This window comes from Falco cherrug, chromosome 11 (genome assembly GCF_023634085.1).
Source record: "Falco cherrug isolate bFalChe1 chromosome 11, bFalChe1.pri, whole genome shotgun sequence".
Lineage (NCBI taxonomy): Eukaryota > Metazoa > Chordata > Aves > Falconiformes > Falconidae > Falco > Falco cherrug.
This window is the reverse complement of record NC_073707.1, coordinates 6,059,373-6,129,914: the sequence shown is the minus strand read 5'-3', so window position 1 is coordinate 6,129,914 and position 70,542 is coordinate 6,059,373. Positions and strand designations below refer to the sequence as shown.

Here is a 70,542-nt window from a genome sequence, read left to right as displayed (position 1 = left end):
CCCTGGAGGAGAAGGCAAGCTGCCTTGTGGTTCCTTCGTGCCTCATGTGGAACTAGGAAAGCATCTACTGAAAGTCCCAGGCCGGTGGCCGCGTGCTGCTAGTTACAGCACTGTCATCAAAAACATGCTCGAGAGCATGTCTTGTGCAGGAGCAGAGGATGATGATTGCTGCCGTATCATCTAACTTACGGGTCCTGTAGGGGTCTCCTTCCCCAGCAGTAATCACCATGTGGTTTTACCAGTGCCCAGCTTGCTTTGATCTACTTAGAAGGCATTGTAGCTTGAGCACACCCGTGTTCTGGTTTTCCCTGGTTTTCCACATTTCTTCAAAATCTCCAATTTTTCCCTCTAGACCTGTTCTAGTCTTGCACACGACTGCACTCAGAATATCTTGCCTGCAGTTGCTCCAGTCACTGCTTTTCTCTTTCATACACATGTGAGCTGCCTTTGCTCTTGAGTTTGATGATATGCCCACAAGCTGGTCATCCAGCCCTTGCCAGGAGACCTGCAAAACCGTGGAAAGGAACTCAGGATTCAGAATGGACACTGTTACTGCTGTCTCAGTCCCCTCTCCCATCCTCATCCCACCAGTCTGAGTGCACCAACGTTTTCATTCTGCATCCACCTCATTTCTGTTCCTGCAGCTCCACTCTGCCTTCATGTCAGCCTTCAGCATAAACCCCAGAAACAGACTCATTTTCAGTTTGGCCCTACCTAGATTAGCCACAATCTCTAGCTACACAAGGAAAGAACAAGGAAGAACTGAGGCTCTAGAGACAGCCTTGTGTTAGAGGCTTTAATATATTCTGAAAGTTCCAGTTAAGTTTGAATTTCTCAATTTTCATTTGCTCCCCACATTTCCTGACCTCTATGTCACATCTCTCTTTGATGATCAGTCTTTCTTCTATCCTTTCTGCAGGTTCTCAACTTACTGCTAATATATTTTTAGAGGCAGTTAGTCATCCTGTCATAGCTGGAATTTTTTGCAGACATATTTTCCCTGTTAGTTGTCAAACAACTTCCAGACTGCTTCCTAACTTTCAGGCCCCCAGGTTTTCCAGCAAGTTTCTAACGAGTTCCCTGGATTTCCCCAAGTTTACCCTTGTGAATTTGAGAGAGATCTACATTTATTTCCTTCCCCTCCAATTTCACATGACCTTCTCATGGTTAGTCACCACAGTTATTTTCTATGACCAATTCATCAGCTGTAACCAAGTCTAAAATTGCAATGAATTGGTTGAATTGGATCCTAGCCAAAGAAACCTTCTCATCACCTCCGCAGTCCTCTCTACAGATCTGGGTTTGTTCTCCTGACCTCCTCTTTCCTCTGTATGCCAGAAGGTCCCAGGCTGTGCTCCATCTCTGACTGCACCCCCAGCACCTGCATCTTTCCCCCTATGAGATGCACCAGGCAACGCTGTAGCTACAAAGCAGTGCCCATCACATACCCACTAGCAGAAATGTTCACCCAGACCTTCATCGTCTTCTCTGTTCCTTACACCATCTTATCTGCTGCCATTGTGTTATCTCCTTTGCCCTTATCTGTTATAAAAATGTTAATAGTATGATCTCATCTGAGGGTTTTTTCCCTTCCTTCCTTCCTTTAGTGACAATACTCAGTGAATGAGGCAGGTTTGACATTTGCTTTTAGAGTCTCTTTTCTGTGATCCCATATCACTGAAAATCATTCACCCTAAGAAACCACTTTTTTAACTGGGTATTATCAATGAGTAACCAAAGATGCTTTCCTTCTGATCAGCACTAATGAATCTAATAGCATGCTTTTATCAGTATTCCTTCACATTGTATAGTTTATTGATGTACTTTGGTGCCTATTTTCTATAATGAAAACTATGAAATTGAATATCTATCATGACTAAGTAGTGATGTAACTCGGAGCCAGCTTTAATTGTTGATTCCCTCCGTGAGAAGGTGATCTTAGAAGCTGTAACTGCAAAAAGCCATAGAGTTATTTTTTCCTAATAAATAACCCTCTCTCCCATAAAGGCAGAAAATTCAAACTGATAAAGGAAAATAAATTTTCATATACAGCATAATTAGTTCATGGGACTTCTCACCTCAGAAAGTCATTCAGCCCAAGAACACTGCAAGATTAAAGAAGCTCAGGCATTAAATGGGCAGTCAGAAGCCCACAGTTATTACAGCTATGGCTGAGAAGGGTTTGGAAGTGATACGAAGCTGCGTCTCTCAAGTCTGTTACTCTCTTCCAGACACCAGCATGAGTCATAAAGTAGAGCAGGAAAATACCTAAAGACTGAGGGTCTTGTTCCACTTTCTAAAGTATCTGTTGAGGAGGAAGGTCAATAACTAGCTGAGCATCTGAATTAACAAAGCTCGGATTCCCTGTATCTGTTGTTTAATTCCAACCCGGTGAACGTATTTCCACAGGGGAAAAAAGTCTCAGTAATTTAAGATTCCACTTCTGTTTATAATGAAATAACTTCCTTTAGTTTCTAATACAGTAAAATGAGTTTTTTAGAATTTATGAGATGAACTCAGCTTACAGTTTTAGAATAAATGCAGTAAACCAACTAGCACGTTTCAGAAAATGATGCAGTTTCATCTAAATGCTGTATTTTACATTGCTTGTGCTCTAAAGAAAGCGTTGCGGTCTTTGTAACATCTGAACTTCTTCTGTCTTCTGCGAAATTGTAACTTTTTCCTCACATTTTTCCCCCCAAAGCAGCAGGTTTTGGTGCTGAGGTTTTTAAGCAAAGAGGATGATTTTAAGGGCTAAATGAAAATGGATCAAAACATGTTTCCAGCTGAGCAGTGGGACAGGCGGGCGGGGGGCTGAGGGGTTGCAGTTGTTCACAGTCACGGCCAATGCAAAGTTGAGGGATTCAGGTGGTGGCTTGACATGTGTCCAAGCAGTTAATCCAACCCCACCCTGGCTATAAATGCACATGCCTGGCTGGGAAACCACGAGCAACTAATTTTTAAGATACTCGTGACTCTGGGGACAGGCTTTTGACCATTTGGTGTGGCTGTTCCTGCAACATCAATGGTCAGAAGGTCACCAGACAAACCAAACCGTGGCTGTCATTGAAGAGGCAGATAGTGAATAGTCTGCTCACAATGCAAGCGAGGGGACAAAACCTTCATCCCACTTTCTTCTGGGTTTCCCCCTAGTTCCTGGTATGGCTTTCAGCTCCTGTGCCTTGCTTGGCCCCGGCCTGCACTGGGGGGGCACAGGGGACCTGCCTTCTCCGGGTCAAGCCAGCAGTGCCACATCTGGCAGGTGTCACAGCTGCGACGGAGTAACCCTGACATCTAGTGGCTTCCACAGCCCAAATCCTGCACATCCCCAAGCCCAGCGGAGCGGGGCTGAGCAAGAGGCACCACAGGGCTGTCTCTGAAGGCCACCTTCCACAGATGTAGCCAACAGCCTTTCCTCAGGGCAAAGAAGACATACCGGGAAGCACCGCAGCTCTGAGGGACGTTGTTACTAATGCCATTGCTAATAAATTATTTGGTCCCTGTTGCTTTTTCAACAGGCTGTTGGGTTTTGGCTCTCTGGCTCCGATAGTCCCTGTGCCAGGGCAGGCAAGTTTGCCCAGGGAGCCCATGCTTCCCCAGGGATGCTTTTCCACAGCCTCCCTGGGAAGACAGAATGTGAGTCAATGGTTTGCACTAGACAAAGATCTGTGCAGCCTCCCGTACCTGGAAACGCTCCAGTGCTGTTACAGGAGCAAGCAGGAGATGCTGAGCAGTGGGGACGCGGAGTTTTCAGTGTGACCTCTCCCCATATTAATAGGGAAGGAGAAAGAGGAACTCCGTAAATGTGAACAGAGGCCTCTGCTTCCCACTCTTGCTGCCAAGGTGGCTTTCGTAGGAGGCATTTTACAACAAAGCCTTCTCCGAACAGAAACACCCGCTGCCCGCTCACAGCAGGGAGCGACGGAGATGCAGGGAGCGATGGAGATGTGTCTTTCGGAGATGCAGGTGATCTGGCTGCCCTCTCGCAGGCGGTCAGGCAAGATGGTATCTCAGCGCGCTCTGCTTTTGGCATCCCCAACCCCGGGCTGTGCAGCCAGCTGGGTTTCCAAACCCTGCTGCCTGCCTGCTGCCACATCCCCCAGGCCCTGCCTGGGTCCTCAGGCGCCACTGCCTGCGAGCACCTCCATCTACAACAGGCTGGAAATCCTCCCCAGGCACCCCTGGGCAACAAAATAATCACAAGGGTGGAAACCACCTAGAAACAGAGGCAGTGAAAGTGGCTGGGTAGTAGGGACAGGGTTTTTTCACACCACTTCCAATGAACACAGCAACCCTGCGTTCTCTGGTAAAAAGAAATGTAGGTCCCACAGTGTCCGCTGGGTGAAGAAATTCACACAAAAGCAGGTTGAGAAGCAGAAAAAAGCAGAGAATAGTAATCACAGAAAGATTCACGTGGGCTGGTGTTCTTGTCACCCGTCCCCTGGTACCTGCACGCACTGCAGCATTGCAGGCAGGGGCCAGGGGGGAGCTGAGGGATGGCATTCACACTTTTGCAACTGTTTTTCCCTGCTGACACCAGATTTCTCAGCAATGCGGGAAAGACACAACCCCCATGTTTCAAGGCACTTTCAGCAGCTCGTACATGAGGTCCTGCCACAGTGCTGCCCACCCTGTGAGCCCTGGGTTTGGCACTGACCCTGTACCATCGGCTGGGGGGGGGCTGTCATGGTGTCGTGGTCTTTCCAAAACCCAGGCTGTGTACCCATGTGGGCCGACATGGGGCTGGAGGCCACGAAAGCAGGTGAGGCAAGGCTGGGATGGGGTGAGGTGGAGCACAGCCCTATAAGCACACCGTTACACTCATTACTCCGTCCATAAGCCTCCATGGACATCTCAGTAATTCTGAATTGCTGCCTCTGTCTCCTTGCTGCAGCTGGTGGGAGACAAGGCACCAAGCATGGGATGGAGAGATGAACCCCCGCCGCTGCGGCTTTCACAAGCAGGTTTGGGACAGTCAGACCTTGTGGGTGCATGAAATCCTGCTTTCACAGGCACCCACAGCAGTATTTCCATGGTGTTGGTTGCTCCTGCTGTGCTGAGGGCAGTGGCACTGGCCACAGAGCATGAAATCTTGGTGCACGAGGGCTTTACCAGGGGAAAAACTCTCCAAGGGAACGCAGGGAGCACAAGCGAACTTGCAATTTGCCTGTTTTGAGGACATAAGGATTAAAATGAGGATTTACTCTGAGGGATGCTGTTCTAGGAGCTTGCGCTGCCCAGCTGTCTTGTTTGCATCTGACCCTCGGCCCTGGCACGTGCAGCTCCTCCTCGCATGGCGCAGCAAGGGGACGGTGCCGCGCTGGCAGGGAATTTCTGCACCTTGTTCCCTGCACACAGAGCAAGGCTGTGCATGTCCCGGGGAGAAGGGGCAAAAGGATGGATGTGACGTAGCCAGGGGTGTGAACGTGGGCTTCTGGGCAGCCAGCGCTTTGCCCCATCCCTGCTGCCCTCTCTGACAAGGTACCCAAAGAATGTCCCTGCTTCTGCAGCTGACACGAGCCATCCTCCCTCTCCTCCTGCCGCTCCCTCTCCCCGTGTGGAGGATTCACCATGATTTTCTGCTTACTTCCAGCTGTGTTTACAGTCACAGGATTTCTTACTTCTCATGAAAGTCACTCCCAGGGTGAAATTTGAGTTTGTAAATTATTAAAATGTTATCAAGAGCTTGCAGACTTGCCCATTTTTTTTTTCCTGTTGGTGAATAAGCTGATGTATAATTCAATTTTCCCCCCACAGTTTCTTCAGTAATACTTAAAAATTATACACACACACACACACACACACACACACAGACAGATCCAAACCTTATTTCCATTTATTTAGAAGTCTCTTTGGGCCAGAGGCTTTATCTGCCTCTCTTTGTGCATAGTGCTGAGCAAACTTAGGGTGTTGTCATTATATGAATAATATATAATAATAATAAATTCAGAACTCTTAGTTTCTGAGTGTATCTTCATAATAAATTATTTTAAATGCTTGTTTCTGAGAAAGAAACAGCAATGAGAGCCGATACGTGGTACACAATTATTAGTGTTTGTTATTACGCAGAGCAAGAACCAATACTTCTATTTACAGTTTCCTGACAGTGTCTCCCTTACGAAAAAAGCGCCTGCTTATAATTTTGCTGGATTTTAATTCCTTGGGATGAAACTTCCTTGGCTGAGTGCCTAGCAGGGTTCAGCTTTCCTTGAGATGTGAAGTAAGCAAAATCTTGTTTTTTCCCTCTCACATTTAAACAGTTTTACAACCTTGAGGAGTTTCCATGCTCCCAGGCAAAGAAGCCCACGCTGTTTGGCAGAGCAGCTGAGGTCACTGGTGGCCTCTTAGAAATTCACCCAAACTTAGTCCAAGCCAATAGCTCCTGAAAAAGCCCATTTACACCATTCCTGTTGCTGTATGTTGGTGACTGGAAGCTGAAACCTCAGAGGCTGGGCTCTAACCAAAGGAGAAAAGCAGTGAAGAAATGGGAAGGAGGGGGAGAGGGCAGAAGGTTAGCGGTGGGACAGGGCTGAAAATAATGCAGAGGAGGAGGTGGCTTGAGGTGGGATAGGAGCTGAGGATGCCAAAGAGCATGACTTGAGACATAGGGATGAAGCTGGGAAGGGGTGAAGGAAGATGCAAGAACCACCTTTCTTTTCTCCTTCCCTCCAGAAACCGGTCTGCAGGGAAGAAAAAAATCAAATACTGATTTCTCCGAGAGCTCTGAGGGATGCACCAGAATGAGAGCATTGCTGCTCTGTGCGTTGGAAGCTGCTCTTCCCAGCCCCTGCTCAAAGGTTTGCTTAGCACACTTATGCATGACCTAAAGCATGAGTGCTAGAATTAAATAATCAGAAATAAGCAGTTTTCTGGGCTCCTTCCCTAGCCAACACGGTGAAAGAGAATCTCTTCCAAGGGGACTCATCCTACCCATTCCAGGAAGCAGTCTTCATACTTTCTAGAGGTCAACAGGCTTTTCCCCACTGGAAGTGGCCTGGTTTGGGATATTCAGCTTTTAGAGGGCTACCGCTGGTTGTGCAGGGTGAGGAGCCCCATCCCTAGCTCTGCAGTTCCAAACAGGCTCTTCTGGAGCTGTGCTTTGAACCAATTGCACTAAGATTGCAGGGGCACGAGATGTGTCAGATGCCTGGGTGGTGGAGGAAGCCCCCTCGGTTGCTCAGTGCTTGTGAAAGTCTGGGCTTTGCTTTCTCTGGCCCGTCCTTCACCCTTTATTTAATTCACCCTTCCTGTTCAACAAGTTCATTACACACTGTGTAAACCCTAACCCGAGGTGCTTTAAACAGTTACATTCTCCCAGCTCCATGATGCAGACATGCTCAAGGTGCCCTCCTGTGTGCGAGAAACCCCTCCTCGCTGGTGGCATTTCCCAGTCAGAACAGGCACGATATTTCTACCCCAAAAATCCTGTTAGCTCACCAGCTTCATGCTAAAGTAGGACCTGCCACCAAGCTTGTGCTGGGACATGTAGTGATTATCTAATCTCGTGCTGCCCAGGAAGCTGCTCTAATCCACCCACTGTGGCGGTGTAAGCTTTCGGCAGGTCGCACAGCCGAGGAAGGGGCTTTTCTCAGCATCGTGAAGGTTTTCCTGTGCCCTGGGACCCAGATCTGTGCGTCTTCCAGACGAGCCACCAAGTGTCTTGGTGGCACACGTTCGCAGAGCTGACACATATGCTCAGCTGCCCCCCTCCTGAGGCCGAAACAGCATCCTGGAGGGAAGCTGAAGCATTAGCAGAAGATTTCCCCATTACACATCTGGCAAGACTGGCGCTTTGGGAACATCAATGACATGCTTATGTGTGAATGCTACCCAGGAACACGTTTTATAGTGAAATGTAGCTTGCTAAATGCTCTCATGTGTTTGGTTTAAGAGGCTCAAAGACTGCCAGAAAGCCCACCAGCTAACGCGGGCTGTCCGTCGACACATGGCAGTGTGATGCCTGCAATGGAAAAAAAATAAATTGGGAGAGGCTTCTGTGTGGGGCTGTAATGAATGTGAAGTAAGATGCACACAGCTTTCTGAGCAAAGACCACCTGAAGAACAGCCTGTGAGGAACAACTCTCAGGTCAGCCTGACATTTGCTGCCCTGTGGGCGAGCATTTCTAACAAAAATTGGACTCCACCTCTAGAAGAGAATTCATGATGAGGAGAGGAGAGTGCTGGCAGTCTCCATCAACAGCAATGTGGACGCCGCCATTAAAGACAGGAAGTAAAGGATTATTTTTTTTTTCTTTTTCTAATGGAAACCAATCTATCAAGATGTTTCTCATGTTGCTGAAATAACAAATAGGCTTTTATTGCATCTCCCATCCTGCTTCTTGCCTTTCCCATCTCTTGTTGATGAATCTTTCAGTATATGACAGGAACTGCAAATATAGATCTGCAGCAGGCTAGGACTTGAAATCCATATTCCTAAAAAGGCATCCTTTTGACCCAAACAGGTATCTCCTCCTTGTAATAGAATGTTCTCCTGTCAGGCAGGCTTGCAAGAAGAAGGAGACAAACAACATTGATACAAGCCATTAATTGCTTTCCCATTTATGGAAGGCAAACTTGGATGCAGACTCTATCTAAGCATTTAATTACAAGCAGAAATTATTTTTCTCTACTGAACCTAGAAAAGTTAAAGCACACTGGACGCCTTTCATGCAAAGAAAGTAAATATTTTTGCAACCATGTCAAATTTTCACAGGGTTTTTTTTTTTCTTTTTTCCTTCTTTTTTTCCACTCGCTTGCTCCCTTTCTGTTTGTTAGCTTTTTGGCAGTGAGAGAAAATAATTAACCAGAACAATGTGACGCAGAGAGGCATCACAAGCACTGAAGTCATTTAGCCTAGAGAGGACAATGAGAAGTGATTTGATTGTGAGGGATATCACGAGACGTAATAAGAATATAGTGTCGTTTTCTATAAGCAACGGGGATGCTCAGCTAGAGTACAGTCCTCTGCTAAAGCAAAGCAAAGATAATATTTTTAACTCAGTGCCTGGTGCTGGCATGGCAAATGAAGAAGAAACCTAACCAGAATTCAGCACGTGCTAGGTGCAAGGGCTGCTAGCATCCTGTCAGGCTTCAGAATTGACTAATTCCTACTTCAGGTGCAAAGCTGTTATGCCGAGGCCTGTCCTTCTACTTACTCTTCAGAAAAAAAACACTGATTTATTGCTGTGGACTTGCCTCTGAGTCGTTGTGTACCGTGATATCTGCTTTCCAGATAAATGGATAAATTGGATAAATGGGGATTGGTCTTTACATGAAGAAAGACTTGTCAGTGAACATGCGTTATTGCTGTGATTAGCTCCAGGAATCCTATACATTCTTCATGCTTTTCTGGTTATGCACTTCCTCTAATTCACTCCTAAAAGCCCATCTGTTTAAACGAGCTTGCGATGCCTGCTGATCAATAGTTCACACTCCTGGGCTGCTGGTAGCGATGCCAGGGGGACAACCGTGGCGTGCCGGGGGGCCACTGGGTCGGGGGCACGGAGGGGACCCCCCACCCCGGCTAGGCAGACCAGGGGCTGCCCGGGGAAAGCAGGAGAGAGCCTGAGACAGGGCTCCTGACTTAAATCGCTACTTAGCTGGGGCTTGACCCCAAAATCTCACAAGAAATCACTGCCTGCCCACTCTGGACCTCACCGGCTCCCCGCTGCGCTGTGTTCTTGCAGGGCAGGGGAGCTTCATTAGCTTTCTCACTGAAACCCCAGGGCAATAGCCTGTGCCCTTGAGGGCAGCCTCCGTGGGGTCTGGGACCCCCAAACCTCTGCAGCGAGCAGAAAGCCTGGCCCCTGCCAGCCAAGGAGACACCCTTGAGTGCCCATTGCTGAGCGCAGACCCCAAACCCAAGGCAGCCACCACCACCCTGCTCCTGCAAAGAGGCTCTCAGGGGTGGCAGCCCCAAAAACGAAGGTCTGGAGGCCTCAGGCTGCCCTGCCTGTGACCCGCGGAGCCCAAGGGGCATGAGGAGCTGCCTGTCTGTCCGTCTTTCTGGCAGGAGCACAGCCCATGCCTTCGGGCAGCCGTAGATGATGGGTTTGCAAACTGACAGAGGAGCTGCTGCGTCTTTTTTAGTCTGTTCTCACCTTCGGTTCAGCGTGAGCCCTGGTGGAGAATCTTCTGAGATGCATGTTCCTTAATTGCCAGAGCATCTGCCTCACACCAGGAGCAGGAGGGAGCGCGATTTATTTCACAGGCTTTGGGGCCACTGTCGCGAACGTTTTGCTGCAGACAGGGAAGCTGCAGCAGCTCCGAAGCAGCTCTGCGTCCTGCCGGCAGCAGCACAGATTTCTCTCTGCAGCTGCAACAGCTTCAGCTGGGTGAGATGCACTTGGTCCCTGCACCAGCAGCCCTCGTTTGCTCCAGCTGAACCTGCAGAGCCTATAAAAAGATCAATGTTTTGTTTACTTGAGGCTTTATAGGGGCTTTTAGCATTTCAACAGCAGTTATTTGTCACAAAAGGCTGATCGGAGAGGTGGTTACTGTGTGCTGGAGGGCACAGGGCTGCTGCTGAAATGTGCAACTTCGGCGGCAGGAGAATGGGAAAGTTGGTCTCAGCTTGCCAAAGAGGCAAAAACTAGTCTAATGTGACTGCAGATCTAATGAGAACCCATTTCTTTCTCCATCCCAATTTAGGATTGCTAATACTGTGCATGTTTGCATGGACTTAATTGAATGTTTGTGCCTCTGACACTCTTTGACAAGGAATGCAGTCTGCAGAAGTTTGTTGAAGGAACGGAGCAACTTTGGAGACCCAGACCCAAAATCCAAACTTTCCTTTGAATTACAGCCTGTGCAGAATGTTTGCCTCATTTGTTAAAAGCCTGATTTATTTGCCTACTTGAGCTCATCCGTGTAAATATTTGCCCTCTCTTGTCACACTCATTAAATCCTTTGCATTTGATCTGGAGATGAGAGAAGGTGGCTCGCCACGGTGCACATGCCCATGCCGCTGCGAGCCTTTGCTGGCGCGGGAGGAGCTGGCCCAGCCTTGGTTCCCGCCGTGTTTGCTGAGCTGCTCTGCAGGTTTGCAGCTCTCGGGGACCCGTTCCCTTGTTTGCTCGATCGATTGGGTTGGTTTGGTGAAAAATCCACATTTCTCATACTGACACGGGTGTAGGCTGGGAGCATGTGTGGCCTTGTGTGAGTTCCTTGGGTTTCCAACCAAACTGTGTTACATGAGAGACTCAGGAGCCTCTTGAAGGCTCTCCAGAAGGGAAAGGTGTCAAAACCCAAGTTTAATGAAACAGGACTGGAGCCATTTCCCTCCCTGCTTTTCTGCCTCTTATGCCAGAAAGCTAGAAAGTAAGCTCAAGTACACTCGAAGGCAGAATGCTGCAAATGAAATTCAGGCCGGTATAAAGCATTCACATTTCTCTGCTGGATGGGTTTCATGTTATTCTTGTTGGGAGAGAGGAGAATGAGAATTCCTTTGGTTTTAATGTTTTATGCTTTTCCTCCTCCACTTCACATCCCTGTTTCTTCACCGAGGAACACCAAAATCGCTGGCGGGGGTGGCAGGAGTAAGTACAACATCACATCCCCCTTCTCAGAAAGCTGATGAGGGCTCAGCACCAACAGGACCAGCACGAGGGACTCTTCCAATGCAACCACAAGAGTCCCACCACGAAGAGGAGACACATGTCCCTGGTGCAGCCTGGCCCCATGGCAGGATCTTTGCAAGATGCCATCAAAACCCCAGATACCTTCCATCCCAATCAGCAGAGGCTTTGTTCTTACACCCAAATGAATTCAGACTAGATTTTCTCTCCTGGGCCACTAACACGCTCTACAAGTTGTCTATAGCAGAGTGTTCCCGAAAGTGTCATTCCTCAACCCAGATCTTTTAAAGAACCAGTCACACTTTGAAGAGGGAGCAAGTCCATTTTCCCCAGCAAAGATCTGAGGGAATACAGGATATGAGGCACTTTCTGATACCTCTGAGCTGCTGCTTGAACACCAAGTCCAGATAAGCTTGAGGAAGGCAAATTGTGGAGCTCGTCAGTAGACATTAATTCTCTCTTTAGTTCTGAAATTCCATTAGAAAATATTTTAGAGGCATTTTTCCCCCCTTACATGCAAGCTGCAACCACGGATTCCTTTCTCTGATGTAAGGTTTCACTAAGAATAATTGGCGTGCAAGAAGTTCTGCTCAGAAGACACTTTGAAGCTGAATGGCTTTTTTTTAACTTCAGCAAAACTAAAGCACAATAACAAGCCGTAACATTTGTATGTCCCATATAAAGTTTTCCGTGCATATTCATTTAGTTCTTTTACAGCTTTCTTCTCATGCCTGCCTGCGACATCATTTTCCGACAGAAGCTGTTGCACAGCAGCCCCCCAGTGCCCCCATTCCCTGACTGTCACTGGGTGCATCCGCCCAAACCAGTGGGACAAATCAGTGTTTTCTACAGAAGAAATACAGCTAATAACATTTCAGATGATGCGCTTGGTGATAACAGTGCCATTTAAAAACTGGGGATGGAAGGCACAGAAGTGCTTGAGGAAGAGAGAAAAGCTTCTTAGGCGGGTTTGCTGCTATCCTGCAGGCTTTTCATGGCTGGAAGTTAAACTGGTGCCTCCTGTTCTCCTCCCCACGACATATCTGCCGGTGCACAGGCTCGTGGTGCTGGAGGGGGTGCCTTCCTTCTCCCCAGCAGAGTGAGGAGTCACCGCCTGACTGTGTCAGCATGCCGCTCACGTAGCACACTCACCATTTGACTTTCTCCAGAGCTCTTCCCGAGCCTTCCTTCCAGCTCCGCATCACTGGCATCCGTACCTACATCCCCACCAACCCCAACACCCCCTTTCCTTCCCCAGGACAGAGCAGAAGACACCCTCTCCCACTCAGTCAGGCTGGCACACTAAGACCAGCAGAGACCTGTCATCCCTCTTCCCCTTATTTTCTCTCTCTTTTCAAAATATTTTAGGACCTCTGCTCCCTCTTATTTATCACTGTGTTATTTGCCATCAGTACGAACTCCCTTGGGGGAGTTTTGCTTTTGATGGTGGTATAGGAGCAATTGATTTCTCACAATGGAGCTGTCTCTCTACCCACTGCTTGCACTGCGTCAGGTTGAGGTGTGCCTCCTGCTTAGAGAGATGCTTCCCCTCCAAGACAGGGGGGTCCTGGAGACCCCCTCAGTTTAGAGAAAGTTTTTTCCCATAAGCTGAAATCACTTTCAGAGCCCTCTGTCCCTTCCCAGCATCCCAGCACTGCTCACAAATTCCGGAACTGCTTCTCTCCTCACTGTACAGTTTTATTGCAGCTCTTCCCAAGTAGCTGCTCAGGCACACCTGGGTTGTTAATGATCCCCATCATTAACTGCCTCAGGGCTGCTGGTGACTGAGATCCAGCTCCTTCACTACAAGCCCCAGCAGGACCTTTTTCCCCCATTCTTTCCTCTTTGTTCACAGGTACCATTTACCTTCAAGGCAAAAGGAAGCACTTTCGGTACAGACATCCAGTAAAACCGATTCCACATCGATTACCAGGAGGTAATGCAGAGCATCTTTCCTTCATGGACATCAGCTGTGGCCCTTTGGCTACAGCCCTCACAGGTGTTTGCTAACTATGTACTCCCCTTGCAGCTGATGGCCACTGGTGCACAGGTGTTGCCTTAAACTTTTGTTCTTACTGTAACTGATCCTGGTGAAAAAAAGGGTTTCTTTTGTTAGACATGTTGCCAAAACACCTCTGCAGAGACAATTTGGAAACAGCATCTTCCATGAAGGCTGCACTTAACCTGATATAATATCCTCCATTCCCCAGAGAAGTTATTTCACAGAGATGTTGCAGAGCTGGCCAGTACTGTGAGTATATGATTATTCTTCCCCTGGGTGGATAATTGTTTGGTTGTCCTCCATGTCCTGAGATTTAAGGTTTGCTGCTGACTCCAGCCGGGTTTTTCTGCTGGCTTCAGGCCAGCTCTAAAGTGAAAGGTTAAAATTGGGTGCTCCCGGGGGTCTGCTTGTGTGCAGCAGGGAGGATCCATGCTGCACTCCATGAGGATGATCTTACTCTATAAAGCATCACTGTGTAACAATTGACAGCCTTAAGTGGGCTTCACCCATTGATTATGCTCAAAATTAGTGAAAACTCTTGAAGATAATCTCTCTGTACGAGTCCTGTTCTCCTGCACCCTGGGGACAGGCAGAAATGGGAGAAGGAATCAGCAAAGAGATTCTCCAGACATGCAGGGCTGGGTTTTGAGGCTGGTCCACAGAGTCTGGTTTCAGCCATGACCTCCTGGAGCTGCTCTGGCCAGAGGCAACCAGACGTTTGTCCCTCAGTCCTGTAGATCCTGCTCCTGGTGGTAAGTGGACATGGGAGCCCTGGAGCAGTAATAATCCTCATGCGCTGCAGCTGTGTTCACATTGCTCTGCCAAGTCAATGCCTGGACTTTTCTGTTCCTTTTTGGTGTCCTTCTGTCACTTTTCATAGGCTTGACTTGCATCACCTCCTCTGGAGGAGGTGTACAGAGCACATTTCCCATGTTTGCTGCTGCCCCTGCAGCCGCCATGTGATGGGAGGCCCATCCTGCTTGCATTCAGAGGTCCGGTGCCTTACCTTAGCCTTTCCTACCTGCCTTGGGGGATAATCTTTAAGTGACCATTTGGGGATTGCATCCAAAAAAACCCCCTCGTTGTTATGCAGGAGCACCAGAAGTGCTTCTAGAATTAGCAGCTACTCCAGGTTGCCTTGTTCATTTTGAAATCCGCCACTTCAAAGCCCTTCAAGGGCTTGATTTGGGAAGTAAATGGGATTCAGAGCAGGTGAAACATTAAGTAATTACAAATTATTGGAACACTTCATGTTATGAAAGCCCTTCAAATAATTTTAAATTACTTTGTACTAATTGTGATCAGTGCTCCATTCATTTCCAAAGCCCTCTTCAAACAACAAGCGTGATATATTTTGGGAGTTGGAACCCAGTGCTTGGTTTAAAAAAAAAAAAAAAAAAAAAAAAACAAACCCAGAATTTCTTTTTTGAATAATACATTTCTGAAAAAGATCTGCAAAATGCACTTACCAGTTGCATTTCACAAGTTCTTCCATGTTGCCTGGAGCAGCGTACCAAAAGCAAGTCAAGGCCAATGTGTACAGCTGATACCCCTTGAGCAGAGGATATTCCCCAATTACACCACTTAGGAGTAATTAAAAAAATGAAAGGGAGGATTAGAGTAGAGAATAAGACCAGGCAACCGTGCTCCTGGCAAGAAACACCAGGCATTACTGGAGTGTAGGAGAGTGCAACGGGCACCCTTCCCGGGGAATCCTTCATCCAGGACAGCCAGGAAAAGTTTTTTCATCATCTGAGCCAGCACCAGACCACAGGCACTGATTTATTTGTGCTGGCTGACGGCCGGCTGGGCGGGAGCCCCCCGTGTGCCCAGGTGGCCAAGGTGGCCAGCAGCGGCCTGGCTCGTGTCCCAGGCCGTGTGGCCAGCAGGGCCGGGGCAGTGCCCGTCCCCCGGCGCTCGGCACCGGTGCGGCCGCCCCTGACTCCTGGGCTCAGGGTTGGGCCCCTCACGGCCAGAGGGACATGGAGGGGCTGGAGCATGTCCGGAGACGGGAACGGGGCTGGGGAAGGGTCCAGAGCACAAGTGCTGTGAGGGGCGGCTGAGGGAGCTGGGGGGGGTCGGCCTGGGGAGGGGGAGGCTCAGGGGGCCCATATGGCTCCCTACGGCTGCCTGAAGGGAGGCTGTAGTGCGGTGGGGTCAGGCCCTTCTCACAAGTAACAGGCAACAGGACAAGAAGAAATGGCCTCAGGTTGTGCCAGTGGAAGGTTTAGATTGGATATTAGGAAAAAATTCTTCCCTGAAAGGGCTGTCCAGCACTGGAACAGGCTGCCCGGGGAGGCGGTGGAGCCACCATCCCTGGGGATGTTTAAAAAATGTGTAGATGTGGTGCTTAAGGACATGGTTAGTGGTGGGCTTGGCAATGCTGGGTTAACGGTTGGACTCAATAATTGTAAAGGTCTTTTCCAACCAAAATGATTCTATGATTCTATTTTCTATTCTTCCTTGTCAAAAACTCGCCTCTGGGAATGGCTCTGGGCTCCCCCCCCAGGCCTCTGCAGGTGGGGATTTTGGTGAGACACATCCATAACCCTTGCTGCTGGTAAAGGATGCTTCACATTGGCTGCAGGTCTAGGCGCCTTGGAGTTGTAAGAGTTGTAATGAGTGATTTCTCACCTGCCTGGGGTCTCCCTGTCTTACGATAGGATGAATCTTCCTTTAGGGGATGATTTTCTCACACAAACCCATCAAAATCATCCCCAGTGATACATCCAGCCAGTGGAGTACAGAAAGCTTGAGCTACATGAATGCATAGGACCCACAGCCTATGTGAAGCTGGTGTAGAAGCTGACCAGAAAAGTCGTTTAACATCCCTTTAAACTAATAATGCTAATTATTTGCACTATCCTAACTGTACAAAAGTGTGTTATGGATCACTAACAATAAGATTAAACCATCATATTTGATGAATGCTTGAGGAAATTTGTCTTTAGGTAAGTAAGGATGCAAGACAGCTCATGCAAACTCATGCCCAAAACTTTAAAAATGGTCCTGTAAAGTCATTGTTGTTTCCTTCACTGCAGGTTCAGTCATATTGAGCTTTTTTTCAAATCCATAGTGACGGTGACTACATTGGGTGGTTTTGCCTCATTACCAAACCTCAGACGGTCCGTGACAGGCCCTTCATGGCATTCTGTCCCAAAGGGACAAGCCAGGAGGTCAGTGATGCTGTGGCTTGTGCATGGGAGGTTTGATGGTCAGAAAGCACAAGGCTGCTTCATGACATTAAGGTGAGCACATTTCTCTCCACCTCAAATAAAGGAAAATCACACAGATTTTTTTAGGGTTTTGTTAGTTTTTAAGAATGAGGAGAAAAGCCTGCAAAATCCCAGTTCTTCTGGCTCCTCACACTGCCTCTCCCATCCCAGTTTCTCCTTGATGATCTTTCCAGTTCCTAGTTCTCTGGGTCTGACCGTCCACCTACATCCAGCCCCACAGTGTCATGGGGATGTTGCTCTTCACTGGAAGGCTTCGCAGTAACGAGTGCTTGCTTTCCTGTTTAGCAGCAAAGGTCTGACTCAGGCAACAGGGGTATTTATCTTCTTTTTCATGTGTTTTTTGTGGCACTGCATCAAATGGGTTACTCATGTCCTGACTTGCTCGGAGGGCCTTTGCATGAGTGAGAAAGCATCTTTCTGTGTCCACTGAAAACATTAATGGAAATCACAGTGTTATGGATCTTCCCACCCCCCTGCACCTGGAGAAACCGCCTCTCCCTCCTGCTGCTGCTCAGCTTGGTGCTTCTGCAGCTCATTATCCTCTCCTTTCCCTGTGAAAATGCTGAGGGCTTATGAAGTTGATGGTTTGAAGTACTAGACCATGTCAACAGGCTCCTTAATGTCTTCTTAGGGAGGCTCAGCTCCAGGTCTTGAGCCCTTCTGTCTGCTTGTGCCTTGGCTGAAGGAGTGGGTGGGAAACCAACCCATTTGCTCCTTTTTTGAGTGAGGTCTTCAAGGCTGGAAGAGGTTCATCTTGCTGAGCTTGTCCCTGTTGCACTCGTAATGCAGCTACCCCGCCAATTACTTTTTAAAAAAAGAAAAAAACATTTAGCTGGATGTTTGTCCCATAATCGGTACCCAGAACAAGCCATACAGTGATGGCACACTAAGCTTTGCAGTTGGCAAGCGTTCCTGTGGCTTCCTCACCCGTAGCTCATTGGTCCCTGCCAGCTGTAGGCAGCAGGCTCTTGTGACTAGGTAACATCTCTGACTTTGCAGAGAACCTGAAACAATGACGCTGGGATGTGAACCATCTTCATCAACCACCTGGATATATCAACACCTGGATATATTTACATGCCCCCACAAACACTCTTTTGGCAGATTAAAAGAGGTGATGTAGAGAGAGACAGGAAGAAGTAGGATGAGAGGAAGGACTGCATGTTGCTGGGCTGAGTGAAGTGGAGAGGAAAAAAAAGAAAAAAAAAAAAAAAAGAAAGGAAGAAACAGAAAGAGAGGCCCCAAAAAGCAAAACGAATGTTTCAGAGGGGAGCATATGGGTGGGCAAAGAATGACTGCACCTAAAACATCTGATCATGTCTAACAGCTGTCTTCCCATACTCCAAAACACACTTCTCCCAGTTAACATTATTTGCAACTCTGCTATGAGTTGAAGGGAGAAGACTTCATATTTATTATCACCTAAATACCTTGGTCAGAAATCCAGCTGCAGGATGGTTTTGGCCGGCCAGTTCTTCCAGGCTGGTGTGGACAGCCAGCTGCTGCCAAACCCAGTTGCCAAATCCTGCCGCCCTTCCCCTTACTGGTGGCAGTGGTTGGAGTCTCTCCCCTCCTCTAATCAGTTAGCAATTTTCACGAGGAACTTAATTATCCTGGAGACATCATCTGCACACCCAAACGCTTGTTGAAATAAGCCACAGTCTAGAAAGGGTTACGGGAGAGCTTGCCAGCCAGCATGCCGTGCCAGCCTCGCTACCTTCAGAAACCAGATTGAAAATGTGGAGGAAAAACAGCCCAAAATCAAAAAACGGCTAATTTACTAATTACAATAACAATAAAATTCGGTCATTAAAAAAAGCAGTTAAAGCTGCAAACGAACAACTGCTTCAACAGTTATCCATAACAGCATTTACAAGGCCCAAGTTCTCAAAACCCATGAAAATGAATAGCTCAGGATATCATAAATTTTATACTGCTCCCATAGCAAACCTGCACACAGTATACCAGAAAATGTATATTTCATTACCCCTCAACAGCCTGAGCTCCCATGCAGACTGCAAGCATTCTTTTCAGTGTAATTTTATAATACTCACACAACTCAAAGCCTCTTTGTAAAAGAAACATAAAAATGATGCATGCGCATATTAAAGGCTCATATTTATCAGTCTCAAATGTAAGTTCACGTACATGCTTAATGTTACCATAAATCAACAGCTCTCTCCATTAAACCATATATGTAACCTTATTATCGAGAAAAGCTATTTATGAACACTAGAGCAAGTAATCCTACCATCATTTGAAAAAATATTTGTTAAAAATATTTCCTATCTGAACGCATTACTCAAAGGATACATCATGAGAGCAAAATAAAAACAAAACCCACCACTTAAAAACACGTAAGGACTTCTGGCTCAAGGAGACGGTATTAGGAGGAAGCATTTGTTTCACGTTTAATGAAAGCAGTGCCCTTAGCACTCCTCAGGTGAGTGTTTGAGTCTTTGAGGATCTTCCATAAAGTTTGGACAAAAGGAAAAAACTCGTTTTGATGGTGTTTCAACCAGAACAGTAACTCCCTTTGCTTCTGTTGAAAATCAGTATTTCTTATTAAAAAAAAAAAAAAAAAAAAAAAAAGAAGCACGTGAAAAAGCATGAGCTGTTGCTTCTTCATGGGGTAAAGAGGAGGCAGAAGCAGCAGCCTGTCCACCATGGGCTACCCTTTGCCACCAGGGAGCCACCTCTGCTTCTCAGGCTGGGTAAGAAGGGCTCCAGCCGTGGTGAGAAGAAGAACCACGTCTCCCTTCATTCCTCTCCAGCTCCAGGCAGAGGCTGATGTGATTTTGGGGCTTGCAGGGAGGGAAGAACAGCTCCCCGCAATCTCAGCTGCAGCCTCTTGCTAATATTCTGCGACTATGTGGCTAACAGCTCATTAGTATTGAAATTGGTTCATACATAGTTCACTTGCAATTTAGGTTCCAATAAGCTTCGTATTTAGACCCTGCAATGCTACGAACTTACGCCCAGCTAAAATCTGTTACAATGCTACTGCATAGACATGCAATTTCATAGAGAGATAAGATATAGATCTGCTGTACTCTGGTGATTCTCTTTCAGAAGTGCACCTTGTCAGGCCATAATTTGATATTCTTTTACCATTTCTATAGGGGGGGAAAAGCCCTTTAATTTAAAAAAAAAAAAATCACATTTTCACCCTTTTGTTCAGTAATGACACAAATAGTAAAATGTTCAGATTACATCAGGGAATGGAAAAGCCCCATGGAGAAAAGACACTGACAAAAGCTTCATTTTCAGGTAAAATTGCATGAAGCTTGGGGCACTGCATACTCTTAGCAATGTTGGGTTTTTTTCCCCGCCCCTGCCTTTCAGCCCCATGCATCCCTCTGAATGTTAATAGATTTTACAATGGGACGTTTAAAAGGACTGCAGAGAAATAGGGTTTTATCCTCTCTAACGTCTTCCAGAAATCTCAAAGCAATTTACAGCTGTGAATAATATACAAGTAGTTTGGTGAGAGTGGGGGCCAGCAAATCGGATGCTGACTCCAGCTGGAGCTCGCATCCTGCTATAAAATCTGTTTTAATCAGGAAGCTTTTGGTAATATATATATATATATATGTGTGTGTGTGTGTTTTATTTTTCCTAAAGCTGCTTGGTATTTTCTACTCCTGCCTTGATAACCATCAGAGAAAAAGCGCAGGGGGCAGTCCAAAGGGTGATGTCCTTAGCAGGACACCGCCAGCGAATGGCGCAGGCTGGGATTTAAGAAGTGCCAGGTGAGGTGTTGAGTGTGGGGATGCCACAGTCTGAGGACAGGCTTGGCACATCTGTGGTGCCTTGGAAGCTGGGAACGGGCTGTATGGAAGGGGTATGTGACTCTGTTGGAGTGAAGAGACAGCCAGTGGCTGGTTATAACGTCGGAAGGTGGTTTTGAAATGGCACCTGTAGGAAACAGCCCTCATGACCATAGGGACTGGCAGGGCAGCAGCTCAAGCGGAGCATTCCCAGGTTTGTTTGCACGGTAGATGAGTGTTTTGCAGTGACACTGTGCCCCACAGCCCGTGGCCAGCCTTCAGTGCTGAAGTTCCCACGCTCACGCCCCCGGTGTATTTGCTGGGGGGGGGGGGGGGGGCGGCGCATTGCAAACAAACAGCGGGCAGATGCACAGCCAGCGCAATAAGAGCCTGGGGTAAAAGAAGGGGGGGTCGGTGTGAAATCCCGAGATCAAAACGCTGGGTGTGCAGAGGGGATGGTGAGAACATGTACCGTGTACAACCCAAACATCACTTTGGTTTCATCTCCCTGGGCAGCATGTGGCAACTTGTTGTCTTGCAACAGTGAAAATCATCGTGTAGGGCCCTTCTTCTGTTTGCATGTGGCTGTCAGGCAAACTATCGGATTTTGCTTCAGATCTGTACCTTTTCCAGGAGTTTTCATCTGCCACCAGATGGCATGGGGACCATGGAGCAGAGGAGTGTGGTCCTGCTCATGGAGGCAAAGTAGCCAGGAGCTATTTGATGCGTTTCCAAGGCCACTGCGCTGGTTTGGGTTTGGACTGCAGGGAATTTCGGTCCTGGCTTGTCAGGAGACTTCTGGCCCCTTGTGTCAGACTGCATCGGTTGGGATCACCCTGAGATGGGGATGTCTCGGACTCAAATAGAAGAACTATGCCAGGATGCCAAGAAGTGAGTCTGCACTTGCAGGCAGTTCCTTGAGGGGCACCACTATTGCTCTCCCAACCCAATGGGACCTCTGGTAGCCCAAGCACAGCTCCTTTCAGGAAGGTGATGCCCACTACCACCACCCCACAAGCAGCACCCTATACCCAAGAAGGGCCCACAAGGGATATGGTCAGGGAACAAGAGCCTCTTGACTGTTGTTAGCTCCAGCAACTTTGCATGCACAAACCCTCCTGAACCTGTTCACCCTATTCCAATGCAGGGCCTAGCTCTAATTAGGCTTTATGAGACCAAGAGGTCATTAGCCTGTCCCACCTGGACAGAAGAACAGCCCAGGTTATCTAAGCAGTATCCACCTGCACCGGAGATATTGCAGTGCTGGGAGCTCTGTGTTATAAACAGCTTCTTTTTCTTCCCCATCTAGAGCTCATGATTTAAACCTTATCAATGCTGCTAAACTTTTTAATGTATATCAATTGGGTAAAGTTCACAAACAAAGCAGGAATCGATTGGTGGAATAATAAAGTATTGATCACGTTGACTCTAACCGATGAACCTTCAAATCAATAATGAACACAGATCACATTCCCGTAGCACATTCAGTTACTGTTCACTTGGTGGCACACTCCGTGGGATAGCAGGTGGGAAAGGAAAAGCATTTCATAGCTCCACGTGTCTTGCAAAGCACTGCAGCAGGCACTGCTTAATGAATATGTTTCTCTAGGCACCAAGCACTTCTCAGATGGGCTCTCCATTTCTGTCATCACCCTCTTAGCCTTTTCTAAGCCTGCTTCTGGCTGGAGTTTCTCTCTGAAATGCTGACAGGGAGGAATACTCTCTTGCAGTTGCCTGTGCAGTGTATGAGTATTTGCCTACCTCTACCAGGAGTCCCTCAGCTGACATGTTTCAGGGCTGCGTGTATGGTTTCATGGCAGAGTCACCTGAAGGGTTTGCCACCTAGACTGAAAACCTGGTCTTTTGCTTGTCAGGTTCTGGGTTTAAAGCATAAAGTTTTCTGGGGCGTTCCCAAGACGAGAGGGGCATTGGTATCAGTACTACTTTTGATTGCAACAGTATTGATTGCACCAGTATTAACAGGCATGAGAACAACAGTGTATAAACTGGACTCGGACAGGTTTAAGATAGGAATGCGAAGAAGGTTCCTAATCATGAGGCTCCTGAGGCTTCACGTGAGCCCTTCTGGAGAGAGAAACCTCTTACTTTGGGTGTGGGTACAGCACAGCAGCGTCCTGCCCGTGCTGGGCTGCACTAAAGCCCACCAAAAGTCAGCTGTGCTTGGGAGGTACAGAGGAACCGTATTCCCTTCAGTCCTTGCCATGCCACAGCCCATACCGTCCAGCCAGTGCAGCAAGGCCAGACCGGCTCACAGCCAACCCCTAAAGTACGTCAAACTGCAGTTTCCACCACCCGTGGCTTGATGCTGGAGGTTTTACGCCTTATGCTCCCTGCAGTCTTTGACGTGCCAGTGCAGGGGTGCTGGGGGTGGGGAGTGGGGGGTCCACCCCAGCTGGCGTCTCACCCACCGCTGCGGGACTCTGCAGAGAAGGAGGGGCACGTTTCTCTCTGCCCTCCATTGCTCCCCACAAAAATCATGAGCTATTTCGTTTTCACACATCAGAGAAGAAAGCTGCCCACCCTGCCTGGTCCAGGCAGGGCTGTGATACCAAATCGTTCTTTTTAGAAGAGCATTTACTGTTTCCAAAGGTTTAAGAGAGCAGGAGGTAGCTCATTCGGTTATTCACTTGGACTCGGAGCTGTTACACACAGATCTTAATGGATAGTATTGATTGAAAGAAACAAAGCAGCAGTTTTCTTTCTTTCTATCAAGGGACTTCTAGGCTAAGATGAGGAGAGTTTGCTGGCTTACACTCTTAATGACAAAATACCGTATTACAAGGTCCCCAGAAGTCTCTCAGGATAGCACAGCAGTGAGAGAAAGAAATGTGCAAGGTGTTAATAGGATAACAAATTAATAGAGAATAGGATTAGCAAGGGACACAGGCTGGTACCAGGGCTCCCGAGGTCTCTGGTGTTAAGGTTTAATCCATTCTTGGCACGTCATCCTCACTGACAGATGAACACAATGGGAACCCACCTGATTCCTGGTGCCACTGGGATCCCCAGTGGCAGCTGGGACAGCGACGGCATTGTGAGCAGCCAAAAGACAATTTTAGGGGAAATCAGCGCCTGCAGTACCTGGAAAGCCAGTGTCATTCTGTCATGTAGCATCTGAAAACTGTGATGAAGCAGCAGGCTTGGAAACAGTTTTAAAATCATTACCTGACTCTCAGTTGTCCCATGCAATTTTCCCATCCATCTGCCAGTCATTTTGAAAGGTCGAGAGCAAGGACGTGCAAGTCTGGGGACCTGAGACTCAATGCTGCATCTAAATCTGGTTTGCTGCCATCCACAGGTGGGTGGCCCTGGCCACCAAGGCTCCCTGAGCAGACCCTCCCCACCTGGACAACTGCCTGGGCATGCCAGGGTTGGCCGTCAGCCATCAGCCACTGCAGAGGTGGCAGTTGAACCCAAACACGTTGCCATCGCCACCTTCCTCACCAAAAGACTCTGAGTCCCACCTCCAGCTTCAGGCTTCTGGACTTGGCAGAGGTTAGTTTTACCAACGGAACAGCCCGTGGCCTTTCTCGTTGCTGCTGAGGCCACCGGGAAGGCGATGCAAGCTGTGATGTCTGTGCTGCCTGTTGTAGTTCAGATTTCCAACCACTCCAGCCAGCCTCCCCTAGGCAGCTTTTCACACCTCAGCCCTCGGCTCCAGCCACCTTGGGTGCCTTTGGCAGTTCTCCTGCCTCTCATAAAATATCGATCTCGGGCTTTTAAATGAGTGAGAGACACCATCCACAAGCTGTTCTGTCCCTACAGGCTTGAAGACAAAAACAAAAGAGCTTTCACACCTACTCTGCTCTTGACAGTGAGGGATGGGTCACAGAATGGGACCTTTCATTGCCTTTAAAGATGATGCTGATTTTGGATGGGCCCTGAAGGTCACTGAAGTTTTGGAGAGATAAGTGCCCCCCCAGCCCCCTTGGCAGTGCTGCTCGGTTGTGAGTACAATGCTCTGCAATACTTCATCCAGCGCTGCAACACCTCCTTGACAATATTCTGCCTCTCCATGACTTTGATGAGTCACTTATCATCTCTGCTTTTTTTTTTTTTTTTTAAGGGCCCCCTGTCTTTCCTAGATCATGTTAACAAGACAGCTATGGAGAACAGTGGCCCTAGGGGTCTTCATTAGTTCCTCCCAGATTTATGTTCCTTGCCAGTTTAATACAGTGTTTTGGGCATGGCTGCACAATGGTGGGGTCACAGTGAGTTTCCAGAGGTCAAGACCTTGATCCTTTTATTTATAGCTAAATGCGAAGGGAAGCTCTGCAACTGTTCGGCTGTTGCAGGGCTCCAGTAGGAAAATGCAGACAAGAGCGGGGGATACCTGCACAACCACATCTGGGATCTAGACACTGCTCTCAGGTGTCGTAGGATGGAGCTCCAAAAGATTTACAAAGCCAGCGTTTGCTTCTACAGGAAAATGTGTAGAAGGTGGAGGCCAAATAGACTCATATTGCTCAAGGGTGTGAGATCCATGTGGCTTTTCAGGTGGATCCCAGGAAGGGAGCCCCACTTCCTTGTACCCCTTAGAAACACAGATCCTGCAAAAGTTTTACCTCCACCATGCTTTGGAGGTGAACACACAAGGGAACTCGCACTCAGACTCACATTCAGTCCTCCCAGAAGACAGGTGAGCTGGAGACCTGAGCATGGTCTCCAGCCCAGCCATCCTACACCTTCAAGCATTGCCCTGCAAAGCAGGCTGCCACGATAACTTTGTTCTCTTCTCACTGTTTTATTTCCCAGCACAGGCAGCTTTGCACTGCTCATTTTATCCCCATCCCCATACACACTTGCAAGCGTCCCCTTGGTGCCTCACATCACCTCCCCTGGTACAGCTGACCCCATCTCCATGGGGGACCCTCCAGCATCATCCTTTTTTTTTTTTTCTTTTCCCCTCCAGATGCTTTCACTGCTGCTGACAGTAAATTGGCTCTTGGATAACAATGGAAATGCTACCACCTTCAGGCTTGCCCCACACCTTTCCTCTCCCATCACGGCCAGGGAAGCTCACACACCACGGGCACCCTCAGTACCAGGTCTACTGATGAGGCCAAAGGCTAATGAGCAGGTTACCAGAAAAAGCCCCTCCCCCTCATCAAACACGCAGCTAGGAAAAATAATCACGGCTGTATTCAGATAAATACGTTTTGATTTACACCACTGGGTCCACACTAATTCGGAGCAGCTAAGGCCAGGCTTGTGTAAGACTACTATAAAAAGAGATTCTGCCTACCAGCCCTTCCTCTCTTACAGCTCCAACCCATAATTTAGTAAGTGATAGGTGACCTAAAGGAATTCCTGGGTAGCTGTAAAACATGAGGGAGAAAGAAACAATCTTATTGTGTAGGCTACCACTGGTGAAGAAGTGATTGCACTGGTGCTGAAAAAAGGTAAGAAAGTAACAATAATAACGCATGAACATCAACATTCAGGAGGCACCATAATGGCTAATGGCTGAATGAAGGTTACAGTGGGCTGCTAATGTCGACATTTCTCCGAAACAGCATCCTTTGGCAAATTCAGTACTTAAACTCCCCCTGAACACTTATTAAAACTGACAAAATTGTTGCAGGTTTGAGGAATAATGAGCTCCTCCAAGCTTTTTTCAAAGAATTAAAGAAAATCATGAGTCCTGTCCTCGGATAAATCTGTGGCAGCACAGGTGAAACTCAGCATCAGCTGTTTTCCTATTAGATGTCTCCAGAAGCCTCTTGTTTGCTTGGTATCCTCTGCTTTACTTTAGATTAAAACATTTCCAGTACACAGAAAGGGCCGGAATGGGGTGTATACGTAGCTCAGCCCAGACGGAGCAACCCACTGCTGCCTTAACTAGTGAATTCATAAAGATTTAATGTACCTTCCATACCTTCCCATTTGAGAAAGGAGCTGGAGTGATCAGATGTGATGTGTGGGGAGAAGCAGCAGCCCAAAGCATTTCTGTGGCCCTCTCCAATTTCTTGTTTAATATTAATGGGAGCGTTTTATGCTTATGTAAGTTAGATACATGCCAAAGAAATTTGAATCAAGGTCTTAATACTTAACGCAAACATATTCCCTGCTGTTTTGCAAGGTTTAAAAAGGTGATCAAGACTTATTAGGATTAAGGGCTCATTTCAGCTGAATTGATCAGATGGCATTTGGGTGTAATTTAAGCTAAAAATACAGGGAAGGGATAAGCAGATTTTATTTCTATATAAAATTGTCTCCTCCTCTCCCTCTTTCTCTGCCATGCACACATGCGTACAAGTTTGCACTTACCCTGAGCAACATTGCCTGGGTTTGGGCTGTTTTTTGGGTTTTTTTACACTGGGAAAGGTTATTTGGACTGGATCTGCAGTGAAGATAGCAATGCCTTGTTTCTCATCCTGACGTATTCAAACGTGTTCCCTTCCCCTGTCACCTGTGCCTTTTCAGTCTCACGACATGAGGGCTGATTGTCCGGAGCCACATTGCTTGAGCCACGCAGGGACTGATTTAGCTTCCACCATCATCGTCGTTTCACAGTTGCAATCACTGATATTTCTTGGAGTACATACCGAAATGTGTTCAGACAGTGAGAACTAGAGCCGGAACAGGAGGAGAGGGATGCTCTTTGGTGGAACAACATTGCCATCTCATGGTGCAGGTGCATCCCTACAAAGTCTGCAGTGATGCTCCCGTTCACAGCATCCAAGGTCGCAAGCTTCGAGCGCACGTGAGTCACGCTGCAGAAAATCCAGGTAAGTAAGCAAACTTCACAAGTCTGCTCCCAGCCTTAGAGATGGAGGGACTTTACCAGGATCAGTCTCAAGACAGGCGTTTTGGATGCCCACCAGCAACCTCTCGCTGGTCCCCCTGTGACAGTCCTGCTGCTGTCTCTGTGCCAGCCCCTGCTCTCTCCACTTCAGAGTTCTTCTGTTAATTCTCATTTTCTCAGGCTTCACTAATAATTTCCCATGCGGCACCATATCAAATGCTTTATTGAACTCCAGATAGATTAGATCTACCAAATTTCCCTTGTCTGGAAAACCAATTATCTTATCAAAGGAAGATGTCAGCGCAGTCTGGCACAAACTGCCTTTGGTAAACCTGTGTTGCACTTTATCTCATTTTTCTCAGTGCCTTTAATTAATGTTTCCTTCAGAATTTGTCCTACAATCTCATGTATAACTAAAAGTGGGTTAACACATCCATAGCTGGCTAGCTCATGCTTTTCATTTTCCTTATCTTCCCTTACTTTCCTCATAATCCACTTGCTTGTAGGGGTTGTCAGTGCCATTTGACCTGCAAAAGTCATTAGAAATCTCTGCTCTCCCCTCTGCACATCATGTGCCACTTTTCCCCAAATGGGATGAAGAATTCCCCAAGCCCTCGGGCTTCATCTGGGTCCCCTCCAGGGTCCTGCTTTCAATGCAGATGTGGCAGCTTTCACTCCCCACCTCTTTCTCCAGGTAACTGTCTGCCTTCACTTTCCCATCCACATCACCTTTACCATCAAAACCTAATTATCTGTTTAATTTGGAAGGAATGTTTTGATTACTTTTTAGCTTGGTCTTGCTTTTGCTGGCTAGCTGCCCCCCTTTCTGCCTACATTGATGTATTTCACTAAGGAAACTTTCAATGATCTTCTTTTCCCATTGCTTGTGCATGGTCATGCTCAGTCTCTAGCGTTCCCCTGACTTTGAAGGTGTACCTTTCTGTTGTCCTGATGTCTTTGTCCATCCCTGCCATCTCTCCATCCACTCTCTCTAATTTGGAGCTCATAGACTGGTTTGAGTTGGAAGAGACCTTTACAGGTCATCTAGTCCAACACCCCTGCGATAAGCAGGGACATCTTCAACTGGACCAGGTTGCTCAGAGCCCCATCCAACCTGATTTTGAATGTTTCCAAGTATGGGGCATCTACCATCCCTCTGGGCAACCTCTTCCAGTGTTTCACCAGCACCATTGTAAAAAAAATCTTTTCCTTATATCTAGCCTGATTCTGCCCTCTTTCAGTTTAAAACCATTACCCTTTGTCCTATCACTATAGGCCCAATTAAAAAGTCTGTCCCCATCTTTCTTATAAACTCCCTTTAAGATCTGGAGCCTATGTCGGTCTCCCATATGAGCACAAATTTCCAAAGAGTGGGAGCAGAAGACAAGGGATGGCCGCAAATTGTCCATGCAGGATAGATCTTCGTGCTCAGAGACACCTCTGCAACTTCCAAGTAATTGCAAAAATTGTTCTTACCTTTGGGAGAGAAGAGGTCCTCCTCTAAACGCGCCAGTGCAGTGTTGCTCATGGGAAGGTCTCATACCATCTCTGATGTCATGGACACACAAGTGGTCAGCAGAGCTGAAAGCAAGTTCCTTGTGTATTTTAGCCACCAAAATGTAATTCTGATTTTTCTTATCAGATCATGACATGCCATGACTGAAATGAAGGTAACATGGAAGTGAATGGCTTCTCCACACTGTTGCAACAGACCAAGTGTCTGTAACTTGCAGAATTATTCCATATTATTGCAGAGGGAAATCCTGAATTCTGTACAGAGATATGCTGAGTTTATTACAGTGTGGCAGTGGAGTGAGCTGTTGTCACACTGGGGCTGTAAGTTTAAATTTTGCTTAATATTTTTAATAGATGTCCCCTCCAGCTATCAATGGGTTCTTGCTCAGGTAGGCTGGGGAACTGAAGATGCTCACAGTGATCATCTTTGCCATTGTGCATGCCTAAAAAGCCCTGCAAAGTGCAGCCTTCCCAGCAGTCTGCTAGTTTTGTTTTGGCAGATGCTCAACCAAATGTTGCCTTTTGGCACGGTGGGATCCCAACTTTTTTAAATCCATCCTGTTGGACTCATGTCAAAATATGCTGACAGATAGATTGGGACTCTTGGAAATTCTTGTGTTTTTCTAGTTTTCTATATCAGAGTGCTGTGGCAGCTCTCTGGATGAGAGCACCATGATCACATGAGAAGGGAGGTCAGGACGGCGCTGGGGCTTGCTGATCACAATGGGGGAGAAATAACTGGGGTGAAGAAGGACTCATTACTTCCACCACAAACCTTCCTGTGATGGCAGGGGAGACTGGGCCATGCCAGCACAGTCACTGGAGTGCCTCCCAGACAGCTCTGCAGCCCCTTCTGCCTTTTTTCCATTCCCCAGGCTGTCAACTCGCTGGAGGAAAGCCATCTATCACAGCTCATCCAGTCAATCCACTCGTTACCTAGATGTAGCTTACAAGTGCACAATTTATGGTCAGTTGGTCCCTCTCTCCTGCTCTTTGTCAACACACGGCATTTTGTGGACAAGCTGGTGAGAATAAAGGCTGCGCTAGGGAACATGCCCAGGCGCAGGGAAAGACCAGCCTCCAAAGTACACAAGCCAAGGAGGCACACCGGGGCCATGGGAACAAACGGGCTCGCAGGTGCGGATAAGGGCTTGGAAGCAAGCAGCCTTGCCGTCCCCCTTCGCAATCTTCAGATCAGGAAGTCATTGTGCTGAGATTTGTTTTCCTTTCCTTCCTCTGTACATAGGATAAAGCAGGCAGAAAGCGTGAAGCTGTTATTAGAGGCAGCACTCCAAGAAATCAAGAAAAATTTCACAGAAGCATGAGTCATGCCCCAAACTAAATATACCTGAAAAAAACTGGTAGTGTTATACACAACCTTATAATGACTTTATTCCTGTGGTGATCGTTGCTGCTGTTCTGGTTAATACCTTTCTCACTTCAAAAAACCTAACACAACCCTGTAGCAACATCTACAGAAATATTATTTGCTTGTATTATTCTTTAGGTGGTTCCTGTGCTGGAGGCAGTAAGTAGTTACAATCACTCAGTACATAATAGAGAAATTCATTCCAATAACAACAACAACATTTATTATTTTTGAAATATGAATCTGATGAATTCATGAATATAGAAAGCTCTTGTTGCTGGCTTTTCACAAAACGGTAATAAAATCAAGCATGATTCTTTGATAGACTTTTTTCTGTAGGTTTCTAATGCACTTACTCCAGACGTGCACCCATCACTGCTTAGCGCCGAACTGCTTGCCCTGCTCTGTGTCTGGATCCACATTCTCGCAATGACAACATGGGACCAGGCGTGCCTGCTCGCCCCGGGGTGCAGGCAGCGTTTTCCCTCTGGTGTTACCCAGGGGATGGCATCAGCTGCTCCGTCCCCATTGAGCAGGGCACAGGGAGGGCAGGGATCAAGGTGGGGCAGACCAGCCCGCTCAGGGCACTGTGCTAACAGAGCATTTACAAATGTTTGTCGTGTTACAAAAATGCTTTTTCTTAGAGGCGAAGCAACCACTTGTCTGGAGTTTTACCATTTTTCAGTGTTTCTCTTCTTGAGGGGCTGGGAGCTGTGTGGGGTCCAGCAAAGCCAGGCTTGCAGCAGTGGGTCAGACCTGGGTGGATTTGCTCTGGATCACCCTGCTCACGTGTGAACAGCCCGCAGACCGGTGATGGGCTCTCCTTTGAGGCGTGGGTTTGCCTTGCAGGGACTGAATCCTGGTGGCTGAAATATAATCTGTGGCATGTAAACTGGTAGCTTACACTGGCTCTGGTCAGAGGAAACAGAGCTGTTCCTAGGAGGAGGAGACTTTTAGAAAATGGTTTTGGCAAGTGAGGCTGCCGAGGTCTAATGGTATTTGCACTCTGATATACCAGCACAAAAAGCCTTCATGAGCTAAAGGCAGATTTAGCAGCACTCCCAGTTAGCCATCTCCCTCTGTACTATACTGACAACAGCAACTCTTCAGTTAACAACCCCTTGTAAAAAAATGAAGGCTGTCCAATGCAGAAACACTTAAAATCAGTTAGTTCCCCGAAGTCCTGATATGACGATGTGTAAATTAATATCACAAAAGCTCACTAAATTAAACCAGAGGAAGGCTATAATACTGCATGTGTGTTTGCAGGGAGTGATGGTATCACAGGCTGAGAAGCTGCAAAAAGCTTCAAGTAAAATTAGGCATATAAAAGTAAACTCTTCTCATATTGCAGATATGGTGGCTGCCTTTTCAGTCCTTAAACATGCTTTATCTCTAAAGCTGTTACGGACGTTGCAAGTGTTAGAAACACAAACATGGAAGCCTGTTGTGGTTTAACCTCAGCTGGCAACTCAGCCCCACAGAGATGCTTGTTCACACACCCCCGCTTGGATGGGGGAGAGAATTGAAGGAGTAAAAATGAGAAAACCCGTGGGCTCAGATAAAGATAGTTTAATAGGTAAAGCAAAAGCCACACACGCAAGCAAAGCAAAACAAGGAATTCGTTGCCCACTTCCCATGGGCAGGCAGGTGCTCAGCCATCGCCAGCAGGGCTCCGTCACGCGTCATGGTTTCGTGGGAAGACAAACGCCATCACTCTGAACGTCCCCCCTTCCTTCTTCTTCTCCCAGCTTTATATGCTGAGCATGGCATCGTATGGTATGGGGTACCCCTCGGGTCAGCGGGGCTCAGCTGTCCCAGCTGTGTCCTCTCCCAGCTGCCCCAGCCTGCTCGCTGTGGGGTGGTGTGAGGGGCAGAAGCCTTGGCTCTGTGCAAGCACTGCTTATCAAGAATAAGAACATCCCTGGCTGATAAACACTGTTTTCAGCACAAATCCAAACCGTAGCCCCATACCAGCTACTATGAAGAAATTTAACTTCCCAGCACAAACCAGCACAAAACCTTTAAGCACAAGTATATTGTTTTGCAATTGCTTGTAATTTGGCACAATTCAGCTCCTTGCTCTCCTTCCTCTGACATTTTTTCCTCCATCCATTAGTGCCTATGGCCCTGCCTTCCTCTGAATTGACTGACAAGCTTGCCTTTGAGAGATGTGGCTCTGGGTCCCCATACCACAAAGTGATATGAGCTTCACTTCTTTTCTGTCAGTATGCATGTAAGATGTAAGCGGTTTGCTGTTTCCCAAGCAACAACTATTGATTTTTTGTAAATAATTAAGAAAGCATTGTTTTATAACTTCCCCGTTGCTCAAAAGGATCAGACGAGTTTTCTACCATATCAACTTAATTCTAAAACAGACATAAGCTATCAGTAAATACCAAAAGCTATACATGCTGGCAGTTAACAAGAGCAAGTAGGATGCCTAAAGGGATTAGTCTATGAAGGGAGCAAGTCCAGGCACGTTTCTTGCCATATTTGTAAACGTTCAGGCTGCTCTTCCAGAGCTCTTATTCAAAACTGAGCACCATGGGTACAGGAACGGTTTGCTCACCTTGTCTTGGTTCTTACAAGGCCATAGCTGGCTACTGCATCCAGCTTTGGGCCCCCAGGATAAGAAAGACAATGGAAAACTAGGAAAGGTATAGTGGTGGGCCACCAGGATGGTTATGGAAGGCCACCAAGAAGGTTACAGAGGATGTACAAGGAGAGGCCAAGGGAGCTACATGTGCTCAACCCAGAACAGAGGTCAAGGGGGTCTAGCTGCTGTCTCTCCCTATTTAAGAGTTTCTAGGGAAGGCTGAGCCAAACCGTTCTTGGAAGTGCACAGCAAAACCGTGAAAGGTGATGGTGAAAGGCAGGGCTGAGCACAGGGCAATGACCACAGCTCCTGAACGACGGGCACCTGGGTTTAATTGCTGTAACTTCTTGAGATGGTTGTCCGATGGGCTGAAACTTCCTAGAAAGAGGTCTTTGGAGTTCCTTTGGCAAACAACATCAGTTGGGTCATTTGGGACAAATGTCTGTTTTTCAGAAGGGAGATAAGGGAAGTGAGAGCAGGTGATAAGCCCCAAGGAACTTATCTAACCCCTGTGCTTGGCGGTGGTCACAGGCACAGACCTGAGCCGACCTTTGGTAAGGTTTAGAAAATGAGATGGTTTTTGATACTATTTAATAACCTGGTTTAGGTGATGCTGAGAGTATGTACAGAAATATAATAATGTGTTCTCCTTCTAGGTGAACACCAGTGCCTTCACGGCGTGCTTGCCTTCATGGCTTCTCTTCTGAATCGGTGAGAAATCATCCTTTTGAATGTTACTGGGGCCAAATCCAGACCAGCAACTGCTTGGGCTCATGGAGAGCAGTGCTCCACCTTTGCTGGAGTATCCTCAAGCAGCCACGTCAATGCACTTCCATTTCTGGAGGAGATCTCCAGAGCAGGTATGTTCATCCTTTCACGGAGCAAAACTGAAGCAGATTCCCAAGCTCAGGAATAAAATGAACCTCATCTCTGAGTGGAGCAAGGGTGATTTTGTAGGATTACTGTCTCTCAGGTTATTCAGGATAAAGAGAAATCTCCACAGGGTCTCTGCTATGGAGAAGATGAAGGCTTGGGTGGGCTCTAGAGCAGAAAGCCAGGCTGTCCCAGTAAGCACTGTTCCTGCTCCAGAGTGTCAGGCAAAACAGTTGGACATTTGCAGCCCAAACCACTGGATGTGCCACTGGAAGTGGCTGACATTGCATGTGAACCAAACCTGAGCAGGCAGACCATAGGCCAGAGCTGGTGCAACATTTTCCCTGCAGCCGTGATGAGTCTTCTGTGGTATACAAGGCTGAAATGTCCCTCTGCACTTGTTCGATGTGCAGCAGTGTGGACAGGTGATGGGAAAACATGACTTTGTCACTAGTCACCTTGCTAGGAACTGGGGCCTCACTCTGCTGCAAATTGCTTACGTGACACAGGGGTGTGATTTTTGCCTCCCTTGGCCATGCCACCAAGCCCTTGGGGATGCAGAGGCACCTGGCACAGGCTCTGCCTGCAGACTCCCATTTTTCTGGCTTCCCATGCAGCAAAGCAGAAGATGGCAATGCAGAACAGCACCAGGATTTTGGCTCCTTCCTGTATTTATTTTTTTTTGGGGGGGTGGTGGTGGTGTGTGAAGCACACAGCCATCTCTGTCCAAGTAACCTGAAGTGCCCCATTCACCAGCACAGCCCCCAGTTCCACACAGACCAAGCTCACCAGTGCGTGTGAGCCTGCTTGTCATCCCCCCGCTGCCTTTTTCAGCAGGTGTTTGGGGACCCAGACTCGCTGGGTTGGCAGGGCACTGGCGAGGCCATGGCAGTGGCATCTGCGCATCGTGCCATAGAGCAGGAGCATGAGGCAGAGTCCTGGTGAGATGCTGGCAGCCCACAGCATCCGGGTCGGGGGCTGGGAGGGTATAAAGAGGTTTGCCTCAGTTCATCTGACATATTAAGCGAAAGGATGAGTCCAGCCCTCAAAAGCATGTTTCTGAGGCAAAGATGCTCATTTGGGAGATCAGAGCCCAGCCAAACCCTGGAGCTCTTCCTGTAGAGGTGCAGGGGTAGACAGAAGAATCCCCTAAGATAAATAACCCCATTTCTGCCTTCAAGTGAATGCTCCCCACAGCAGCCAGGGCTGCGGGCAGCCTGTATTCATGCACAGCCCTCTCACTTTCTGCCGCACATTGAGCCTGTGCATTTTGGCTCACAGTTTCATCTCCCCTGTATGCTGGTGGTAAGGCTGCTCCAGGCTGTAACTTTACACAGCCCCTTCTGCAAGAATGAGTTGCATTGAAAATTCTCCTGACTCCAGGACAGGGGCGTCAATAGCACATCAAGGCAATGGGGGGAGCTGGGGCAGGAGAGGGATGTGCGAGACAAAAGCTAGGCTGAAACTTTTAATAACATCTGCCAGCTGCTCCTGTATGATCCCCTGTATCAATGAATCCTCTAGGCTTAGCAGACACTATGTACGTGCACTAGGAAGGCATGGATGGATGGACGGATGGACAGATGGACAGATGGATGGATGGATGGATGGATGGATGGATGGATGGATGAATGGACGGATGGATGGATGGATGGATGGATGGATGGACGGACGGATAGATGGACGGATGGATGGATGGAAAGACGTGTTCATTCCTGGAGGAGGTCCCAGCTTTGGAGCTGGACACTGGCCATCCTATTTCCTTGCAGGTCAGACTGCAAACAATGGACTTGAGCGAGTGTTTGCCACAGGAGAGCGTTTCTCAGAGAGGTGTGTCAGGGCATGGGGGCTCCTCACTTACATCATTGCCCAAGGGACGTGTTTGGAATTGCAGCCCTCCTGGTGCGTTCACCCAGGGCGCTATCTGCTGATTAAGCTGACTATCTCGATAGCTTTCCGTGGGGACTGTTTGCTCTGCCTGGCTGTGGCAACTTTAGCTGCTCTTGCATCCTCCGCCAGCTCTATGCAGCAGGAAACACGTCCACAGGAGTGCAAACAGCCAGGGGCAAGTCCTTTGCACCCTGCCACAGGGCACAGCAGGAGCCCGAGCTGGCAAGGAGCAAACGGGCACTGCCATATTCAGTGGCTAAGAGCAAGCAGGCTGGCTTTTTGGTGCCATCACAAGCTGCGGGGAGGATGAGCTGAGCGCTTTTTGGTGGCTTTTAAGTACTAAGTGGCTGCTGTTAGTGGAGAGAAGTGTTTTTCTGAGGGGCAAATGAGTGTTTTTGCCATGCTTGCATGTGCACAACATGTGGGGCTGCCAGCACTCGTCGGTTGGATGGTAAATCTGGATATATAGCCTTGCCAAAAATCAGGAGAAGGGAAAAAGAGCAGGAGGGAAGCTGCAAAGAGCCTGATTGCTATGGGTGACTGGGAGCCAAGGGCTGCATCTGGTCTTCTCCTCGCAGAGGCTGAGCAGCACTCATCCAGCACAGGTCAGGGTTGCAGGAGGGATATGCTGGGGAGTTCTCTGCAGCACTATAGCTCCACCTCTCCCTTACAAATCCTGCTATCCCAGCACAGGATGGGCACAGAAGTTCATACCCCTTAGACCCCAGGGCCAGGAAAGCTCTGGGGGATCCTTCCAACCTTAGGTGGGTCATCCCAATCCTGGGGGCACCTGATGGTGCTCCTGTACCCCTCAAGGCATCCGCCTGTGGACAGGTTGTAGGGACAAGCAGAGCCTCTGACGGATCAGCAAACCTCCCCACCTGCCTGATCTCTAATGAGGAGCTGGGCAGGCATCTGAGCTTGTCAGGCAGCCAGTTCAGGATGTGTTGTGTTATTTGGGATGTGTTTGTGTAGGAGGCCCTGTTGTTGCCTTCCTTGAAAGTATTCAGAGCATCAGTGCCACCCCAGCAAAGTCGTTTGTTGCTGTAAGGCAGAGAACGGTAGTTTCCATAAGCACAGTTCTAGATACAAAGAGAAAAGGCTTAATATGCTGCAAACCACCCCAAAAAGGTGATATCAGTCTGCCTTTTGGCACCCACTTTGCTCAGTTCTACCTGTCTCTTGTGACCCTGGCAGAGCGGTGCAGCTCACATTTGGCTGCCCAAAGGACCTCGCACTGCGTGCTCCTGTGTGCCTGCACCTTTGGAAACGCAGCCCTAGCTCCTTGCTCAGCCTTATCTCAGCGCAACAAGAATGCAAACACCAGAGCTGGTGGAGAGTGAGCCATGAGGCTGCTCCAAGCCCCAGCAGAAGATAGTGGAGAGGCAGCGCAGCTCCGCTGGCACAGGCAAGGGGCTCTCCACCGGCTGTGGATACCTTCCAGCGTGGTTCGGCTTGGCTTTGCTTCCCAACAGATTGCACGCTTTCCCTTCTTTTTACAGCCAAGAGGTCAGTTTTGCTTTATCTTTAAAAATGTCAGGTTGTAGAATCAGAAAGTGGATGAGAAGCCATGTGGTAAGAAGCCACTTCTTTGTATGTGTTGCTGGAGGTCGGAATGGCTGCATTAATTACAGTCTGCAATGAATACTATATATTCTTCTACAGGCTTTCCATTTGAAAGAGGTTTCCAAATGTGCCTGGTGTTAAATCTGTAAGGAAGTTGGCTTTGAAGTGCACGCACGTGCGCTAACTTGATTGGAGTTGTAATTTACTCGACCAGATTCTGTAAAGACGTCAAAATAAATCAGCGTAGGTTCAAGCGATGCTGCATGTGTTACAAACAGGGACTGCCTTGGGGTTATTCCCTGCCAGTCATCCAGTTGGATGGGTGCAGACCCAAAGGCAAACCCCACCAGTTCTTGGAGGAAAGCCGCAGTGCTGGGCATTGGCAAGAGGATGGGAGTCTCTCTTATGAATCCCAAGGGATGCCCAGGAGCCATGGGAATGAGGTTTCAGTGACAGTGGAGTTTGGTGTTGCCATAGGACTCTGATCTGTGCATTATTTACCAGTGGTGCGTAAACTGTAGTTCTTGTTGCAGGTGACTGGCTTCAGGTAGTCTAAAACTCAAATCAAATTTAAACTGAAGGGCTGTGCAAACTAAAAGCTGCAGGTGCTGTTATTTTTTTATTTAAAAAAAAATCCTTTGGGCAAATGAGGAGGAGACTTAGTCTCCGTGCAAGGTGAAGCCATGTCCCGAGTCCCTGTGAGTCGAAGACCCCGGGGGGGCATCCCTTTGGCTGGGCTGCTGCAGGGACCCCAGCATCTGCGGGGCCAGGCTGTGAGGTGCTGGGGGTGCGTGTGGCTGGAAGCGCCCCGGCGGGCTGATTTACTCCTTTCAGTGGCATTTACTGAAAAATCCTGCTGTACCTTCCTGCTGCACGTGTCTCACAGACACCTCGGAGGAATTATCACACAGCAGTAACAGCACTGTAGTGTGCTGACATTCGTAGTAATCTCTCTTGTAGTCTCCCACCCGTTTTCATCCTGCACTTGAAATACTGAAATTGCCCCGAGAAAAGAAATATCTTTACAAGATGGGCCATCAAGCCAGCATGCCGTCTGCTGCATCCAGAAAAGCAACCCACTCAGCAGGGTAATCTATTCAATGGCTGGGATTTATTTTTAACATTCAGTTCTGCAGTCCTTTTAACTTGAGCAGGGAAGTGAACATTTTGATAACAGCAGCCTCCAGGTCAAATGTGATGAGAATTCATAACTCGCCACATAGGGGTTTTGGAAAACCAACCAAGCAAAACAATTTCCCAGAATGAGACGATGAAGATTCGTGTTCCTCTTCACAATGTCGTACACAGAGCCAGTATCTGTTGGAGTGTCTACTTATTCTCTCCCCACAATTTGCAAATAAAATGCCTCCCAGACTATTTTAAATTTGAACAACTATTGAGAGCACGGCTTTGCTAGGCTGCTCATAAAGACCTGAGACGTCGGATCTTTAGGCCATCAAAGAAGAAATATTAATCCGGTAATGGGAATGTCCTGATGGTCCCATTTCTAATCAAAGCAAAGCCTGGGTTTTCTGCTTCAAGCAAACATTGCCAAGAGAGTGGCATCAAGATTTAAGAATTGCAAAGAAGGGAGAGAGGGAGCTCCCATCCCTGGACTGCACCGGAGCAGCAGCACAGAATCAGCAGCAATTTAGGTCAGAGCTGGGACTGGGGGGGGGAAAAATAAGTCTGATAATCTGGCCAAGGACTGGCGAGGGAGCTGCTGGGGGGCAAGTTTTCCTTTCTGTTTTATTTTCAAATGGCTGGAGTAAGTCGGAAGCATGTGTCTGAGAAAGAGGCAGCAGGGGAACATGGAAGGAAATTTTGTAGTTCAGGTAATGGAGTTTATTTTAATCTCTCTGCTGCTGGTGTTTCCTGAGGCTTGTCATGCTGGGCTCAGCAGAAGGCATTCATGCTGCACCTGAACGTCGCGGGGGCTGCGGCACTCTGCAGCATCGGCTGCCTTGTCGGCAGGCTGGGGGACAGGTCATTTCCAAACTCCTTCTATTTGCTCTTTGTTCCCCATCTTCTGTCCAAATCCGATATCCGCAGGGAGGGCCCTGCACAGGGTGCTGCCTCTCACAGCGGGGGCTCCTCTGCAGAGTGCTGGGGCAAGGAGAGAAAGTGGGAAAATGACAGGAAAAACAGTAATACTAACACAGCAGCATCCCCTCCTCTGTAGGCTGCTTTGTCCAGCAGATCGTACCCACAGCCACACTGGTGCCCGGTGGCTGTAGCACTGTCACCTGATTCACCCTGGCATCTTCTCCCATGCTGTTGTGGGGACCCAGGGGGCAATGAGAAACTGTGCAGTAGCAACGGCAAAGAAGAAAATCTGCTATGCAGCATGGAAAGCTGTGCTGATGGGAACAGTCATTGCTTTAATATTTAATTTGATGAGATCTAGCTCCAAGAAATGGTTCAGGAGCTGCCACAGCTTCAAGCACGTGCTCAGCGCTTGCAGGGGAATTTCCACGGGGTTTGCTGTGCTGCAGACTTATCTATATTCTGGCTGGGTGACATGGTAATGCATCTCATTAATTATCTGAGCACACAGAGCTGTGTTTCCTCCCATTCCCTTTAATTAAACAAGCTTTAAACACTTCCAGGGGTCACCTGGACATTTGGTTGTCATTCAGAGTGTCTCCCCTCTGTTGGACCCTAGCTCATGATCTCTGCAGAGCAAATGTGGGCTGCTCAGAGGCAGCCGGGTGGCGTTTCAGGAGGGAATTTCCTTGCGTCAGGAGTCTGTCAAACAGTGCAATGCTGATAAGATTCAATCCTGCCTCTCACTGGCAGGAACTCTCCAGTGCTGTACAGGCTTGTGTTGAGGTGAGACCAGGAACGAGGAGCTAGGCCAGGCTGATGTAGGCATGAGATGGGTCTCACCTAAAACCTCTCCCTTTTTTGTCCTTTTAGGTGGATCCCATTGGCCCAAAACTGTTTCTGAGACTGAGATTCAGCTTGCAGCAGAGCCAGTTTTCCTCCGTGTACCAGTCTCCTGCCTTCAGAAATCCCTTTGCATGCTCTAGACATTTTGGGTGTCTTCACTGGGGAGCTGGGCTTTAAGGGAGCATGATTGCCACCATGACGGCAAACAAGCAAGATAGAAATGTGGATTTGTCAGAACTATAATCCAGGTACGTCCTAGTTCCTTGCTTGTACAAAACCATCTGCTTTCTATCCTTGCATCTGCCTCTCTCTGGGTCTTCTGCAGCCCCATCCCTTTAGGGAGTCCCTCATGGCCTTCAGGGTTGAAGTGTGAGCAGAAGGGTCAGACTGGGAAAAAGACTTTGGTGCCTATGTGCCAATGTTTTAGCTTTGGCCAACACATCCCAAACTGTAATCATGATGTTCCCTTCACTGACACTTACAGTCCCCTTGGTCACCTAATTCCACTGCACATTTTGCTCCTCTGATCCCCTGGACTTCTCCTGCAAGTAGACGAGCAGTTGGCATGATGCTGCAGGGATTGGGAAGTCTGCTACACCAGCCTGCCCCAGGGATGGGCTTGAGGGTCCTTGCCTTGGCATGGGGTGAGGTGATCCTTCTCACCTTGCTCTCCCTGCTCTCTTCCTTCGTCCTTCCCTCTCTGCCAACCCAATGACTGCATAGCTGTGCCATGAGACATAGCTGCATGTCCCTCCTCCAAGACTTCTCCTGGCCCTCCCTGCCTGGCTGGGGGTGAGGAGGTGGGACCCCAGCACTTCACCCCACAGGGCAGAGCCCTCTGTACTGTGAGGCATCTCACCACACTTGTCCTTGGGAAAAGGCATGAGCTTCACCAAACTGCCTTCATGCTACGCTGTCCAAAGCCATGTCCTACCATTTCCCGGTCCTGCTAAGTAATAACACTGGCATGTATTTTTGCTGTTCCTTGTCTCTCCTTAGCATCCATGTCTGAGGCATGACCCCAAAGGCCAGGGAAGCAAGAATGTTGAAGAAAATGCAGATATGCCTCTGCTTCTTCTTTATCTCGGGCATTTTGTACGAGATCTCACTGCTGTCCAGCTGGTCCTTCTCCCCTATGCCTATGTCCAAGCACTTCTTGACACCTGAGCAGGTCTTGAACCTCGGCAAAAGCATCATTTTTCTGGAGACGACAGAGCGCCTGGAGCCACCCCCACTGGTGTCCTGCTCCGTGGAGTCTGCCGCCAGGATTTATGAGGACCGGCCCATCATCCTTTTCATGAAGGGACTTGCAAACGACACAGCACTGGACTTCAATTCCAGCTATGCAGCCTTCTCGCTTTTGTCTTCTATGAAGAATGTCTTCATTTTTCCTCTCCAGATGGAAGCTGTCTTTCAGGAGACCCCTCTGTTCCAGTGGTACAACGAGGTAATCATTATAATAGGGCGAAAAATCGGGAAATGGGAAAATAGTTATAAATAGAGGGGGGAAGAGTCTGAAGTAAGCTTAGAATGAAAGGAGGAATGCAGGACTGACTATGCAAAATCAGTCACTTTTATTTTTTAGTTCAGAATAGATGAATTTTGGCCATATTTTGCAGTGTGGTCGTCTATCTGTTTGTTGAACACATTTATCAGCATTTTTCCTCCTATCTGGAGAATCAGATTTTTTGGCAAACAAAACGTTGGTAAAAATAGATTGCATACGTGTTTTGATAAAACATCACTTAATAATCTTTCTCAACAGAAGCTGGCTGAACAAAATGTGCTGCCTGAGTGCTTGTCAATGCTGCCATGCACTGACAGAGCCCCTAGTAGATATGAAGTGGGAGAGATTTCAGTTTTTGTAATAGCAATGTGCAAAACTAAGGTGGGACCTTGTGAGCTCCACCCTGGAAAGAAGTTCCTGGCAAACAGCTTGTGAAGTAGCTTTTGTCAAATTAATTTGGCTCCATCTCTGTGCAGGGCAGGCATTTTTCTTCCAAATTCTTGCTTCTCCCTGCAAAAACTTACTCCAAATACCAACAGTTCAAATGAAAACTCTCCAGCCTGTTTCAGAGAGCTCGGAGTGATCAAGGAGTGTGTTAAGTTGGTTGTGTCCGACAGAAATAGCAGGCAATGATTCATGGTATCATTGATTTAACATTGTAGGTTCCATCAAAACACCTGTGAAATGTTCCTGCACTCATTTGTATTAACGAAGCATTGCTCTGCACTGCTCCCTTATCTTGCTCCAATAAAATTCAATAGCTGGAGGGAGGAAGAAAAGGCGGTCAGTGACATTTGCAGGTGTGCAGGTGCAGTTTTATGGTGCCATTTGCAGCCCAATGGATGGATGTGGTCCGTTCTCTGCCGGTGGCATCACTGTCTCACCTTTCTGACTCTGCAGGTGGTCCCGGAGCAGGAGAAGAACTGGGTCCATGTCAGCTCTGACGCAAGCAGACTGGCGCTCATTTGGAAGTATGGAGGTATCTACATGGACACCGATGTCATCTCCATCAGGCCCATCCCTGAGGAAAGCTTCCTAGCAGCACAGAAGTCACGGTTCTCCAGCAACGGGATCTTTGGCTTCCCAGCCCACCACAAATTTATTTGGGACTGCATGGAGAACTTTGTTCTCAAGTACAATGGGTACATCTGGGGGAACCAGGGGCCCTTTTTAATGACAAGGATGCTCAAAACCATCTGCAATCTCACAGATTTCAAAGGCAGCGAGGACCACAGCTGCCAGAATATTTCCTTCCTCAATCCCCAGCGTTTCTACCCCATACCATACCCAGCCTGGGGCCGGTACTATGAGGTGTGGGACAAAAGCCCCAATTTCAACCACTCCTATGCGCTGCACTTGTGGAACTTCATGAACCGCAACCGGAAAACTGTGGTCGCGGGCAGCAACACGCTGGCTGAAAAACTGTACAAAACCTACTGCCCCACCACCTACAAGGACCTGATCCAAAATGCAAAGCTGAAAGATTTCACATACTCTGAGGACGCTGCATGACATGGTGTAAGGAGGAGGGGGGTGATCTTTCCAGCCCTCCCCGTCCTGGGGCCAAAACACAATCACCACTCGTGTCAGCAGCTGGCTTTGTAGGAGAAAGACAGACCTTTTGATAACCACCATCCCTACTCCTTTGGGAGGATAAGAGGCTTGTGCAACACTGTGGTGGCTGTCCATCGGGTGTAGCCTCCCACGACGCTAAGGACACCTTTGCCTCAGTTCTGTTTCCTTATAGCTGCTCCTGAACCAAACCTTCCTGCATCAAATGGACTTACAGGCTTTACTAGGGAGCTTTTCCAAGGGAAAAGTTCCTAAAGAGATGTGGGGCCTCCTGGGGGGAATTTTGTCTCTGCACCTCTTGGCGCTATTGGCAGCTACCCGTGCCAGAAGAGTTGCAAACAAAATGGGCTTTGGACAGTGTTGAAGCCTCTGAGGCAAGTGTAATGCGAATGTACAGCAAAGGATGGATGACAGTAATTGCTAATGAAAAGAAGCCCAAACTGTCTCTTTATTAATCTGTGTTTTTCTCACACAAACTTTACACCCTACGTTTTTGAGAGGGACCTTACCTGTGCAAGGGAAAATAAAACGCTTAATAAACCACCACTCCTCTGAGCTTGCTTGCTTTCCCCTGTGCGCCTCTGGAAAATGAGTTACATTTTTCAAATGTTTGTGCTCACGCACCTTTACATTGGCTTCTCCTCGGAAGGGACCGCACTGTGCCACCCCCTGCGGTCGGCTCTGGCTGCAGAGTCACATCTGCCCCTGGGAAGGAGATGCTGAGGCACCGAGAAAGGATAAGGATGGCTCTGCTGGGCTCCCAAATCCCTTCGAAATAGATGGAGTTCAGCTGCTGATATGGAGAAATACTGTGAAATGGGGACAATGGACATCGATTGTGATTGTATATGTCTGCTCAAGGAATGTGGGTATGGTGACTGGTCATGGGTGTGGTGTATGGTCACATAGTCACACAGCTTTGAGGAGACACCTACCCTTCTTCCTCTAACAACGGGGCTATTTATAAAAGGATGAGAAAAGGATGAGAGACATTCCAATGTTATCTAGAGGAAGGGAGTGCTAAGTCTTCTTGCTGGAGAAGATCAGATGGTCACAAGGACATTTATCACCTACAAACCTGCAAGACCACCACATTCCAGGCAAAGGACTGACAAGCTAATTAACATAGGAAGCGAGAGTAAGCGGGTTTAGGTAACGAATATGTATAGGCGTTAATTGAATATTCATTTGTTTTATTGTATAAATGTGAGATGGTTCGTCACTTCGGTCATGCACGCTTGTGGAGGAGCGATCCCCCGTGCATCTGCGCGCAATAAACATACCTACTTTATAACTTTCGAGTTATAGAGTCTAATTCCGTATGCCACTGCCCTGGAAATGAGGTGCCGCAGCTCTGTCCAGCCGTGTGAAAATCCCTGTTTAACCCCAACAGGTTTTTCTCCGGAAAGCAACACATCCCCTTGCATTTACCTTTTTCCCAGGGTAATGCCAATCCACCCAACCCCCCTGAAAAGAAGCCCAGCTTGCAAATCTTAATTTTAAGTCTGTCCAAACAGCTGTTTTTAACTTGGGAGCAGAAAGGCAGGGGTGGATCAGTGGCCCGTAATCGAATGTTTGCCCTCTGCCCACGCTATCTTCTGTAAACACAGCAGCTAATGAGCATGCTGTAATCAGCAGCCCCGTTTCTGCGGCTAGAAATAGCAGCAGGATTAATCGGGAGAAGAAAGCCCACTGTACGCAGGCTTTACGTGGGCTTTGTGCTGTGTTCAGACGTGGGGGTCGTGTCTCCTTCCGCCCCCCCCCCCTCCCCCCCCCCCGTAACTGGGCACTGCGGCTTCTCAGAGGAGCAACGTGGGGTGGGGGAGTGTTTTGCTGTTCCCTTCCCTCGCGTGAGGCTCTCACAGCTCAGCCCAGGGCCGTCAGGTTCACGCCCCAGTGCCATCCACACTGGTTTAGGTTGGCTGGTTGGCTCCCTGCTGCGTTCCAGCGCGTTTCGCCTGCCTGTGGTTTTTCCTCCATGACTTTGACTTTCCTGGGCTGAGGGGATGCAGGGAGGAGCGTAGGGTTACAGCCCAGAAAGTCCTCCCCGCTTCCCCCACGGCTTCAGGCAGCCCCCAGCTGTTCCCAGCTGCCTCCCACCGCCCACGTTCACCGATCAGCTCCCATCCTCATCCTGTCCCACCTCTTCAGTTTATCTGTCTCTGCCAACAAGTGAGTATTTGCCTTTTTCTCTGGCTCGGCTCTCCCGGCTCCCCTCTCCGGGCAGTGGCTGTGTCCGTGGAAGGGAGGGACGGGGCAGGGGGACGGGCAGAGACTTGACCCGCTCCAGCTGCCTTTGCAGATGAGCTCAGGCAAGAAACATTTCCGAGGCTTTGCCGTGTTATGTAGCAGCAGTGCTGCAGATGGAGTCCAACCCTGCCTCACTTCTCTCTCCTGCCTGCCTGCACCATCAGGACTTCTAGCAAAGTAGGGCTGATAGCAGCAAGCACAGCCAGCCTCGCCAAAGGTCTCACGCGGGGAGGGGGGTTCTCCTGTGCCCACCCCATGTGAGTGAGTCCCAGAACCTTATGTATGGGCAAGAGGAGAGAAGCTGAGAAAGCGAGGGAGGTGATGGCTGCTTTTGGGAAGGGTCCGGAGGAGGTGGGGAAGCTGCTCGAGCAGTTGGTGAGCAGAGTTCCTGACACCTCTCAGCTTCATGATAAGGCATCTCCCACAGCTTGCAGGCTCCCAGGTTGGCAGGGAGCAGAGGGACGCTGGCACCTGAGGCAGCCTTAGACTTTGCAGGGAGCAAAGAAGCCCTTGAAGAGTTCAGGAAAGTGAGGAGGGCCCCAGAGTGACAGTGGGAAAGGGTGAAAGAGAAGGAAAGGAGGAGAAATTTCCCTGCCAAAGGCTCAGGGTTGCAGAGAAGAGGACTGTGCAACAGCCTGGCCCAGCAGCCATGCCCTGGGACAGCAAAGACACTGTCTTCCAGACTGGAAAATGAAAGCCCATCACACTTCCCGGGACCCAGCTCTACTAATACTTTGGTGGAAATGGGTTTTGCACAGTGGAGTGGAAATGCTGCAGGTGACCACCTTCAGCAATAAGCTCTGCTGAGTGATGCTAGCTGCTACCTCTGTAATGGACCCGCACCCATCGAGGCCGATGTCTTCATTGCCCAGCGGTCCATATCTCAGCCCTAGTGCAGGAATACCAACATTTCCCTTGTGGGTGATGAAGACAGCTTTTGCCAGCAGCTCCATCACACCGGCTGACATTGCATTACATTACGGCATGGAAGCCAAAATACTTTTACTGCTTTACACCAACTGAGGACCTGTCCTGGGCAAATACAAGTAGGAAGTAAAGAGAAGAAATAAACCCTCAGAGCTGGACTCCCAGAGTTTTGCCATGCCAGCATCCCACTGAAGCCATGCTTGCACTGTCTGAGACCTTATACATAGCATTTTGTGAGAAACAGAGAGGACAACCCAGCAGGCTGCAGCACCCACAGGCACTCCTGAAGCAGGCGATGGCGCAATCGCAGCCGTGCTGCTAAGCAGCAGGTCGGCACCGACGGCCGGATGAAGCACAGCTGGCTTTGGTGCATGAAGACTTTGTTAATATTAACGAGGTTATGCAACACAGCCTACCCCTGGGGTATGTAGTAGATTGTTAAGGGATTTTTAATTCGTGGTCCTGCAAACCCTTCCTCTTTAGGAATGATTAATGTATGCAACAAAACCTCACAGGCAGGGACCATGCACCATTACCCAACAGGTCTATATAATATGCAGCTATGAGTCAGGGCTGTAGCTACACCTGTATATACACAGGCATGTATAGAGATATATATATCCATATCCATATATATGTACACCACATTTTGCCTGATGCAGTGAATTGGATTATTTGACACTGCAGCGCTGCTAACAGTACAAATATCACAGCAGTAACAACAATAATGATCTTTGTTGGCCATACAAGCCTGCAAGGGAAGGGGCTTGCTGACCCAATTATCTTTAGGTAGGCACCAAAAATGAAAAGAATGAGCAAACCCCAGAGGGAAACAAGGGTTAACTACAGCACGCTGATCCACAGCTGTTCCCGAGGCTTTGGTGCCTTGTCTGCAGCAGCGTGCGACGGCTTCCCAGGTTAGCTACAGCCCTGAATCAAGGCTTTACTGTCTCCTGCCATACTGAGGAAGGGAAGTAAGCAAGAGAAGGGTGAGAAAGAAGAGAGGGTCAGGTAAAATTGGTGTAGAGCTAAAAAGTGCTTAAAAGAGCCACCCAGCTTGATCCAAAGTGGTTCAGAGCAGTCATTGACCCCTAGTATTTACTTGCAACAGGGAAAGACCCCGGTGGGAGATGTGACTACAGGCAAAAAGCTATTTAGGTGCCTAATGAGCTGACTGAGCAGACTAGAGCAAGACAGAGATGTGAAGGGGCTTACTCAGGGCAGGAGGAGACCCTCTGTCTCTGAGCACAAGAGAGGATTTTGCAGAGTTTGCAATAGGTTTGAATGCTGCTGAGCTGGACCAAGTGCAAACCAGCCTTGCGAGGGCACGGGAAGCACTGTGCAGACGAAGCAATCCTGGCAGTGAAAGTAGTGGGAACCCAGGGTAGGGGTAGAAAACCAGTCCCGTGAGATGGAAAATGTTCGTGGGCTTGCAGACGTCACCGGCTGCAGTATCAGCGTTAACGGACTCCACCCTGTGCAACCCCACGTAACACCTGGGAAACCCTGTGGTTGCTCCAGCAACAGAAAAAACAAGAGAACAGGATCGTTTCATCCCAGCACACATGCAGGCACCATGAAAAGCGTCCCTGCTAGGCACTTGGTTGGAAAACCCTGCGTGCAGGGCTGGCTCAGCCTGGCAGCCCCTTGCCCTTGCTCTGCCCTGCCCGTACCACTGTCACCCCGTGTGCCAGGTAGGGCTGAGCCTTGGAGAAACACAAGTGGGAGCCTTGGAGGCTCCAGGGCACCCACTTGTGAACAACATTTTGAAGACTGAAATTAGGGCCACAAACCTGATTTGGGCACTGTTTCTGCTGCAGACAGGCAGTGATAATCACTGCCCCCTCTTCCTCTGAGTTAGCAGAGGAAAGCGTAGGAAAGCTTGGCTTTCTTGCACCATGCAGGCAGTTATTCAGCGGTTCCCTGGGTTGCCTGACCGTGTTTGTCCTCGTCTTGGGAGCACAGAAGTAGGTGCAGGCTGTGCAGGAGGCACAGGTGTGTGCCAGGCACCGGGCTGGCTCGGACTCACGTTACACAGCACACCCAGCAACACACCAACACACCAAAAACACACCAACATCTCTCCGCCTGCTCTGCTCCGTATCCCGGGGCCCTCAGCCTGTGGGGGGGCCCGATCTGCATCCAGAAAAATGGTAAGTGGCCTTTCAGCAAAGAGCATTTTCAAAAAATTAAGTATCTTAAAGGTGGCAGGTGGGTGTAGCAGAGAGGCAGCAGCAAATCCCTAGCTAGGGACTAAGAACAGTATAATTTATTTCACAGATCTAAAACTATGCATTTTAACTATTTTTGTTTAATTTAGGACACAGCTAGGAAAACAAGCAAACTACTTTGGAAGTGCTCTAGGTTTAGATCAGAGCAGGCAACCGTGGAAGGCAGCGGACTGCTGTGGTATTAAAGCCTGTCCAGTGTTCCCTGCGTCTTGTTCCCCAAACAGGCCAGTTCTGTTCCCCTAAACCACGCACACTCAGCGGGGATTTACAGGTCCATTCAGAATGGGCCATTGCAAAGGGTTCCAATGCAACACTTTTAGACGTCTCCCTTACTGAAAACAGATGGTGAACGAACTGGCAGATTTTTTTGTAAATTTTTTTTTTCCCCCAGAATTTGCTATCTACTGCAGCAGTTCTGGATGGGGAGGGAAAAGGGAAGGTTTTTTGCTGCCACATAAGCTCAGCTCTGTCCCACTGCTCAGTGCCCACAGTGTGTGGGGGCTTGCAGGGGCGGCAGTGGAGCTGGAGGGTGGCTGTGGGGTCAGCCCTAACACATCCCTTTTGCCTTTCAGCACTTTTCTGCAGACTTTTACCACTCACTGCACCAGCCCATGCCTGGGGCTACAGGGATACTGGGGGCATCCCCAGGACTCACCATCCCGGTGGACATTCCCCCCTTCCACTTCCAGCCCCGCCGGGTCAGTGTTGACTGGCGTCGCTTCAGTGCCATCGACGTGGAGCAGGTGGCCCGGGAGGTGGACGTGGCCACACTCCAGGAGCACATCTCTGGCGTCACCTTCTGCAACCTGGATGGGGAGCGGTGCCCCCACTGCGGGCAGCCGGCGGACCCCGTCCTGCTGAAGGTCCTCAGGATGGCCCAGCTGAGCATCGAGTACCTGCTGCACTGCCAGGAGTGCCTCGGGACCAGCCTGGCCATGCACACCCGGTGCCTGCGAGATGCCCACGCCGAGCTGGCTTGCATCCAACAGCAGGCAGCAGAGCAGGCAGCGCAGCTCCGGGGTGCAAAGGAGGAGAGCAGGAGGTGGAAGAAGCTCATTGCCATGCAGCAGCTCTTCCTGCAAGCTGGCCCCAACACCCATTGCAAGGTGCGTGACGGGAAGGTGTAAGGGGTGTAAAGAGCATCCCCATGCAGGACGCTCTTTGTTGCATGCTGCCTTTGAAGCCCGCTATGCTTACATCTTGGCCCTAGAAAAGGTGCTGGCCAGCCCTGCTGCTTTCCCTTGCACTGGTTCATCACCTTCATGGAGATTCCAAGTCCTTGCCAGCCCAGAGGGAAGCTCCCTTTTTTGGGACATGCCAACTACAGGTAGAGCTGCACAGAGTGTGGGAGAGGGGGTCTGTAAAAGGCCTTCTGGGGAGATCTCAGGAGATCCCTGTGTTCTGGGGCATATCTTATGCCAGGGAGACTTTAAGCATCCTCCAGACCAGTGAAAGATTTCTGGATGCTCCTGGATTTGGTGGTGATTTTGCTTTTTCCCCCGACCGAGCTTTTCCCACCCTTTCAGCAGGAAGCCTGCTGGATGTGCCTTTTTCATCTGCTTTTTCCCCATCACCAAATTAACCTACTAACTTACTCCTGGAAAGTAAAAGCCAACCAAACCAGATGATTTAGATTCATTCAGCCCAGTCATCCCTGCAAGCGTAGGACCCCATTATAACCAAGACCTCACTGGTGCTTTGCTTCCCTTATTGCACTGCTCTGTTGGGGAAGGCAGCATTTTTTTCCCCAACCAGTATCCTTGCACCACCTTGGCTTCTGCCTTCTTCTTTGGTTTCAGACCGAAGAAACTCCCAATGCCCTCCGTCTACGCGCTGCCAACACAACAGCCATCTCTCTTGAGGTCTCTCCTTTTGCTTTAAAGCAGCAAAGCTTTGCCTGCCTTGCAGGGGGCACGGGGGGGTGCCCCTTTCTGCAGATCCCAGTCCCTACGCTGACTTTTCCCTCCTCTCCAGTGCCACCTCTGCGGTAAAGCCTTCATGAACAACTCCTTCCTGCAAGCCCACGTGCAGCGCCGGCACGCAGAGGCCACCGAGGCGGGTGAGCACTGGGACAACTTCTCCCTCCACTTCCCCAGGCAGGTTTTCCTCCATTCGATGTAGATGTCGGAAACCAGAGTGACCATAGGAGGTTAAAGACAACTTCCTGTAACTTCTTTTCTTCTTCTGCATTTCTGTGAATACTGACTGAAGGCTTTCTGCTTGCTGCCTTTCCCTCCAGCACAGGTAGGACACGCAGTCGAATACAAGACTGCATGTGCCTTTACAGCTCACCTCTGTGCCTCAGTTTCCCTAGGGATCTTCTCCACCCAAAGATTCCACAGGACTGTGGGGATGGAGCTATGCTGGGGAGTCTCGGAGAGTGTTTTACTGGAGTGGGAGAGGGGTTCACCTTCCCCATGCCCCTTTTTTGTCAAGGAATTTATGTTTCTTTGCAAAGCACTTTGGAAGCTGCAGGTGTGACGTGCTGTGTGAAAGCCACAGAGCCTCGTTACAGCTTCACTTGCACCTGCCACTTGAACTTGGCACATAAAAAAGCTGCTTTTGCTGTTGCTGGCAGGCTGGAACCCCAGCCCAGGGCTGATGCAATGCGACAGGTTGAGCTTTGCTCCAAAGGCACCTTCCCCAGTGCAGCCTGAAACACCCAAGCAGTGCTCTTTGGCTGCTGGAGAGAACAAGCCCGATGCAAAGTTATGCTGCCTCATGAGCCACGAATCTCTCCAAGTCTGCAAAAATAATAAATAAATATCAGAAGCCACGTGGCCACATCTGTCATGTTTTTTCCTGCAGCTCAGCTACCTGCTTCTTCACTTTGAGCCCCTACAGGGGTTTTGGTCAATGCTTTATTAGGCTTTTCCACCCAGCCCAAAGCAAAATCCCAGTAGGAGCTGGCAGATCGCACCCTTGCTCACAGACCACCTCTTGTTTCCCTGAGCTTTGCAGAGAGGCAAAAGATGAAGCAGATGGAGCAAATGGAGGACAAGGTAGAGGAGCTGAAGGCGAAACTGCGGGAGACGCAGCAACAGCTGGAAGCAGAGAGGGAAGCGGAGAAGCTGCGCAGGGAGCAGGTACAGGGTGAGGGCACAACTACCCATTTGTAAAAAAAATGAGGGAGGAGGAGTGATGAAATGCAGAAAGTTTTTGAAGCACAAGTGGAAAAGGCATTGAAAAATATTTCATGGTGGGGCTTGCATCTCTTTGGAAGATTTGCCCCCAGAAATTCCCATGGTAAATGTCACATGGAAATAAGGATTCTATAAGCATGCCTGCCTGAGAGGCTGTGCTGCCTCAGCCTCCCCACAGTGTGCAGGCAGGCTCTGAGCAGTGACGGGTGTAACGAGAGCATTGGTGCTTATGCCACCAGTGCCAGGGCAGAAGGCCCAGCCTTTGGTACTTCTGCTCTGCAGCCAAGACAGCTCCTGCCTCCATTTTTCCACTCCCTTTAGGAAGCAGAGAGAGCTCGCCAGCAACAAGAGGAGGGCAGGAGAGATTTGGAAAGATGGAAAGAGGAGGAGAGGATGAAGATGCATGAAGAGATAGATGGCCTGAGGCAGATCTTCCTCGAAGCGTTCAAGGATGTGGCGAGCAGAAGCAGTGCCATGGAGGCGGTGAGCAAGCACCCCACATGCTCCTCAAAGCAGGGAAGGGGATGTCCAAGCTTGCTGCTTCACCTGGTCCAGGTGGCATCACAGGTTCACAGCTCAAAGAGGCCATGCCTTTGCTCCTGGGGGCACACAAGTATTTTGGGGTTGGAAGCAGTGGCTGGTGAAGGTTGGGCTCCCCAGGAGGAAAGCAGGACCTCCTGTGGGCCACACAGCTCCTTCCTTTCCCCACTCCAGAAACTGCAGGAGCTTCAGGCCAGAGACGCAGCAAAGTCCAGCTTGGGGACCCTGCAGGATGATGACACTGAGGAGGCACGGTGGCAGGCACCAAGCCGGGCAGAGCAGCAGGGCAAGCAAGAGTGGATGACAGCGCAGGTGAGCAGTGTGGTACCCATGTCCTTACCCCTACTGCGCATCCCAGGAGGTGCATTTGGATGGAGATGCACTCACATCCATGCACCTCTGCCTGCATCTGCTTTGTGGATGTCTGGTCTCAGCTCAGGTTCTGCTCAGGGCTCTTGCTGGTGTAGAGCGCTGACAGCCTGAGTCCAGAAATGGGACCTGGAGGGTGGTGGAGGGCATGTCATGGTCCTGCTTACTTCAGGGAAACTCAATTCACCAGAGCACTGCAGAAGCTCACCATATGGAAAAGCACTTAAATAAACAAAAGAAGTTTATTTACCTGTGCATCAGCCTCCTTCTCAACATCTAGAAACATCTGAAGAAGGCTATACCATGCATGGTACCTCTGAGCATAGAGTTGGGAACAGCACTGGAATTACAGTGCCAACCATACTTCTGGACCCAAAGAGAAGGTTAATTTCTCTGAACACAGATGAGATCAGGTGCCCATACCCACAAGAAGCCCACAGCCTGAGGAAGGAAACGCGTATGTGTTTAATTTGGCAGAGGGCAGAGCAGAGGCAGGAGCTGAAGAACCTAAGGAGGGACAACCAGGCACAGGAGGTCCAGGTAGGTGCTAGATGTCCTTGGCAGCTAACAGGCACCTCACCCAGAAAAGGGCTTGTTTCCTTTACGGTCTCTTCAGAAGAATCAGGGATGCCCTCTCTGCAGATCAGCCCAGCAAGTGGTAGGTGGAAAGAGCGGGCCTACACACTTCAAATCAACCTTGGCCTGACTTCAAAGCCTCAGGCAACAGAGTATAGTTATCACATTATCAAGGGGAAAGAATAAAAAGAATGCAGCAACCAAAGCTGTGTCCTATCACAGCTGACAAGCAGACATGAGCTTCCCACCGGCAGCCTTTGAAGCTGGCCATATATCTTCTGCAAGGCCAGATCTGCCTTTTGGGGGACATCTCAATAACAAATAAAAATCCAGAGAGCTGTCCTTGCTGGTGAAGGGAAGAGGTGGTTCCAAACACATTTTCACCACGTTCAAGTCTTCTTGTTTTGTTTTTACCCCTTGCAATTGAAGAAAGAGAAGAGGACATTCTGTGCCACCCCATCTCAGGACCAGTGGGCAGTTATGGACCATGCACATCAGCAGGTACCATGCCCTCAGCACCTGTCTTGGGGAGCAGCTCAAGGTCACAGAGTCCCAGGAGAAGAAAGCAAGTGATATTAAAAAAATAAAAAGGAGGCCTTGGTTCATCAAGAGGGTTTAAGCAGATGTTTAACTCTAAGCAGCCTTAAAATATTTGCTGAATTAAGGCTAAGCTTAAAATCAAGCCCATTCTGTAATGCTTTGCTACATTTGGCTCTTTTTCGCTCTCATTAAACATGAAGCACTACATGAATATCATTGGCAGGAATCATGCCCACTGGGGTGTAGATCACCAGAGCAACACTTTGCATTACAGTTTGGAGCATCTTTCACTTGTTGTCAGATCCATAAATAGCCCGTGGGGTATAACAGGATGTGCTAGTGATCGTGTTATGGAAAGCCCCTAAGCTGACCCCTCACAGGTATGGGCTGCTTAAGGGAAAGAGCTCTTGGGGAGTGTATGTGCCCACTTTAGGCTCTTGCTATTTTCTGCTCCTTTTTTGAATTGCATTTAATAATAACACTCTGCAGGCAGAGGAAAAATAACCCAAAATTATAGATAAAGAAATGATCTTTGAATGATGCCCCATCTATTTCTTTACAGATCAAGCTGCTCTCTGCAAGCAAACCTGAAGGTAATGATCACATTTTTAAAGCGATTCAATTCGCATCTAGATAAATTTTTCATGGCTAACAGGCCTTCAGACCACAAGGCCTTCTCTTTCTCCCTCTACAAAAGTGTGGAATCCTCTCCAGGGAGCTGGTCGTATGTCCTCTCACACAAAGCTGTGGAGCGGACACCTTCCAGTCCCTCAACGGTCTGCTGCAACAGCACAGACCGCTGCTCTGGTCGCTGGCACAAAACTAACTGGTCTCTTGGGTGGGTTTTGCATTGTAGCCATACCCCAAAGGAATGAGATTTCAATCAAGCACTCACAGCAAACGGATGACCTTGCCTCCTCCGAAATGATGCCAGTGGTTATTTGCATAAAAATAAGGAGCTGAGGCATGCTGTGGTTTCTTCTTTACAGTCTGGGTTTTCTATAATCAGGTGCCAGGGAAAGAAAATGGGGACTTCTCAGCTCCCTAATGCCTGCGGTGCAGCTGCAGACCTGGCCAGGGGCTGCTGCTCAGAAAACACAAAAAGGCCATAAAGCAGCGATGTCTGTTAGTAAATACCCAAGGGGAGCACTGCTGACCCCAGCCCTGAGGGGCAGCAGGGCGCTGATTGCCCACTGACATCCTCCAGCCGGTGGCTTTGGTGCACAAGTGCCCCAGGGTTTCCCTCGGGATGTTCTCCAAGGTCTGGTGCCACACCTGGGCCAGCCTTGGATCCCCAAAGGGACAGGTGTGTCCATACTTTCCGTATAGGAAAAGCAGGTGGTGATCAGTGCTTGCTTCTGTGCTGGGGCCCTGGCCCCTCTTCGACCCTCACAGGCTCCTTTCGTCCCTGCAGTGACCCAGGAGGTGACCGAAGTGGTGGCTGATGAAGAGTCATCAGGTGAGTACCAGAGCTGGGACCATCCCTGTCCCCAGAGCACCAGGGTGAAGCTGTCATTTGCCTTGGAGTGTTGTGTGGTGAGGACGAGGGGGTGCTGGCCGGAGCTGCCGGTGATGAGGTGGTGGGCTGGGGGCAGAGGGGGTGACCTTGCCGGTCTCCTCCTGGCTGTGCAGAGTACGACAGCCCCATGACCAGCCCTGATGCCAGCACTTCACCTGGGAAAGCTGTCCCAGGCAGCTGCTGGGCTGTGGGTGGGATTTCGAAAAAGTTGTGGGCAGGAATTAATCAAATTAGAGGAGGAAGGTGCCCTTTCGTAGAGGGATATTGTCTGCTGAGGGCAATCAGTTGCTTGCTCTGGGTTCGGTGGGACCCATGTCCTCAAGGAGGAGAAGGCCCCAGCAGCCCCCTCCCCAGGGCACACCAACATCACTGCACTGGTGCCAGCACCCACCTTTACTCCAGACAGGAAGGAGGCCACGCTGGGTGGGAAGCAGAGGCTGCTGGAGGCCCTGCAGAGAAACCCAAACCTCCTGAAGCAGTTTCGCCCTATCCTGGAGGAAGTGCTGGAGGAAAAGCTGGAGAGCATGGGTGTCAAGCGGGTAAGTGTCTTTACAGTGCATTTGCAATGCCAGCCCTGGGCTGGTGCAGGGACACAAAGACTGCTCTGGACCGATTTCTTTTTGTTTGTTTGTTTTTGTGGAGGGAGCAATCAAAACATTAACAGGCAATAAAAAAAATCACCATCTGGAGCAATCACACTCTGAGAGACAAATGGGAAGGTGGAGGCAAAATCACACAGTAGCACAGGGAATAAATTGCCATGCTCCCATCTCTGAGGTTGGTCATTAGTATATCTCCAGCAAATCTCTTTCTCACAAGCAGCCTTTCATATGCTAAATTATCCAGGGCTCACTCTCTTCTCGGGAAGGAGGGCACAGCCACCCCTGTCACGGGGATTTCAAGGGGACTTTCACTGTCCAAGTCCTTTTCATGCCAAGCATATTAAATAGTACCGCCTGCAAGCCTTCCCGAGCTCCCGGCAATGCAATACCACCACCTAGCACCTTGCAGAGCTGATGCAAAGGCAGGCAGTGGGCACAGCTGCCGGAGCCCGCCTTGCTCCATCCACCCGTGTTTCTGAGCAAGGCAGCATTTCTGGTTTGGGTCCCGAAAGCACAAAGAGAAAACAGTGACTGAACGACTTCTCATGTGGTTGCTTCCCGGAGGTGCAAATGTGGGCTGTTTGCATGGGATACACTGTGCTGGGGAAACGATGGGTGTCGGGGCTTGGTGTCCGGGCAGGGCTTGGAGCTTGCAGGATGCACTTGAGTACCAGTAGTACTGCCAAGGGCTTGTTTCACCACCCGGTGCTGTGGGAGGACAATGTCAGGCTCCTCAGCTGCCCTCTGCTTTAGGTTGCAAAAGGAATCTCCACTCGGACCTACAAAAAGCTCCAGGCTCTGGTCAGGCTTCAGCAGCAACAGAAGGCTGAGAAATTTCCCAGTCTCCTACCCCTGAGGGACGAGTTGGTTCAAGCAGTGATGGGGAAAGTCAGGAGATGCAAGAAGCCCAGCAGTGCTTTGCCTCGACAGCTCTCCATCATCCCAGGTGAATGACCTCCTGTCCTTTCTGCATACTGTCCGTAGGGACCTGTTGCCACCCACTGATGGCCACAGGATGCTGTCCCCTTACCCAGTGGGGCAACAAGGCAGAGGAAGGGGCACTTAGAGTGATGCAGGTCTCTGCAATTGCTCTCTGCATACTGACCTCATGTGGGTTGGCCTGACATGTTCAAGAATAAACATCAGCTGTTCCCCAAAGCCCCAGCAGAGTGAAATACAGATTTGCAAGAACTGCCAAATCTGTTTTTCCACCTTTTTCTATACAACCCCATGTCAGGTGGGGTGCGTGGCTCCCCCAAGGGCAACCCACAGGACTACCAGGAGGTGGGTGGTGATTCTCCTTGTTCTCCATTTTGCTTTCCAGCTCGCAACCTGAAGAGCCCCAGGTCACTTCATGGGTCACAGCCCATGGCGATACCAGCTGCAGCAGAGCCTGGAGCCTTGGTGATCCCCCAGCCTACTCCTCAGATCAGGACCTGCTCTACCCACAGCCCCCCAAGGACTCCCTGGGGCACCCTGCGGACCTCCAAAGCCAGCAGCCCCCATTGACGACTTGTCCCACAGTGGAGGTGAGTCCCATCACCTCCTTTCATCTGCAGGCAGGTGGGCAATGCCCAAGAGCCTCAGCCACAAGCTGGCCCCAAGCATGCTGAGTGCTGCCCAAACACCAGCACCTTTGGAAACTGCCGAGTGGTGGGTAATGTGGCACCCCAGAGGGGTTTGTTTGGAAAAGGGGGTTTCTGGGGTCCCCCTGCCCATATGGGTGACCCAAACAACTCAGCAAAGTCAGACCTGAGGGCTGCTACCCACCATGTGGTTGCTGGAGACAAACACAGGGCAGTTCCCACTGGTGTTCGGCTCCTTCTTTCCCTCCCAGAACCTCTGCAAGGGGATGAAGGAGTTCTCCTGGGGTTTTGGAACAGAAGTAGTAAAGATGTAAAATGAAAGCTTGTGGAAACTGTGCAGACCATGCAGAGAAGAGACAACGTAGAGAGGGTGTGAGGCGGCAGCAGAGAAGAAAAAAAGCTCATCTGTGACGGAGAGCAGGTTGAGGAAAGGAGTTACTTGTTTGCTCCAGGAGCAAGAGAAAGCCAGGTCCAGTTATGGGTGTGAAACACAGCCAAGGTATGGATATGAGTATCTGTTGGACATGCTAGCAGCAAGGTGTTTGCTCTTGGTGGGTGTGATAGACCTGTCCATGTCCATGGGGAGCATGGGACTTCACCATGGGCTGCCCTGCTCAGGGCTGGATCGCAGCCCAGAGTGTTGCAAGGCTTCCCTGCATCTACTTCAGGAGTGGGGAAAGGGACACCAAAGCAGCCCCACGCCTGACCCAGCTCTGTGCACCAGCTCAGAAGTGGTGCTGGGAGGGAAGCAGCCTCCCCTGTTCCCCGTGAGGCTCAGCCCTAAGCAAGAGCCAGCGCTCTCCACAGGGGTGCTGGGGGATGAGACTGGCTCCCACGGGTCAGACCCGCTTCAGGTGCTGCCTGTTCTTGAGGGGGTGGGGATGGTCCTGGTTAGCACCGTCAGCATCGCTTTGTCACCTTCTTCCTGGGGCTGAAGTGGGACGTGTCTTATCCCACTGCCCCCCATACCCAGCCAGGCAATGGGGCACTGGTGGCTTTATCCCTTGGCAACTTGTGTGCCTGATCCTGCCAGGGTATTTTCCTAGGGTGCAATAAATCCTGCAGCCCTCTTTTTGTGCAGAGGGAAAGAAGACAGTCTAGAGGATGCAGCGGACCCCACAGGACCCAAAGGGCTGTCAAACACAAGGAGAAAAGCTTGTTTTTACTTTTGGCTATGTGCTGTAAAGCCCAATGTGTCCAGGCATGATGTAGGAATTGCCCCATGGCCCCTCTGAGAGGTGGGGGAAAGCAGGAGGCATTTCTTACCTATGCATTAGTTGCAGACAGCAGCAGGTACTACATGTGGCTGTGGTGTGTCCCAGGCCAAAAATGAGGCGTTGGTGCTGTGTCATACACCGCTAGCCTGGGCTGCGTGTGTAGATGGAGATTTCCTCCAGCATCCGTGCATACACCGGAGTGTTATCCACCCAGTGCTTGCTCAGGGAGGGAAACCCCCGTGGTACATCCTATGCACAAAACGTTTGCTTGCTGAAACAGCTCTGTTGGGATGGGTCCAGAGAGTGCTAGTGAATTTAAGCTGTTAAGAAACCAGCTTGCCCTAGAGTGCCTGGAGTTCTCCTCCCTTCCCAGCCAGCTGAGCCATCACCGTGCCTTGGAGCTCCCTGCTAAACCTGCTCTGCCCTGCTCAGGGACAGCCACATCCATGATGGTGAGGCTCCTGAAGAGACACCTGGGTGTAGCGGCACAGAGACATCCCCACCCCCCCCAAGCCCCAGCAGGCTGAAACAGTTCCCAGCTGTGAGCTCAGCATCACCCAAACCCAGCACCCCACCAAGAAACTCCACGTATCTTGTGCAGATGGCCACAGGGGTGTTTTCTGACATAATTTCTATTTCAGAAAAAAAGGCATCTCATACCCACTTCTCAGCTCCCACCCATCAGTAGTGCACACAGGGCACTGTGCACAGGGAGTTCAAACCTCCAGCAGCGGAGACTTGGCCCTTGGCCCCTTCACCCACTTGCAGCCATCTGTCCTTCCCGTGATGTTTGTCCGTTCCCTCTCTTTGGGGTGGGGTGGGGGTGGGTGGTGGGGGTGGAAATCAGTATTCATGCAATTGGGTTCGAAACAATAAGAGCCAGAGAATCAAATTGAGAAAAGGTCTCTGGAACAAATCCAGAGATAATTGGAGTGATGCAATGGCAAAATTATTAAATTACTAAAATGGGACTTAAACATAACCTCAATTTATGAGGGAGAGCTGATGTAATTAAAGTGGTGGCAGTGTTAGAATCAAATTGCTTTTTCAGAGAAAAAAAAAATTAAAAAGATTTTACCCAAGGAAGGCCTAGCACAAATACTGGGATTTTTTTTTTTCTTTATTGCCGTGATAATGAAATTCTAGGCCTTCAACTGGTAAAGTATTTTTTTAAAAAAAAAGCAACAAACACATACACAAAAGAAAAAAACCCAACAAAACAAAACAACAAAACCCAAACCAAAAAAACAGCAGTGAAAAAAGCATGAGGTTTATGGGCTGACTGCAAGCCACAGAAATAGAGACAGGGTCTCCTGTGTGATGCCCTGATGCAGCCCTGTTTGACCCTCCTTGCCCTGATTTTTGCGTCATCCTGCTGGAGAAGAAATCCCTGTGGATTTGTAGCAGGGGGGGCACAGGGTCCAAATGTGGGGTGTGGGTCTAGCCCCGCTGCTCCCCCTCAGCCTCTCTGTGCTCCTCTCCAGTTGGCAGGTGACAGCAGTGACCTGCAGACCAGCTCCCTGGCGGACCTGGCGGAGCCACCACTGATGCTCAGGAACCACCTCTGTTCCCAGGGCCCCGGGGAGCCAGGATGCAAGGGGACACGCGGTGGTGACAGGGAAGTGACAGCCCTCTGCCAGCAGCCACTGGATGGTGCCACAAGACCAGAAACGGGCAGCAGCCTCTCTGATCCTCGCCAGGCTGCTCCTGGGCTCCAGCCACCCCTCTTTTGGGGAAGACCCCAATATTGGAGCTCTCCCAGACAGCACAGGGGGGGTGGGTCCTCCCTGGCCAGCCACTGTGGATCGCACCAAGGAGGATAAATGCTGTGTGGTCGCCAAAGCAGTGATTTCTGCTCTGCCATCATCACGCACACAAGCAGTAACACAGCGTGGGACGGTGCCAGGAGCTTTTGGAGACCCAGCAGTGCTCCCTGGGCTTCGCATCCGACAGGCTGGGAGCAGCCCCCTGCACCGGGCACAGCCTGGCACTCCGTGTGGGGCTTTCGTGCTTTAAACAGTCCAAAACACAGTCAGGAAGCGAAGAAAGCAGCTTTCCTCCTCTTTGCCAGCACTCCCAAGGGCGATGGAAAAGGTCTCATTTTCTGCTCTAGGAGGAACATGGCCTGCGGGCGCTTTGGACAGCATAAGAAGCCAGAGCTGCTGTCTCCTTCCTCCCTTCCTTCTCGGACTGGTGGGAACTCCAACGCAAAGGATGATTTTTTTTGCACTGTAAACGTGGCCATATAAACCAGACTCCACTGATAATGCTCATAAATTAAGTCCATCTTCCTAATTCTCTCTGTATTTTGTACATTTGTGGCAGTGCATTTATGATCTCAATCCCTCAAAAGTATAAAATTTTGGAAGATGCATCAGGAAAAACAGGCATTGCTCCATTTCTCTTCTCTTTTCCACCGCACTCCACCTCCGGTTCAGACTTCTGCCATTCCCTATTTCTAACACTTGCACGTGGGTTTAATGCTAGGGAGCAGAAAGACCAGCTAGGGTTGAGCAGAACGGGGTGATTTAATTTAATTTCACTGAACAGAAAAAATGCCTTCCAGGTAACTGCTCACAAACACGCAGGACCCCCATCCCCCCGATTCCACAAATCCCCATGGCCCTGGTACGTGCACATTCAGCTGTGTGCTCTTACCCACCCGTACGGCTGTAGCTGCCTACCTTGAAAAGGATTTCTTCTATTTTGATCATTCGAGTTTAAGAAATATACCTGGCTTGTGTTATTCATTGCTTACAGTGCTATTGCCAGATGTGTTACATCGTGCTTAATTTAACAGCTTTTGTTCTTTTTGGTGAGTGTCGACCTTAACAAACACCGGTTTTGATAAATAAGGGAGGGGTGTTTTCCCCCCTTTCAGAACACTGGTATTGGTAACCAAGAGAAAGAGATGAGCTTCTTGACTGTAAAAAATTACCAGTGGAGGTCGCATGCTCGTGGGAGAGGGGTGATAGGAAACCTGCCTGGACTCATGCACCTCTGCCCTCGCCGCCTGCGTGCAGCAGCCCTGGGCTGGGCGCTGGTGCTGACACGGCCCAAGATCAATGGGGAAATATGTTTCTGCCCAAAAGAGCAAACAGGTAGGAAAAGGGCAGAAAGCAGAGCTGTTTCGCCGTGACTACGTGGCAAGCTCAGTGCCAAAGCAGGCGCCCTGCCCAGCGCTAAAGTCTACATCACACCCATTCTGCCGACTGCTGACCAAACCCTGCCAGACCCAGCTCTGGCTGCTCCTGCACGTATTCACCTGCCGACAAGTGCAAGAATCACTCTTACATTCATTTTGTCGTGTTTTCATGCCTGAGGTGCTTTTGAGCCATTGTGGTGAGCTTCACAAACTCAACACCAAGTCCAGGTGGTACCAGGAGGGTGGGGTGAAAACTTCCCCTAAGTTTGGGAAACTCCAAAAACAGCTGAGAGCCTTGTGCTAAGAGAAACATGGCACTCATACCGTGACAAACAAAGAATGGAGATACAAGCAAAGCATTTTTATTTCAGACTGGACATTTTGAGCCAGCATTTGCCATGGGAAGTTGTTCTCTGTGTGCTGTGAGCTGCAGCGAGCCACATGGCAGAGGATGCATGGTGGGCATGGAAGAGCCATGAAGATTCACCTTGGGTTATCACAGGTGATGAGCTGGAGGGGAGGGGAGGAGCGGAAAGAAGCAACTCCAATGATACCAGCTCCATCAGGGTGTTGCCCAGAAAAGAAATTTTGCTCAGTTTTTTTTCCCTTGTTGTTTTATAGATTTCTTCCCTAGATAAAGCAACTGCTTGTATACCCCTTGTTAGAGTACTGTCCTTTTCTTGATGACACCAAATTGGGCCACATTGCAGGGAACGTGGCATGAGCCCAGTGCCCATTGGCACTGCCACATGCTCATGCCATGCTGCATGATGCTAAAGAAGTGAAGAGCAGCAGGGATGCTCCCCAATCAGGTGGATCACTGCAGCCAGGGAAATGCAAAACAAAGCAAACCAAACTAAACCCAGCAGAAAACACACAGTGGAAAAGAAAACCAGGAGTGCAAGTGGGGACTCTCACTCACAGCTGAGTTTAGATAGGCAGGCAGATGTCCTGACATTTTCTTTGCACAAAGATTTCTTTGTGACTGTATTAAGGAAAAAAATATGGCTTCTCCTGCAGGAGAACAACAATGGAACAAGAGCTGCCTCCAAAATTCACTTCCCTCACTCTGTAAAGAAACAATGCTGCAACGCCACGGGACAGCGTGACTTTGTTAGCAATGAAAGCAATGGGGAGGCTGCCACAGGTAGAGCTGGCACCCTGCCCTCCTGCTGCCAGCGCTTCTTGGAGCCTGACACCACATCTCCTCCCTCTCAAGCCTTCACACCTGCTGCCCAAGTCAAATCCTGCCCACTGGCATGCTGTGGCTGTGCACCGCCAGCCTGCTGCTTGCTACTGGGTGGTGAGCAGGCTGGGTGCATGGGCTGGAGCACGCATGCCCATCCGTGCTGCTTAACACCCAGAGGTTTTTCCTGAAAAGCTAAAAAAATACCCCTGAAGTTTTGTTAAATGATGGAAGATGCAACCCAGTAGCCATATTTTTTCCCAGGCAAGGTTTTTACCTGTCCTCCAGTGCAGGCAGCCCAGTCCTCACCCCTCTGCCCTGACCTACGTCCCCTGCCCGGGCACGTAACCTCATCCCTCCCATACCCAAACTGCTCTGTTTAAATTCTTAGAGGTTTTTATTTTCCTCCTCCTAATTTTTCAGCCTTGTCTGTAGTTCAGCACAGCAGGGAGGGTTTTCCATGGTCTTCAATTGATGACAACCCCTTTCTCCGACCAGAAGTGACTCCTTTGGCTTTGTCCTCTCCGGAGTTTCCAGGAACAGTAGAACTAGCCAGCAAGATATAGAACTAGCCGATTTAATGAAGGAAACCCCACGTAAATCAGGGTTTCCCTCTGGAAAAGGGACCTTTGCATTTCTATGACATATTGAAGTGTTTGTAAAACAAACACCATCCCAGCTGATGCCTGCACAACCAGCCTCCAGCTTGCAGTACTGTAACAGAGCCGGACACCCGTGGGGCACAGCCATGACCCCCTTCCCCTGGGGACTAAGCAGCACAACTACACTGAAATCGTTGGCCAGTCTCTTGCCTAGGTTTCAATGTCATTGGAGTCTCATGCTTTTCAAAAGAATATTTTGTTTTGTTTTGTTTTTCTCAATTACATCTGTCTTCCTGGGGCTCTAGTTATTGATAATACTTTAATAAAGCACAAATAAGCTTGGGACAATTAGTAGATATTCAAACCACAGCACTAACAACCTCTGAAGCAGCGCATCTCTCCCAAATAATACCAAGCTGAAAAAAAAATAAAGGAAAAGAAAAATCCTATCAAATTTATTCAGCTGGAATATCTCACCCAGAGAGCTATTCTCCCATAATATTTGGGGCAAGCACAGTGTCATAAATCTTAGTGCTATTAATCCATAGACTCATTCATCTCTGTTCAGCTATATAAAAGCAATAACCTTGTCACTATAGGAAGGAAGATTGGGCTTTTAATTGCATATAGATTTCAGGAGAGTTCTTATCTCATAGTCCAATTTGTAGCTTCAGATATGCGTCTTTGCTTCCCTTGGTCAAAGTCCATGCAAATCTGCCGTGCTCCCACATACTTATAAATGTTACAGAAGCTCAGAAAGAACCTATATAGAGCTCTTCTGACAGATAATACACACAGCCTTTTCAGCATTTGCTTTATTAGACAAGTCTATATTTAATTAGCTCCCCTGAAACGGGATATGCATTTTTCAGATGAAATTGATGGAAACAAAACCATTGCTGAGTGCAGGCACACATACACCCACACACATCACCCATCACGGTTTCCCTGACTCATCTCCCTTGGCCCTGTCAGTGCTACCAAAGGCATCCGTTGCCCTGCAATTTATTGTCAATAAAGGCAAAATAATCAGCAAGGTGAGGGTCTTCCCTCCCTTACCAGTAACAACGGCAGGAGGAAGCACTGGATTTATTCATGAAGCCAAGAGATCTGCAGTATCTATCTGGGTTCCAGTTATTTCCAGGCTTTACTCAGCCAATGACTTCCAGAGGCACAAACCTCCTCGTTGCTGTGCAATTGGTGAAACCAGCAAGCCCAGTTCAGCCCAGCAAATATTTAACTGCTCCTCCCAGACTGCAGCCAGGCAGCAAGGCAGGATGGTGATGGCTTTGCTCCACATGCCTCGGTGCACACTGTACCCTTCGCGCGTTTCTGCCTGTGGGGTGACCAGGCGACAGCAGCGTGTTGCTCCTTCGAGAAGCTCAGTTACCCATGCGGTGCTGATTTGCACAGTCTAAATTCACCCCCTTTAGGGTAAATAGCCTCCTGACAGTGCTGGGGGACCCAGACGCAGCATGAGGTGCAGAGGCTGTGTTTTGGGTGGGTGGCCCCAGGGTGCTCCCCAGACAGCATATGGAGCGGGTGTCCCCACTCCCCACACAGCTGGAGCTTAGCACCACGGGCTGTGGATGTGGCACGGGGTTTTGTGTCCTTTGTGTGTGGGCATTGGGACATAAGGGCACTGGGACACAATGAGCTGCCACCAAGGTAATGCTGGGTCATACTGGGGTGGCTTTTGGATCTTGCTTTTTTCTCAAAGTCCAAGAAGTAATGAGGGTATCCTCACTTCTTTTAGTCCGCAGGGCCGCAGAGGAAAGCCTGGAAATAGAAACTTTGTTCTCAGTAAAGACCCAGAGCTTTCCCTAAGCAGGTGGTTTCAGCTGCAGGGCTTTCGGGAGACAGATCAGTTCAGCTGAAAAGGAGATATTTGGGTCCATGTCCCAAGACAGGGAAAGACCAAGTGCTTTCTGCAGCAGGAACTGCAGCTCCATGGCTGCGGATGCTGGTTCTCCCATGGTGTCCTTCCCCTGATGCTCACCGTTCGCAGTGGTGCCCACCACAAGATAAGGTTGACTATGGCCAGAAGCAGAGGGGAGCAGCTGTAATGTCAGGTGGTGTTACACCTCAAACAGGCTCATAAATAAATGATTCTCTGCTTTGGAATTTGATTTTTTTTCAGTAAAGTTCACGGCATTAAAATTTTTCATCCTGCAAGTTTTCGGCCAAGGTAAGGAAATGAAAACTGATGTTGGAAGATTAGAAATCTACTGAGGGCAGGAATTCCCGGATACAGCTCTGTCTCAGCTCTCCATAATGCTCCTGCCTGCAATCTTGTCATCTACACGCTTGCACACATCAACATGAAACTGAGAGATAGCTGGCTCGGTGAGTTTGTCAGAGTATTTGTGTTGCATAAAAATAAAATGTAACTTTCAAAGGGGCTTCCTTGTGATTTTATGTGTGTGTTCTAATTTGTTCTAATGCAGTCAGAAACTTGTATTTCAATTTTTTCTGAGTGTTTTTTCTGTATTTTTTATTGCCCTGTGTACCTTTACCTAACCACCACTTCACACATTTCCTATCTAAATTAAACATTCCCCTGCTTTTCAGCCCCTTTCCAGTGGAGGCTGGCAGGAGTGAGAGCATACCAGCAATTTTTCTGCCCTCCTAAGAGCAATGAAGTACTCAGAAGTGTTTAACTGCTCCCTTGAAAGTCGAGCAGGTGCTGGGCTGACCAAACTGGCCTCAAACGCAGGAAGAGCCACACATTCGCTGAACTGTACTCCGCAGCAAGCCCGTGGTCCCTGCAAGGACCTCTGATATCATTGTGTCAGTGAGTTGGGGTCCCCTGATGCTTATTCATCTGCTTTCCCAATATTTCCTCTCAGCATATAACTATATCTTACAAAGGAAAAAACAAAGCCTCCGCTTTTATTTCTTCCCCTCAAACACACATACTTGTCCATACTGCTCCCAAGAACCCGCAGAACCCAAAGCTGGGGTGAGTTTAGCTGAGCAGGGAAGTTGGTAGCTGCTGTTCGTGGTAAGAAGAAAACAAGTAAAAACAGTGATTTTGGTCTTATCGATGTTTTAATATTAATGTAAAAAAAAGATAACCAACAAAATAAACAAAAATATAAAGCCAGCATGCAAAAAAGGCAGAAAAGTGAAGTCTACACTGAGAGACGGGAACAAAACCATTCTGTAGAATATCAATATTTTTTAAATAGGACAGGATTTACCTCTGCAAAACTAAATTGTTCTCCTTTAAAAATAGATCCATAAATCAAGTCCTTTGCTAGTACGAATGGGAGAGCCAGCACTGACATCCAGCAGTGACTGAACCCAGGTGGCATCAGGGGCCAACATCCAGCCTGAGATGGGACCAAGAGCTTCTGTTGGATGGAAGCTCTTCCCACCTTTTTGCATGGTGGTCATCTCCTCCAGCCATCAGCCCCTGGTGCTGCACCCTGCCAGGCGTTCCCTCTCCCTCTCACTGACCTGCCAGAGGTGCAACCTATCCTCATCCCCTGGACCTGTGCTGCAGATGTGCTCCATGCAGTGCTGGAGAGCTGGTGGTGATAGAGAGCTGGTGACTATTGTTTGTGCTCACTGGGAGCGCTGATGTTCAGTGAGACAGCCTGCTGCCCCTCTTCATACAAGCCACCAGAGATGCCAGCTAGACTGGTGGCTTGACCCACCAAAGGTCCAGCTCTCAAGAAATGTTCAGCTCTACCTCTGCTCCATCCAGATCATGAAACCACTCAAGGGAATATCAGCATTTCATCAAAACAATTTTGCTAGTGAACTCCTGCAGACAACTTGCAATCATTACAAGTGGGGCTAAAACCTATTGCAGATACCTACCAAAATGGCTGCTTTGGAGGTTTGGACCCCTTTTTCCTCCCTAACTTATCCCTCAGTACCCTTTGCTCTGCTCATAGGCGCTTTCAAGAGCTTCTTCAGGATGTGCTCTGGAGCCAGGAGGGAGGACCTGCGAACAGGACACAGCTCTCCCCTCCCACGTTAGCTCTTGTGTCTCTTCCTCTGACCCCTTTGAATAAAATTCCTTTCTGATGGATTAGCTAGAAGAGGCAATGTCCCACTCAGGAGTTAATCTTCACATCATTCAGGGAAGAATTAACACAAGAAAGTCCTGATGTCAGTAAGGAGTTACACATCTAATGCTCCCTGGGATTTCTGCTCCAAATGTAACTCTAATTAATTCTAAATGAGAAACTCTTCTGGCTTCATTAAAGATGACATCTGCAGGAACACCGGTCACACACAGAGGTTTTCAGCTATTAACAGCAAATATCTGGCATAGGAATAACAATGGATTATACATATTCCCCGGAGAGATCAGAAGAAATAAATACACTTTGGTATCATAGGTTATAGCAAAAGTCTAAGTAACATAAATCAGATTAAATATCACAGCAGATTGGCATTGTAGTACAACCAGCAAAGCAAAGGTGTGTCTGAGTAGAAACAGTCACCAGGGAGAAAAATGCCATGACTATGGGGTCTTTATGCATTGGCCACAGCCAAAGGGACACAACTGAATTTACTTAAAATACACAGCAAAATAATATAGGAGACTACTAGATTATAATTTTTTGCTTTTCAACCTGCTAAAAAAAAAAAAGGGTGAAGATACACTATCATTTCAGCAAAACACTGTTTTTTCTGATGAACAGAGGGCACTGAGGTCAAAGGATACTGTTCATCTCTGCAAACTCTGAGAAAGTAGGCGATGGCATTGCGTAGTTGCATGAAAACCTGCTCAAAAGGAAGAAGGCAATGGGGCAGAAGCGCTTTTACATCTCAACTATTATTAAATGGGAATTTTAACCTATTAGAAGAATTAGAAAAGGGCACAAGGCATAATCCTGGTCCTGGATATCAGAGTTTATATGTAAATATGAGCAAACTGTTCTACTCTGAGACATAAAAAGACATTACTTTTGTTACAGACCTCCTTATGTTAGGCATACTAACAGGCAGTCAAATAAAACTGGTGTTCACAACAAGCTAGGACACAACCTCAGACTAGGGAAAACATGATAGAAAACAAAATCCTATTCACAGACTGCTTCGTTTGCGTATACTTTTTGCTTCTGAAGTTAAAAATATTTTACAAAAGATAGCGCAACTCAAGCCCAGAAAGTCTGCTAGACGTAGTCGTATTTTGAAGGGTACGAGCGTCTTCCATCCTCGCTTCGAGCAGCTTCTTCATATCCTGCACCCTTCCTGGTCTTCATTTCAGGTTCGTACCCTGAACCAACCTTATACGGCCCCGTTCTGTAGGAGATATTCCGTCCCGACGCGTTGTAGGACACCGCTTTGTAACTGTAAGAGACATGAAAGATGGCATCAACCACTGGAGGATCTGTGACTACCTGGTGTTGCACCCTGTGTTCCTGCTTGCTGTTGGATTTTAGGCAACTTTGTACTGTGTCGTCACTTGGAGTCACTCAGTGAGCTCAGGGCCAGCTATCCATGGACAGGCTGCACGTGTTTTTCATGCTTTTTCATAAACATACTTTCTTTCCCATGAGTAAATCCTTGGTTGAGAGAAGGACCCACCTACAATAACTGGCTTCACAGGTGTACAAAGCCCTACCTGATGTAAAACATCGCTCAGCTGATGGAACATACTCCTGCTGATAATCTGCGATGCAATTTGCAATCAAAACTGCAATTAACAGGCCTAACTTAGCCAGCACTTTGCAAATTTTACATTTTAAGGCTGATCTCTCCTGCTCTCTCTATTTGTTTGCAAGTCACGTAATCACAGAAGGACAGCGGTCACTTTTGACCCACGATACAAGGCAAACGGGTGTAGCACCATCCTAACTTGCAACAGGGGTATTACGCATAGTCGTATCCTGCGGTGTGCTGGCTGTATGCTATCCCTACACCCACGGTTCCATGCAATATCTTCCCACGTCTACCACAGATAAGCTTACCGGGACTCTTCTGGAACCAGCCCTCTGCAAGCAAGACACATCATGATGCCTCCTACAAGGGCCAGGCCACCTGCCACCCAGCCAACGAAGAGGGCTGAGCCGAAGGTGTACCTACAAAACACAGGGACGGGGCTGGTTAGTGCTGTGACACTCTGCAGCTTCTGAAACGCACGGAACACTGCCATTCGCCCTCTGGCCCTGCAGAAGTTCCCATGAGCATCATCCCAACCCTGCAGGCTCATCCTCAGTGGGCTCTTTGTCTTCTTCTCAAGCTAAGTGAACAGAGACATCCCAGCCAAGTTGCTTAGACAAATCTCCAGTGCAGGTAAGAAGGAGACTCAATAAATCTTCCAAGTCCTGGGAGCTGACTAACATGCACCCAGAGTTTGCCTGTCCTTTGGCTGCAGCACACCCTTGCCCTGAGCAAGCTGCACCGTGGAGCACCTTGAGCCAATTGACCACCTACCTGTTCTGGACGTTCTGCATTCCCTGGTACATGTTGGCTGTGGACATCCAGAAGTTGGTGACCAGCATGTTGGCAAACACAGACACTCCAGTGATGGCACACAGGCCTGAGATCAGACAGAAGGACAGACTGAGACCCACATCGTACAGTCACCTTTAGCCCTGGGGAAGCACCTTACAGCTCTGGAAAGGTGGGTGAGACACTGTGTCCTTGCGTGGGCCTTCAGCAGAAGCGCGGAGCCACGATGTGTTACATGTTTCTGCTAGGTTTTCTACATGTTTACAGTCCAGCAGCAAGAATACAATGTCACACTACAAAATCCCAGATCACACCAGTAGGCATCTTTCTACTGATGTGTTTTCTCACAGAAAATGAGTTTGACAGATGAATCATTTTAGCTGCTGAAAATATCCACTAGGTCAGTCTTAAAGATTTGTTTTACAGTGAAAAACATGGACAAAAGATTCCCTATCAGATATTTTTTTTTTCTGAATAATAAATCATGCTCACTCTCTCATGGAAGCGGAGATACCTTTGGTTCACAGCCTGTTCATCCCAAGTAGTGATGCCTGCT

At 48.9% G+C, this 70,542-nt stretch overlaps 3 protein-coding genes across 4 annotated transcripts in view; 2 read left to right on the top strand and 1 right to left on the bottom strand.

Annotated features, from left to right (window-relative positions):
- Positions 1-27,233: 27,233 nt before the first annotated feature.
- Positions 27,234-43,349, top strand: A4GNT (alpha-1,4-N-acetylglucosaminyltransferase). The gene is given in 5 exon segments (XM_027808907.2): positions 27,234-27,336; positions 40,085-40,305; positions 41,057-41,091; positions 41,093-41,504; positions 42,465-43,349. Coding segments are annotated over 5 exon segments (1,383 nt in total). The 3' UTR covers positions 43,077-43,349.
- Positions 43,350-45,079: 1,730 nt separating this feature from the next.
- Positions 45,080-62,265, top strand: DZIP1L (DAZ interacting zinc finger protein 1 like). Its single transcript, XM_027808962.2, has 12 exons — positions 45,080-45,308; positions 49,117-49,650; positions 50,519-50,603; positions 51,506-51,630; positions 52,009-52,170; positions 52,402-52,539; positions 54,275-54,305; positions 55,127-55,171; positions 55,634-55,770; positions 56,587-56,779; positions 57,158-57,362; positions 60,121-62,265. Exons 2-11 carry the CDS (start codon positions 49,156-49,158, stop codon positions 57,340-57,342), a joined length of 1,596 nt encoding a protein of 531 aa, XP_027664763.2. The 5' UTR covers positions 45,080-45,308; positions 49,117-49,155; the 3' UTR covers positions 57,343-57,362; positions 60,121-62,265.
- A 6,439-nt stretch (positions 62,266-68,704) lies between these two features.
- Positions 68,705-70,542, bottom strand: part of CLDN18 (claudin 18) — a 16,589-nt gene continuing 14,751 nt past the window's right edge. For both annotated transcript variants that reach the window (XM_005441712.2, XM_005441711.1), the window contains exons 3-5: positions 69,969-70,074; positions 69,503-69,613; positions 68,705-68,882 (exon numbers count right to left, since the gene is read on the bottom strand). In XM_005441712.2, coding sequence (XP_005441769.1) covers positions 68,705-68,882; positions 69,503-69,613; positions 69,969-70,074 — 395 coding nt within the window. The remainder of the gene's footprint in view (positions 68,883-69,502; positions 69,614-69,968; positions 70,075-70,542) is intronic.

Excerpts from the sequence above, each read along its gene's own strand:
- DZIP1L (XM_027808962.2), top strand. The coding sequence starts at position 49,156 with ATGCCTGGGGCTACAGGGATACTGGGGGCATCCCCAGGACTCACCATC. Across the intron at positions 51,631-52,008 it reads AGAAGCTGCGCAGGGAGCAG|GAAGCAGAGAGAGCTCGCCA; the intron begins GTACAGGGTGAG and ends CACTCCCTTTAG. Across the intron at positions 55,771-56,586 it reads AGAGCATGGGTGTCAAGCGG|GTTGCAAAAGGAATCTCCAC; the intron begins GTAAGTGTCTTT and ends CCTCTGCTTTAG.